The sequence below is a fragment of the Chlorocebus sabaeus genome, chromosome 8 (assembly GCF_047675955.1).
Source record: "Chlorocebus sabaeus isolate Y175 chromosome 8, mChlSab1.0.hap1, whole genome shotgun sequence".
In the NCBI taxonomy this organism is placed as follows: domain Eukaryota; kingdom Metazoa; phylum Chordata; class Mammalia; order Primates; family Cercopithecidae; genus Chlorocebus; species Chlorocebus sabaeus.
The window spans coordinates 108,745,921-108,818,009 of NC_132911.1; the positions used below are offsets into that span (position 1 = coordinate 108,745,921).

Genomic DNA, 72,089 nt, shown 5'->3' on the forward strand with positions numbered 1-72,089 from the left:
TGCATAACCTCAAGACCAGAAAGGAAAGCTGTTCAAAGAAAAGCCCAGTGAGTTGTATGTAATTGGCATGTGATAAATAGTGGTTTACTTGAGTAAGGTTAAGTTAAGCTTTACCAATATTATAAATCAGATGACTAATAAAGAGGATGCTTTTAAGGAAGATGCAGTGATGGTTACAGGCAAGAGGAAACTCTCCATCATTAAGCATTCATAGAAAAGAATGAATGAAGGAGGCACCTATACACTACTGGGAAAACGACAGGATAGAACAGCCCTGTAAGAATTCCATTATATTATAGACCAAAGCTCTAAGATGCTGAGGTTTGTGAAAACTGCTAAGAATCATCAAAAGGAATTTTAAAAAGTTACAGAATAAGCTCTCCTAACTGACCTCTGCCTAATGACATGCCCGATTAACTGACACTCTTTATTCTGTTTTATTAAACATCCTGCCTAAAACCTCAGCCCACTGAAGGCTCATGATTGAATCCCAGGCTCTTTCTAGTGTGCCTGTGCGTACTAGGCAGACCTGCAGTCGGAACTGCATGCAACTGGGGATTCCATTTTGTTTCTTCCAGTTCATGACAGTTTTATGTGCCGTAGTAGTGAAATATGTGAATTCATGAAATGATTAGAAAAGCTTAAAAATTCTAAATTGAGTGTTTTAAAAGACTTTGTAAAAATGAGTTGCTAACTTTGGAGTTATGGCAACTCCAAACAGGAGATTCACACTCAAAAAACAGGCTCTTACTCTGTATCAAAGGAGTGGGGAAAAAATGTACATTTAGATTGTTTAAGTGCAACACACAAACACTTGAATCTACCAACTACTCTAGGTGGATCACATTAATTAAGGAATTTCTACTACATGTTCAGAGGAAAAACGAGAAGGAGCAGATCTATATAGGACATCTGTGTTATGCTAACTGATGAAGTCCACAGAAAGAGCTATGTAACCCTATTTTTGTTCCATCTCTTCTGTCAGGAAGAGTGTTCTTTATATTAGAAATAATATAACCATTCTAGTTAAGAGGGAATTAACAAACAACGCAGGTGAAAAACTGCCAAGATGTTTTAAAAGTTTAGTTCTTCAGGCTTTAGTAAATTCATTCTACAGGTTTCAAGAGGAGTTGTAGTTGAACTCTAAAGAAGAGTAAAAAATAGAAGAAATAATAGAGGACTTGTTCTAAGTTTCCAAAAGGGAAGAATTTGGATACAGTATGTTTGATACAATGCTAGGGAAACACTGGAATGTATTATTAAATGTATTATTTATGAGAACTTAGAAACAAAATCAGTGATAACTTAGAAATCACATCAAAACAATCTCAAATCTTTCTTACTGTTGTTATTTTATAATATGCTGATGAAATCACAGGAAACAGCCAGAAAACTCTAGACATAGGACTTCAGCATATTTATTATGATATTCTGATGGACAAGCAGAAGTGATATGGTAATATGGAAAGAGCTGGCATTGATTGAAGGACTGTATCTAGAGTAGAGTAAATGCTAAAGAAAGGCCTCCGTTGGTGCAGCTATGTTTTCCTCTTTGTCTTATCTTAGCTGACTTCATCAAATAGTACTGATCATATTTTCAGATGACAAGAGATGACATGTTTAAGACGAAAGGTAATAGAATCAAAAGAACATGACCAAATAGAGTAATAGACTGAGGTCTGTTAAGACTAAAATCCAACAAGATTGGATTTAACTGGACATAACTCATGTAGTTATGGGGAGTTGAATTTGAAACCCATTTATCCAGGTTGGTTCACCAGGAAGTCTTGTAGCAGCCGTGGAAGCACCATTAAAGGATCTTAATGTTATGCAATTGGCAATGTCTACCTTATAACATGTTGAGGTTATAAATCATTAGCCATTAGACACAGTGTCTAGGGTGTGTGTGTTAAATATTCTCAGTTCTCATCCCAATCAGTTCCAGAGCATCCTGCACAGAATGGAGACTAGCTATTGAGGAAATCTGGGCAGCGTGTGGATGTTTAGAATTCCAGAGAGAGCTTCAGGTCATAATCTTGAGAAATCTATTCGTATGAAAAGGACCTCTGAGGAAAGTGTATCAAGAGAAAACAGAGTGAAAGCTAGCCAGCAAACAAGTATCCACGGATGGAACTGGAGTCCCCGAAGTAGGGCCATGGTCAAAATGAGACAGATTAGAAACCTAGACTCAACCTTTATCGATGGACTCAATAAAGGTATGAGGAATGAGTTAGGGAGTCACCAAAGAGACCATGTAAAGACATGTAAAGACAGTAAAATAGAAGCGGTAGTTCACAGTTAAGTTCTAAGTTAGGACCGGGCCTAAGTTTGGGCTTCCCTGCGATGATAGCACACTTGCACATTTTTCTTTTAGCAACACCAATCTGCTTTCCATTTGGGAATCCCCTCTCACCCACTGTGTATTCTTTGTGGGACTACAAACCAAGTCACCTTGCCTTTCTGTAACCAGCATGAAGATGTGACCCGAGATAAGACACTGGACTCTGTCTGGACTTTGAGCTTTAAAAAAAAGTGGGATGCAAGAATAAATACAAGTAGAGTGAAAAATCTTTGTTTTCATTTTTGGTTCAACAAAAGTTTGTTTAGGCTCTCATTTTTCTGATCCTAGTTCTCCTACCTTCTTGATAATTATTCAACCTTTGAAGGAAGTTATTTGCTGCTAGAAAAAATGAAAAGTGGCCAAATACTGTGGTATAACACTTTAGGAATGTACTTGGGTTACTGTTTGTATATTAAACCTCAAACTGCTTTCTGGGGGAAAATCTGGCTTTTCCTATGGGTACTCAGGGAGCCTGCCTCCAGATTGCCTTTCTCCACTAAATCATTTTGACACGCTTGTGCATCACCATCGATTGTGTGGTGTGATATGAATGATTTGTTTCTGTAGTGATGTTTGTGAGTGGCTTATATTTTCTTATAAATTAAATCAGATCCAAGACTCTCTTTACAACAAATTCACTCCCATTCTAACTAACTTGGTTGCAAATAGGCTTTCTTAAGTGGGAGAGAAAAGTCTGGAATGACTGGCAATTAACGGAATTACTCAGAGCCTGGTGTCGGCTGATGGGAATGTGTCATGATAGGAATCTCTCACGTGTATCACTATACGCTGACTGCTTTCCAGAGCATAGTGAAGTCATCAGCTGAGAGATGAGTAATATTACCTTTAGGAATCTAAATTCCATCCTGGAAAGAGCCTCCCAGCCTAGTCTGTGGCTATATCATCAGATAATAGTACCTTTGTTTGTTAAAGAATCACCTATACTGATACGTCCTTTAACATTTTACCCCCATGTTTCTTTTTTTAAGGACACATGAGAAAAACATACTAAGTTCTTACTACATGTGCTGCAAAATATTGCTGAGGACACTGCCTGCCATGTTTTCAAAAAATATATTTTTAGTACCTTCTGTGTTTCAGATTCTGTGTTAATCTTCGGGTATACGATGAGAATGAGGACAGACCCAGTTGCTCAACTCATGGACCTTGCATTCTAGAGGTGGAGACACCTTAAGCAATCACAAAATTAGATGTATGATTACAAATTAATAATTGGTATGAAGAAAAGACATATACAGTGTCGTGAGTGCTTTGACAATGGACTCTCTTCAGTCTAGGGAGGACTTTCTGGGAATCTGAAGGATGATTTAACAGCTGAAGGATGAGTGGAAGGCAAGCAGGAATAAGGTCAGAGCAGGGACTCCAATCACACATTTGCTGGATATTTGGGTACCATTATTGTCTCTTTACCTTTCTTCAACTTCTCTATCCAATTTGGACTCTGCATAAGTTGTATTTTTTTACCTTGGAAAATCTATCCAAGGCAGAAAGAGGCTTATCTTTGCTGTATTTTGAAAAATGAAATAGTTTATCTTACTTTTTCTAGGAACATTCACTTCCTAGCTTGAATTCAAATCTTTTTTTAATTGATCTGTTTTGTAAATTGTGGTTACTATGACAATAAATTGATTCACTTCAAAAGCTATTAACAGCAGATTGGCTATTCTATTTTCTTTGTTGAGAATATTATAATAGGTAAAATGTCAGCAATAACCAAGAAAATTCTAGGGACAGAGAAAAATGGCACAGGAATTTTGCAAGATATGATATGCCTCCTGATGCATTTAATTTATAGAATTTAATTTCTGATGGATAATTGAGAGAGATTAATTCATCCCATGTGAAAAACCAGAAGCACAGGTTTAAGAATGATAACCTTTCTTTGGTTTTCACCTAATTTCATTCAATACTTCAAATCAATATTTATTGATCTTCTACTATGAGCCAAGACCTGTGCTAAGTACTAAAAATAAAAAGATGAATAAGACAGACTCTTCATCCAATGATGAAGCTACCAGCCTGAATCGTCATGGGCACAATGGAGAAACATTAAAGTCAGAAAAAAACATGAAGCTGATGCAAGGTATGTTTCCTTTCTTTTATGCAGCATATCATAAAAAAGACAAGAGTACACCTGAGCCAATGACAATGTCTTCAGTGTATTTTCCATTTCCTAAAAACAGTGGATGTGAGATAAATACACTATTCAAACATACTATCTGATGGTAAAAATACCATCCCCATGGACACTTAGTACAAAGACGAGAGGGTCCGTGAATTACATACCCTGAGAAGAGGATATGTCCATGAGTTCCCAACCAAGAATTTTCTGCCTTAGTTAAGAGCTGGCCTGACTTTCGGGCCAGAGTGCCTCCACTCACATGTCAGCACTGCCGGTTGACAACCATGTAATTTGGGCGTGCCACCTATTCTGAGTTTCAGTTTCCTCATCTGTAAAATGAGGACAACAATACTAATATCTAACTTAGGGGACTATTATGAGAAAAATATTAATATTTATAAAGCTCTTTGAATAATGACTATCAAATAGTAAATACCCATGTATGTATGCATGTGTGTGTGTGTGTGTGTGTGTGTGTGTGTGTGCGCCTGTATGTTTGTGGTAAATAAAATGAATATGGCACACTTCAGGCTGAAATGGTTTCTCTTTATCTAAAGGGAAAGGACCAAGATCAGAAATCCAAAGGAAACACCCAGCTCACTTTAGACCTTGACTTTAGGCTTCCTTCACATTCGAATTGTAATGCACTGGAGGATGTTACATCATGGGACGCAATCCTGGGCCACAAGTCTGTACGGTCCTTTGCACCTGGTCCTGTGATGGCAGAACCTTTCATCTCATCTTTATTATTATTATTATTATTTTACTATGACCCCGGTGTTGTCTTCAAATTAAAAAAAATTGTTATTAGTTTCATTGTCGAATGACTATTTTTGCTCTTGAACTTCTGCATATACCTTCCTTCTGAGCTCTGATTTGCCTTTCTTGACTGTGGCCATCACCATGGCACCCACAGCAATATTAAGAAGTCTATTTAGCTGTACCTTGATCTCCTTCATCACAATGACATACGGATTTTCAGCTTCTGTCCCATCAGCATAGTGGATCACTGCTCCTAAGGAAGACCAAGGGCAATCTGGAAATTTGCATCACAGGACCCACCATGTCCTGGCTTCAACATTTTTAATGCTGGAAAGGGACAGAAAGGAAATGGGTACACAGGACATTGGGATATGAATTTTGACACCCCATCCTCTCTCTTCACATCTTAGTTCTCTGATCCTGAAAGGTTAAAAAAACCTTTAACATGTTCCCACTCTTAAAAATCTCATTTGATCATGCTGGGTTAGAAGCTCATAGTAATTAAGAATAGCAACTACAATTTCTTAAGCACTTCCATTGTGCCAATACCATTATAAGCAATTGACATAAATTAACCCCATTTGTAAGCACATTTTAAAGATGAGGATGCTGAAGCTCAGAGGACTTAAAATACTGCTCACATTCGAATAACTAGTAATCGGCAAATCCTGTATTAGAGTTCAGATCTGCAAAACTGCAGTGTCTGTGTTCTTCCTATTGTCACAAAATTTCTTCAGTCTTCAAGTCACTTCCACTTCATTTCCTACAGGGAAGAAAATATGTTGACTTCATAGCTTATTATCCTCCATCATCTTTCAGTTATTCAGGATCTATTTTCCAATTTCTGAAATATCTTTGCCTCTTATTGATCAATCTCTTTTATACTATTTACTCTTTATATATTAAATGGCTTTTTAGTAAGTCTCCTGAATCATGAAATGTAGAAGGACTAAAGTTTGAAATCAGTGAGCATTCTTATCCAAAACTTGTAACAATTCTAATGTAAGAGAAGCCTACAAATGCCACAGTATTGAGAATGTGAAGTGTTTGAAGGCTGCTACTTCTAGAAGCTTTGTGTTTTCATAAGTTTCCTGTGTAGGATTAGTGTTCCTCCCCATTCCGCTAACTCCCCACCCAACCCTGGTCTTATTTTCTCTTTAATTTGCATAGCAAGTTTTTTCTTAATCAGTAATCAACAGTAGCATGTAGTCTCACCTAGAACATAATATCATGAATTCTGTGTTAGTGGAAGCCAAATTAATGAAGTTTTACTGTATCAAATTCCTGCCTTATTTTTTCCATTGTTCCTAGGTTTATTAGTTTTCTTTTGATGAGTATTTACACCTCAACGAGGGAAGACTACTTAACAAATGACCTTCCCAAATGACAGAAATACCAGTATATGTAAAGCAAAGGCTGGTAAACAGCAATGACTCACATTGATCTTAACTTTATTGAAAGCATCATTGTGTTCCTTGGCATGAGGAAAAGTAATACTTTAAGTCTTTCAAATGCAATAATAAGAGGCTGTAGTGCTTTAGGAAATTGGAATCTGGAAGTCATAGGATGGGTCAAGAGACCAGTTCCTCCTCTAAGGAGCCTGGACAGAAAGAAAAATAGCAGCATTGTGCTAGAGGTCTAATGAGACACTACCACCAGGGGCTCTCCTGCTGAACTCCCATGTAACCTACTGAATGCTTTGAAAAAACCTACTTAGGTAATTCTACAGTTGTGAATTGGCAAATTGGCCAGAGTCCTGAATAGCCTTGAATTTAAGTCTGAAAGGAGGAAAAAAAGGATATTTTATCAGGTCTTGTAAACTTATTTGGTTTTCCTCAGAGTTCAGACCATCACAAAAACACCCATTTTGACTTTGAATATGTCTTATACAACCTCCATGAGGCCATTGAATTCTTATCTATTTATATGCAGACAAATGTGTGATATGTGTGTATGTATGTGTGTCTATGGGGGTGGCAGGGTAAATCTTTTCAAGTGCAGAAGTTTAATGTTTTAACTCATTTTGGGTCCTGCAAAATAACTTAAAATGGTCATACATAAGTGACATAAATTTATTGGCTTGCATTCCTAAATTTTTTTTTTTTTTCAGAATAAAAAAGCTTTCCAAAAGTTACCTGTGGGTCCCAACACTTCTCTCTCCCAATTTTGGTATTGCTTTTTTGTTTATTTTGAGGTTGAGGGTTATCTACGACTTATTGGCAAGCTCCAGTTCAATCAATTTAGAAAGAACTTTTAGGGCTGAGTTATTTTTAAATGCCTGAAAATGAGAGAGCTGTGAATGGAAATCTAATCACAACTTAACCTGGAGTCATGCAAACAGCTATGAAATCAAATGAGTTTCCAACCCTCTTAACCCATTAATGCTTTCTGACTGGCTGTGTTGGCCAAACGTCGTTTTTGAAAGAGCAGGAAAAGGGAAAGGCACATATCTGGATGGGGGTGCGGTGGATAGGAAGGGAGTGGTGCTGCGGATGCAAAGAAGGAAATCTCTAGGATACAACAATTTCCTCATAGACACAAGCATGCAAGCTTACATAAGCATATATCTTCCTGTGTTACACATTGTTCATGGTTTTTTCATGAAGCCTTTCCCTAGTAAATATCAAGCAAAAAACTGTATTGTCCTAGTTCAGCTGCATCTGATTTTGAATACTTTACATTTTAGAGATTCAGCCTCTGCTGTCCTCATGATTGGACTTGCTGAGAAACACAGTTTCACAGTTTCTTGGGCTTTTGTGTCCATTTGAAAAATATATAACTTTGGCTGGCTGGCTCTCTGGTAAACCTCTATTATCTTTCCCATTTTGCAGGTTTCCATCACTATTTCCGTTCTCTCTCTCTCTCTTTTTTTGCCTTTGACTCTATCTCCTTTTCCCTGCCACTTTGCAGGGTACTCTGATCCTTTTCATATGCTCAGCTTAACTTTAATTCTGTTACTATTCTAAGAGCTACATCAACAAACAACCAAAAAAGTATCCAGAAAGGCTACTCTGGGGAAAAAATAGTTGTCTAAAAGTATAAGGATTTGAATTAGTGAACAGCGTGCATGTAAGAAAAGAGGTGCGTGTGTTTGTGTGTATGTCTCTCTAACACATATCTAAATGTCTGGTGTCAATACAGATGGTTAACTAACTGATATGTGTTAGTTTTCTTTCTTTTATTTTTGTACTGAGGCCTCTTCAGAAAAGGCAGGCATTCTGTTATGACACACACACCAACTATTGCAAAATAACAATTGAATTAAAATTCTCTACTTCATTAAATTATCAAGGCTCATTTCTTACCTCCTGAGTTGCCACCCCAACTAATCTGAATCTAGAGCAACATAACAAACCTGTGTGAATGAGGAAAATCCAGTTTGGCATTCAATGAAAGCCATACTTGACTATTTCATCTCTTGGTAGAAAAGGCAAGCTTGTTAAATGTTGCTTTAGTGCCAAGTGGTAATTACCCCCAAATGATTTCCTAGGGTTGGACCAAGCCTCTTTTATGAACATTTACCTCCAATGTCGGAGTATGAGAGAGAGTAAAAACAGTCTTTCTTTTTCTTACATACACTTTCATAAAGACGAAAAATAAAAGGAAAGCCAAAGTAAACATGTTCTGTTCCTTTCTTTTGTTGGGTGTGGAACCTTGAGTAATGCATCTTTCCCTGTGCATTCTGAAAGAGGCAAACTGGGAACACGGTCTTTTGGTGGAACTTACACAATCTATTTATTATACTTAGTACATGAAGTAGCCGGTTCTTACGCTATTACCCCTGTTTCCAAAAGTCTACCCCAAACTGCAAGAAAGAATCATGTCTTGGTGTTGAAAAGGTTGCAATTGCATGGAAAAAAACACCCCCCAGCTTTTTTGTTTTGTTTTGTTTTGTTTTTTTACAGGTGTCATCGTTCCTTTACTAAAGATCTTCTTTGCCATTGTATACTTATCTATTATATTCTACTACATCCACACCAGACGGGTGTACATTTGAAAATTGAACGGAAATCGCCTGCCCTAGCATGTGCAGCTCTCGTTTTATTAGTTGGTATACGCAATGCTTAAGGCCTTATGTGGCTCTCCTTTGAGACATGTTATCACAACATTTAATAAACTGGTGGTTGATTCATACTCCAGACTGCATTCTAAAGAATCTCAAAGTCCTTTCAAAATGTTGTGAACAAGCAACAAAGTATTTTTTTGGTAAGTTTTTAACATTTTGTGATAGTTATAAACTGCTTTGTCATTAATATCCATCAAACTAAAGACATTTGGCTGAAAATGAAGAAAAGATTTATGAAATTTAGCTTCAATTCTATTCATGAGACTGAAATAAATGTAGGAATATGAAAAAGACTAATGTCTCTATGTTAAAGAAATCGATTTCCAGGGTGCCAAGTGGAAAAGTGTAATTGAAATTGACCCATTAAATGATTACATTATTTGTGTACCAAATCTAATATATTTCATAAAACTATAGAGCTGTTTCAGTAACTACCTGCCAAACTGTATATATTGTTCCTAATTAAATTTTATAAATGTACTTCTAGAAATGTAGGGTTGCAGAATTATCCAAGTAATATGTCTCTACATTTATGAATCCTGTTCCAGAGAATTAAGACAAGGCAGTGCATTTCTAATCTCATGACTATTTCATGACTTGTGAAAGCTATAATAAACAAGATGACAAAATAAATATTCAAGGGAAGGTTCCAAGTTAAGTTTCTGAAATATACTTGGAAATACACCTATTTCTTTCTTATTTTACCCCGATTAATCACACTGTAGTAAGCACCTGACCTTTACAAACACATTTAAAGTCTACTCTTTGAGTACCTACTAAAGTACGGTAAAATGCTAGGTGCATACATTTTCAAACAACTTTTCCTTTAACCTTGGCCACCTCTAGGTATAACAGTTGTCATTATTCCTGTTTGTTCAGTGACAAGTGATGGGCAACTTGTTTATGGTACAAACATTTAATTTTATGGTTGCTTTAAATCTCCCCCCTTTTATTATTAGACTGTGAGTTTCTGAAGGGCAGGAATAGTGCCCTATTCATTTTTGTATTGAAAGAATAAAAGAAAAAATGTGTTGTTTTGCAAATAACTTAAAGGTATGTTCCCCCTTTGATTTTGTTTTGTTTACATTTAATTGTCACTGAAAACAACCAAAAGACTCCAAGATAATTATTTTATTAGGGTATAGTTGACAAAAAATTTGTATATATTTAGTTTCATAATGTGATGTTATGTGTACACATTGGGAAATGCTTAAATAAAGCTAATTAACATGCGTCACCTCTCATACTTATTTTTTGTCATGAGATCATTTAAGATCTCAGCAATTTTCAAGTATATAATACATGATTATTAACTATAGTCACCATATTGTACAATAGATCTCTTGAACTTATTTCTCCTGTCTAACTGAAATTTTTATCCTTTGATCAACGCCTGTCCTTCCCCCACTTCCTCCTCCCCTAGCCCTTGGTAATTACCATTCTACTCTCTGCATCTATGAGTTCGACTTTTTTAGATTTTAGATATATGTGAGATCATGAAATACTTTAAAGACTCTATAATTGTTCTAATTTACCATATATATGGTAAATATATATGTATATTTTACAATCAGGGTAAGAGTAAATTTTTTCACAATGTACTCTTTGGGAGAAAATATGTTCTCTTTCATATGAGAAGATGATTCTACTGGCCAATCTTATTTTTTAAGAAATTACCGAGTATAGGCCGGGTGCGGTGGCTCACGCCTGTGATCCCAGCACTTTGGGAGGCCGAGGTGGGCGGATCACGAGGTCAGGAGATAGAGACTGAGACCATCCTGGCTAACACAGTGAAACCCCGTCTCTACTTAAAATGCAAAAAAATTAACCGGGCGTGGTGGCGGGCGCCTGTAGTCCCAGCTACTTGGGAGACTGAGGCAGGAGAATGGTGTGAAACCGGGAGGCGGAGCTTGCAGTGAGCCAAGATCACGCCACTGCACTCCAGCCTGGGCGACAGAGCGAGACTCTGTCTCAAAAAAAAAAAAAAAAAAAAAAAAAGTATAAAGCATGCATACTGCACTATGTTAAGTACATATAGAGATGAATAAGGGAAGGTTCTCAAGGAGTTAAATTGTTAAATTGTGAAATAGGCTGTCAGTCTCCCTGGTGCTTTTTCTCTCTTTGGTCCCTATGGCTTGTTTTTCACCCAGGACTATCTTTCTTGGGGAGAATTAAATACTTCTTGTTAGTCATTTGGACCGAACTCGGAATGAGTGAGATGACACAGGTAGGGGCCTGCTCTAGGAATTCATCTGTCCTCCTGTGGTGGCGATAGAACACAGTGTCTGCAGAACAAAGACAAAGGCAACAAGCAAATCCACAAAGCAGTTGGTTTCCTCTAGGTCAAATGAGTAAGCAATGTGGGGGAAATTTACAGTAGGGAATTCAGGACCAGGGGACACATCACAGTCCAAGAGAGCAGATAACGCACTGAGATTGCCTGGGATCCAGTTCCCAATCCCATCAGAGTCTAGTCCGGAGCAGTGGAAACAGCAAATTTGGTCCCCAGACCTAGTAACTGGTTTGCTAAAAAAAGTTTTATAAGAAAGGAAGTTAAAAACAGGGAGAGGACCAGGTATGGATGGGACCAAGGTTGGTGCTCAACTAGTTAAGGGTGATTAGATGACAGCCTTCCCCAAATCATAGCAGCTTCTCATATCCATCTACTCGTGATACGGGATTGGTTCCAAAGACATTGATGGGGTTGAACCTGTGTTACTGGATTAGCTTCCTATTATTTCAATGCTGTATATCAAACCATGCGAAATCTAACAGACTTATGAAAATAAGCACTTACTGCTTGTGAGTTTATGGTTCTGCTAGTCAGGTGGGTTTTGGCTGATTGCATCTGAGCTTATTAGTCTGCAGTCAGCTGGCAGGAGCTGGCTGGGATGGCTAGTCAAGGATGGTCTTGTGTGGTTCGCTGATAGTCAGGGTGATTGGGGTTACTGGGATGCACATCTCACATCATCCACCAGCTTAGCTCAGCCTTATTCTTATGGCACTAGATTGGGTTCCAAGAGAACAAGCAGAAGCATGCATGGGTTTTTGAGGCCTAGGCTCAGAACAGGCATGCTGTTACTTCTCTCTCATTCTACTAGCCAAAGTCATAAGGACAGCTGAGATAGATTCTACCTCATGATAGGAGAAGAAGTAAAGTTGCATTCCAAAGAGGATGGATATAGGGAAGAGTGAGGAATTGTGGCCATTTTGCAACCTACCACATTTGGGGCCCTGAACTTCAACTGTTAGGAAGAAGCAATATGTAGTCTAGAAACCAGGTGGGGCCAGGTGGGTTTCTAGCTTTTCTATTTCCAGCTATAAAAATGCTTTCTCACCTTGTTGATGAGGGATAAGCATATGACTATAGTAACTCTCCCTAGAGCATGAATAACTAGTCACCTGCTGAACAATCTAGTCCTTGTAAAGCAATTTTAATCACAGTACCTTACATGCAGTTTCTTCTTCTGTAAAAGTTGGATAATTGTAATACTTCATATGATTTTCATGAGGATTAAATAAGCTAAGAAAAACACATAGAATGGCATCTTGCATAAAATGGTGATCAGCAGGTGTTAGGTGCTGCCGTTATTGTTTTATCATCATTTTTGTTATTATTATTTGTACTAGTTTACCTAAATAAAATGAGATGGTTGCAGACAATGGAGAATATTAAGGAGTATGGGGCTTTAAAAATGGAAACAACCTTCTTTTCTTCACATAAGGACAGCTTTGAGGAAGACAATCATTTTGAATCTTTTTTTTTTTCCCTCTGGTGAGGGTGATAAATGTGTGCTAACTGGCTATATCTTCTGAGGAACACAGCTTGAAAATCATTGCTCTAAGAGACCAAGGATCACACACTCAAATGCCCATGAGGCCTGACTGGTAACACCAATCAGCAAAGCCAGTAGGGTGTAATTCAGTAGAGAGTTGGGTACTGTGGCCAACTGGAGCACCAGCTATACATAAGAAAGCTAATCTCAGATAAAATTGGTCTTGACTGGTGATAGAAGGAAAAAGAGGCTATTTCTTGTGATCACAACTTTTTCAGAAGGTAATGAGACTGGTTGGAAGAATAGGAAATAAACATGATTCTACTGGGCATGGTGGCTCATGCCTGTAATCCTAGCACTTTGGGAGGCCAAGGTGGATGTATTACTGGAGGGCAGGAGTTCAAGACCAGCCTGGCCAACATATAGTGAAACCCCAGCTCTACTAAAAATACAAAAAAAAAAAAAAAAAAAAAAAAGCCAGGCATGGTGGTGGACACCTGTAATCCCAGCTACTTGGGAGGCTGAGGTGGGAGAATTGCTTGAACCAGGGAGGAAGAGGTTGCAGTGAGCCGAGATCACATGACTGCACTCCAGCCTGGGCAACAGCAAAACTTTGTCTCAAAAAATAAAAAGAAAATAAACATGATTCCAGTAGTGAGATTATGGAAGCTCTTGAAATTGAGACGTAGTAGGGAAATTTAGATTTAACATGGTGATGTTGATTCAGTGGAAAAGATGACTTTTAAAACATTTAGCTCCATTTAATAAAAAATAAAGGTAGTATAAACCATGAAAGTATAAATATTGCCAGGAAAATATAAGTATAACCAGGAAAGTATAAGGAAGGTATAAGTATAACCAATGAAAGCTTGAGCTTGCTACTGAAAAGCTGAGGTCAGAGGTAAAGACTATGGATTTGGGGGAATGAATATTCTTTGAAGGCATAAGATTCTGGCCTGAGGTGCTGAGGACCAGTAGTGCTAGGAATTTTGTATGCATGACTATAGGGCTCTTTAGAATTGTGCCATAGTACAGAGTCATGCAATAGAATCTAAGTTGTTCTTTGCAATAATGAATGTCAGCAATAGGGAATGAACCTGAGACATGTGCATTTCAGTGTATATGTGTGGACAGAACTAAAAGGTTTAACATCACCTACAGATATTGCTGGAAATTCTGTGTACAGATTATTGTCCTTATGTGGTACATCTAGCATATATTTCCAGATATTTCTCTGGCTCGAAAGCTTAGTTTTCGTTGGAGTGTGTCATCTTCCTCTTGCAAACACATGAGTACTAATGCACTGTGGCTCTATTTTATGGTGATAGTCTCTCCCAGAACCATCATCTACTAATTTTGTTTAAAAATGTAAGCCACATCCTACTTCTCTGATTGGTAGATTTCTTCCCACCTTCCTAATGAATCTCCTTGGAGTTCTTCATTTTCCCCTGTAGGTGATGCTCTTGAGTTTATCGTATTCCTTCTCTATTTAGTGGCGCTTGGCAGTAGTTCCCGGTAGCGCGTTTGTATTTTTTTAAATGCCCACCTTTAGCTACAGGAGATACATTTTTTTCCCCCTCCAAATGCTGATTCTGCCCATAAAGGTGCTGAGCCTGTCTTCATCTACGCCTTCATCAATCCTTGTCTCTAAAGTACGCTGACCATTTTCAGATGCCCGGGTTTACCCTGCTGGGTTTATAGTAGCAGTTCCATAGTCAAGTTACAGCTCAGTCTCTTGAACTGACTAAGAATGCAGATTATAGAGAGAGGCTGACCTCAGAAGTGTGTCTTCTTTGTACTCGTTGTATTCCCAGAGAGAGGCATCATTGGTCTGCTGAAGGGGTCAATGCTTTCTTCTGACCTGGAAGCTAAGGTCGAAGTAAACTTCTAAAACTTCACACTGGGACTCCGCCCAAGAACTCTCTCAGCTGAGAAGAATCAGCTCAGATTCTTCCCCAGAAAATGGACTTTGAAGGCAGCTGTGTCAGCTGCTTCAGGAATACTGACCTGTGTTTAGTCTGAGCAGAATTCTGTCATAGGCCAGTAATTTTACTTCTATATGCCTCAATTTCTTTCTTCCTAGAATAATGGGTTCACACTAGGTGATTATAAGTGTCTTTCAGCACTAAGACTCTAATCCATGTTAATTGATAGGGAACCATGTTGGGTTCTTGAGTAATATAAATTATTGTGAAGATACATGAGCCACATTGAGCTACTCTTCTTCAAACACAACTTTTAGTAGATCAAAACCTCATTGCTCTTCCGAACCTTCCCTTCATATGCCTGCTTGTTCATAGTTCCCATTTTTATAGAGAAGGCAGATGAATAAAGAGCAAGTGGAAAGTGGAAGAAAAATAATAGTCACCCAAATGGGAAAAGCTGGTTTGGTATATCAGTCCATCCCTCCAGATAGACTGTATTAGAAGGTTATGTGAAGACAGAAAAAAGATGTGTTAGATAAACTGAATTTTTAAATAAATTAGGATAAAGAATTCTGACACATCCATTTCAGGAGAGAGACTGTGCTGCTAATGGGATTAGAAATCTGCCAAATTCTTTGATTTTTAACTTTATGCATTCATCCTCATGCAAGAAATGGCCTTTCATTCCATCTGGAGAGGACGGACTGATGTCCAAAAGCTCCCTTTCTTTTGGACAGTGCTAAAGTCGGCACTGCCAATGTTTGTCTGCATGACTCTCCTTTTGTATGCTTTCTTTGCTGAGTGAGTCTTATTAGCTGATATTTTCTTTTTCAGATATGTTTGTTTATTCGAACAGGATGCAGTCCAGTCTTGCTGACTTGCGAGTCATTTTTTGTTTCTTGCGTGGCTTCGTCCATCTCTGCTTTGCTCCATTGAAGGTTGATATTACTCTTGATTTCTCAATGGGAAATCTTTTTCCCTTTCCTAATACATGGGAAGTGAAAACGTCACTGAATTCCCAAGTAATAAGAAACACACAGATACTTTCATTTTTATTCTTGGCATGATTTGTACACAATCTTGCATGAAGAAATTGGGATATATTTCAAAGTTATGTTCTATGTCCATAAAGTGTTGTGGGACTTTATTAGAATCACAATCTATGAAGGTCTCTGTTCTCAGCTATTATGACAACAATTTTTTAAAAATTAATAACCAGCCTTTTACCTCTTGCATTACTTATTTAACTTTGCTGTCTGACCATTAGCTCTAGGAGAACATGTATTATATTTATTTTATCTACAGATCTTTGGGGCATCAAAGTCACAATGCTATACTGTTGAAAACAATATTTAAATATTATCTAACCCAAAGCTCACTCCTCCCCATTACCCTTCCTCTCACTTCCCATTCTAACTCTTGGTAAAATGGCATGCAACATCCCCAGAAGTATGTATATAGCTAGATAGCCTTGTGTTAAAATATTATTTTACTTTCAAATAAACCATTTTACAGTTATTTAATGATAATTTTTGGAATATTTTTTGAAGAAAATGTCATAGCTTGCTTAAGGAACTGTTTCAAATAGCACCCAACACTCTCCATATCTTCTTTAAATCTAAATTGACCTTTATCTAGATCTCTTGTCCCAGTAGAGGATTGACTTGCCATCAGCAAGTCAAAATTTCACTTTGGCAGAAGTCATAAGCTTCCCTGAATTTACCCAGATGATGGTTTGCTATTTTTGTAAGAGAACACTGCCATTTTGCCAAAAGTCTTCTGTCTTGCAGGAATTGGCTGCCAGTACTGATTTCTTGGGCTGCAAATAGGGCAACAGCTGTGCCTTCCATACCAGGCTGTGGATACAAGGTTGCCAAAGAGGCATTGTTCTAAAAACTGAAATACTCTGATAGTTAGCTCAGCCATCCCTGTAAACTTGTGTTTTTATCTCTTGGACTTATGAAAAAATTAGGTTCAAAAATAGACATTATTTGATTTTATGTAACTTTTGTTAAGTCCCTGAAGTTCACTAGTTTGAATTCTAGTTCGTACAATAGGCAATGATGATGTAGTGGAGGGAAAGCAACTCTAAGTGAAGAATGAGGAGACCTGGGATTTGGTCCTTCCTCTGTCTTGCTGGACCTATTGAGAATTTGGTCTTACCATGTATGAAATGAGGCTGTTGTAAAAGGTGATATTTCACGTCTTTTGGTTCTAAGATTATCTGTGAGCAGTTACCTCTGTATTAGGGTTCTCTAAAGGGACAGAACTAATAGGATGTATGTATATATGAAGGGGTGATTATTAGGAGTATTGACTCACACGATCACAAGGTGAAGTCTCACAATAGGCCCAATAGGCCATCTGCAAGCTGAGGAACAAGGAAGCCAGTCCGAGTCCCCAAACTTCAAAAGTAGGGAAGCCGACAGTGCAGCCTTCAGTCTGTGGCTGAAGGCCCGAGAGCCCCTGGCAAATCACTGGTGTAAGTTCAAGAGTCCAAAAGCTGAAGAACTTGGAGTCTAATGTTCAAGGGCAGGAAGCATCCAGCATGGGAGAAAGATGGAGGCCGGAAGACTCAGCAAGTGTGCCCTTCCATCTTTTCCTGCCCGCTTTATTCTAGCCGTCCTGGCACCTGATTAGATGGTGCCCACCCAGATTGAAGGTGGGTCTGCCTCTCCCAGTCCACTGACTCAAATGTTAGTCACCTTTGGAAACTCCCTCACAGACACACCCAGGAACAACACTTTGCATCCTTCAGTCCTATCAAGTTGACCCTTGATATTAACCATCACAACCTCTAATCTTAGAAAAGGACAATCTTTCTGATTTGTTTTTTTTGGGCTATGAAATGTTTAGAGTAAGTTTTGATAAGCCAATAAACATATGCTACAGATTTCCAGGTGTAATGTATTAGATGAAAAGATCAAACATTGTTAGAGGAATTTCCAATCACATTTTAACTTGCCATTCATTCAGACGTTATTTGGACAACAACTGTAAGCTTCCATGTGGGGAATCTTCCACCTGAGGATCTGCCTCCTTGTACGGATGCCTCCGTATTCTCTCTCTCTCTCTCTCTAATTCCAATATCTGTTCTCTAGTAATATGGGAAGATACGTTCTTAGGGTCCTAATGAACATTCTTGTTACATAATTAACTATTTAGAGGGTCATTTTAGGATTTTATTTAGCAGTTCACGATGAATTTGTGAATTCCATATGAAAACTCAAATTGAGTGTATGTCTTTTACAAAGGAATAGATCCCTCATATTTTTTTGAGTCAAAGTATCTCAAATAGGCTTCCTTGCCTCACTCAACTGTGTGTTTCTGCCTCAAAATGGTGTCATTCCCAAGCCACTTTTACATCCTCAAATTTAAGCAGCAAGGTCATAATCTCTCTCCAGTGCCAGTGGTTGTTCTTTCTAGTTATGTGAATTTTGTTTTAGCACGCAACAGCATAAATCATTTATTTGTTCTGCATGAGAGAAGAAGAAAAGTGTAGAGCTTAAAAAATTCTTTTCAAAAACCCATGAGATATGTTTTTTATTTGATTATATAAGATTTTTTGCTTACTCAAGCTAAAGGAATATGGAAAATAATGATTAGCTCATAGTAAAGCTACTTGAGGGCCTTTTGAAGAGTTAAATTGTGGTATTATTTATAGACAAAAAGGTAATATTTTCTGTGTTTTCTCGCCTCAATTTGTCTTGTTGCTTTAACACATTACATGTTATAATGTAATCTATGAGATAGAAACAATACCAGGAGTCCTAATTAAATTAAAAGTAATTACCAGTTGTACAGATAGGGCTTTCAATTGAGCAGCAGGAAGTTGATATTTTGTCATCCCCAGTTTATCTCCATGCACCGAGCACCATTCTTTGTACCAGTTATTAATGGCATTTTCTCAACGGTCATGAAGAGTGTGGGAAATAGGGAACAAGAAAGAACGAAAGGAAGAGAGGAATTAGAGGAGGCTCGGAGCAAGACAGAGACAGAGAGGAATCTTTCTGATGCTCTTCTTCAGCTAAGATCCAGAGAGATTTTTCATACATTGAGGGATCTATTGCTGTCCTTCACTCACCTATGAAAGAAATATTTGCCCTGCCCATGTTAGTAGCATATCCTAATTTTTTTCTGACTACGAGCAGAATTTTAAAAAGAGAACCTCACACATTCTGTGCTCAAGGTTTGGTTTATGATGTGACAGATTTTCCATTTTCAGAAGGAAAAAAAATAGTTCCAGCTCCCAACAGGAATTTAATTTGAGAGAGGGAGGGAAATGGCAATATATAAAGATTTCCTACTGTCCAATTTCTTATTCTGCTTTTCAACTGGGCATCTTTTAACAGTTGGAAGCAATGCCATTCTCCCAAGAAGAAACAGTGCAAGCTTTTTAAGAGCATGTACAGAGTGATGTCCGTTTGATTGACCGTTATCTACCTGGCATGCTGCTGCTACAAATATGAGCAATTATTGGGAAAGCAGTCAAATTAAATTTTCATAACTGTAAAACTGCATTTTACCTTAGGGGCACAGCTTCCTGCCTATTTCTACAATCTATTTGCTGTGCTTTATATTAAATCTAAACAAATGAATGTTTACCAACATTAATATTTGAACAGCATGCCAGTCTGTGCCCTCTCTCCCAACAACTTTCTCATCTTTCTAGGAATGTTCTACAGGGAGTTTAATTTTTCTAATATAATGTGGATGTTTCAGATAGGCTTCACTTAATGGGTTCTTTCCTGTCCACCCAAGTATACCTTTGGTTCATTCTTGCCTTCAATAATCAAGCAAAATCAACAAATGGCTTAAATGAAATAAACATTTTTTTTCTTTTTAGACCATTTTTACCAAGATTTTAAAACCTAATGACTTCAACAGGTCCAACCAATGTAAACACAACATATGTTGTATGTGGCAGGTGGGACAGTGTGTTCCTTTCCCATACTTATGGCCAGCATTGCTAACTGATTATGGCACAGTGCATCATGGAGAACAGATATTGGCTCTTGGCAGCCATTCGAATTGATTTGAGTTGACACATAAGGTGAAACCAATCTTACTGTCCCTGGTGTAAATGGTTTTATCTTCGTGTTCTTGCTGCCCTGCATGGCATCTTGCCCTGTCACTCCATCTTCGGCCCAGCCTCACCTGGGCTTACTCTTCTCTGAATCATATGGGCCTGCTGCTCCCACTTTCACCTGTCCTTCCAATCTAGCTCAAGTCCCATCTCTTTCATGAAACATGATTTTTTTTTTTTTTTTAGATTTCTCTGGATCACATCGACCCTCCTTCTCTGATGATTATACCCTTGTCACTAGAGTGACCCTATGTCTTGGTTATTTTGGACAGCCCAAGATTTGCCTGTTGTCTTGGACTCCTAGCTTGCTAGTTCACCTCTCTCTCTTAAGGGTGTCCCAGAGTGTACAATATATTACATGGTCTCTTTATTCATAGCCTGTAACTTATATTTGCCTTCTAATAACCTGTCATCTTATATGAATCTAATTGTTTTAAGTGAACATTCCCCACTGGCGGAACTACTGGAAAGCTTCTCTTTTATCCTCCCTCTGGAACTAGGTTACGAACAAAGAAAATACCTCATAAATCAATGATGTCTGAATACTGGTACATTCTCAGTGGAATGTTTGGAAGGTTGTTTTTTATTTTTTTAGATGTGCTTGGATAGCCCTAATTGTGAAGGGCCTCTTAGGGCTCTGCCAAGATATATGACTTATTCTTGTTCCTAATCTGTACCTTCCCTCCTGTGCCCTCCCAGGGGTAATGTCCTTGGCAGCAACCTCTCCCAAGTTGTAGGGGTTTCTGACGGATGGTAAAGTAGCTTTTTTTGGCCTACTCTAAAGACCCAGAAACTCCTGTCATCTCTGACTGCCTTCATTTTAGCAGACATTTATGTGTTACCTTGTTTCCTTACCTTTCAAGGAGGCACTAGAATACATGTATTATTTAATGCGCATGGAGATTCTTTTGGTCAAAGGGAAAGTTTAGCTTGTGTTTATGCCTAAATGACGTTGTTTGTTTTAATTTTGTAGAATTGGATAATATTAGAACAGAAAAAACATCCCCAGAGATGTAATTTAGGCCAGCATCTCATTTACAGAGGTTAAGAGCTTCAGAATTTTATATTTGAGTTCTCATCTGGATACAAAACTGGGCAGATTGCAATTAAAATATTTCCAAGTTGTTTTATTGCTTGTTTTCTAAAAGGTGATGTTTTGATTTGAGAAAAAGAAATTCTTACCAGGAAACAGTCATGGGAAAGGAAAAATGGAGAGCGAAACAACCTAGAAGAAGTCACAGGTTCTTGAGAATCTATAGTACTGCTGGATGGGATGAGGTCTGTACAGCCCAGCTCATTGACTTCATTCATCATCAACAATCTTAATAGTGAATATGTTAAGATGAACATTTACTCATGACTGTTACTTGATCTTGTTGCATTATTATCTTGTTTGACAGGGATGTTATCTTGACCCTCTCACTGTGTCTTCAACTCTCTCTTAAAAAGGCAAGGAAAAGGAAGGAGGAGGAGGAAATACTTAAACTCTTTGTTGTCTAGAGAAAATTAAATGAAACGTTGTTTGTAATATAGAATAGAGTAGAACTAGAGAAAGATCATTTAATTACTCACTCTCAGGCCTAATACCCGAACCCAAGCATATACTATTTCCAAGAAGTTGAAAAAGGAGAGGACAAAATAATAATTTCTGGAAATAAATGATTTATTATATTAGATACTGCCTGTGCAAAAGAGTGATACAAAGAATGTTTAGTTTTCCTAATAATTATTCACTTTTTATAATCCATTCCATCCTGATATATCTTTGTGATGATTTCTTTAATTTTTTTTTTTATCTTAAGACTTTGTGTTAAAGGTATATCAAAAGTGAATGCCATGCTGCTCACCAAGGGAAACAGTTTTTGAAATATCCACTAATCTTCTCAATCTGAAACACTTATGCAGACTCAGATGGCTTTAGTAAGTGGAAAGAAAGAAACATAAAAAGTGATTCATGCCTTCACCGTAGTAAAATTTGGGCAGTAGTGGACTGAACATCTGTGTTTCTCAAGGGAATCAATCCTATGGTTTCAGGCAGTGAAAAACATTTTTGAATCCTTTCCAATGGCTTCCCACCTCTTTTGGCCACATAGAACTGGGCTAGGCAAATAATCAACGCATTTTTTTTTTTTATCTCACTCTGTACTGAGTGTTACACTAGGTGCTTTGGGGAAAGATGCCAGAAGGTGTATATATGGTGCATTGATATGGCTGCATACTCTGTTCTCGTTCTCAACTTATTCTCAAAAGTCTTATTTCTCAGGAGAACAGCTGGATGAGCTGCTTCTTCCTTCAGCAAAATGATGCCAAATATTGGTTTCTGAAACTGGTCCCCTGATACCTGCCTTTGTTTCCTGAGAGACCCAGGCTTCAACCACCTAGGAAGGACCACAATACACCTGCCTGCTTCATTTGTTAAGTTGCCAGTAGATGCTCAGGATTTTTCAGTGTGATAACCAGTAAATAAATTTTAAAAAACAATTGAATACCAGTTTCAGCATTATTTTCTTAATTAGACCTTTTGGGGAAATTATTGAATCCTGATTTGGGAAACATTATTGAATTTTACATTATTTAAATCCTGAATTAATAATGTATAGTTTACACTAAACCGTAAAATGGAGACAATTCATATGTATTTCAAATTATTCTATAGGAATTTTAGTTTCTAATTTTGTTTAATCAGTCATTTATTTAGCAAATATTTGAATACCTCTTATTTGGCAAATTTTATGCCAATTGCTGGGGATACAAGTAGTAAAGGTGACAGGTTAGCTGATGCAATGGAAGTTAAATATGGTATGGGGGAACTACATTACATAGTAATTTTTTACTTTTAATTACAATAGCACAATTCTAATTCGTTAAGCATTTATGAGATATCTACTCTCTGAAACTGTGGACAGTGCTGCAGACACCGTGGAAGGAGTGTACTATGGTTCTTGCCTTCCAGACTGTCACAGTGTGGTCTCTGATTAAAACATATTTAAAATTATTCTTAAAGCAGACATTGTGACAATAAATGAAGTGCTAGGAGAGTTGGAGGAAAGAGAGGACAACTGTAAAAGAGAGTGAGAGTAAGAGAGAGAGAGAGGAGTTATAAATGAAATAATTTGAGAGAGCTTCTTGAAAGATGATGGGTTGGAGTTGAAACTAAAATAACATATTGAGAAAAGGGGTGGAGTGGAAGACGGGGAGAGGGCAAGACCTTTCTGAAAGATTAACCTGGCTAGCCTTATGCAGAAAACTTAAACTGGACCCCTTCCTTAAATCTTATACAAAAATTAAGATGGATTAAATACTTAAATGTAAAACCCAAACCATAAAAACACTAGAAGAAAATCAAGGAAATATGATTCAGGACATAACGATGGGAAAAGACTTCATGATGAAAATGCCAAAATCATTTGCAACAAAAGCCAACTTTGACAAATGGGATCTAATTAAACTAAAGGGCTTCTGCACAACAAAAGAAACTGTCATCAGAGTGAACAGGCAACTTACAGAATAGGGGAACATTTTTGCAATCTACTCATCTGACAAAGGTCTAATATCCAGAATTTACAAGGAACTTAAACAAATTTACAAGAAAAAAAAACCCCATCAAAAAGTGGGCGAAGGATATGAACAGACACTTCTCAAAAGAAGACATTTATGCAGCCAACAAACATAGGAAAAAAACTTCAACATCACTGATTATTAGAGAAATGCAAATAAAATCACAATGAGATACCATCTTATGCCAGTCAGAATGGCAATTATTAAAAAGTCAAGAAACAATAGATGCTGGTGAAGCTGTGGAGAAATAGGAACACTTTTACACTGTTGGTGGGAATGTAAATTAGTTCAACCATTGTGGAAGACAATATGGTGATTCCTCAAGGATCTAGAACCAGAAATACCAGTTGACCCAGCAATCTCATTACTGGGTATATACCCAAAGGAATATAAATCATTCTACTATAAAGACACATGCACACGTATGTTTATTGCAGCACTATTTACAATAGCAAAGTCATGGAACCAACCCAAATGCCCATCAATGATAGACTGGATAAAGAAAATGTGGCACATATAAACCATGGAATGCTATGTAGCCATAGAAAGGAATGAGATCATGTTCTTTGCAGGGACATGGATGAAGCTGGAACCCATCATCCTTAGCAAACTAACACAGGAACAGAAAACCAAACACTGCATGTTCTCACTCATAAGTGGGAGTTGAACAATGAGAACACATGGACACAGGGTGGGGAACAACACACACCAGGGCCTGTTGGGGAGTGGGGGGCGAGGGGAGGGAGCTTAGAGGATGAGTCAATAGGTGCAACAAACCACCATGGCACATGTATACCCATATAATTTGCACGTTCTGCAATTGTATCCCGAGACTTAAAATAAAATTTAAATAAAACAAACAAACTGGATGTTAAGATAAGCAAGTAAAGTCATTTTCTAAGAACAGCGAGAAAAATTGCTGTAGATTGAGAATTAAATCTAGACATGTAAGTAAAGCCTGTGTTATTAAGGAATTTAAATGACAGGTTGAGGGAGCAGGACATAATGGAGCATGTGAAGGAGGCCAACTAAAAGCTTTACAGCAGAGAGTGACATTGGTTTGATGTTCCAGAAAATAATGTGGGTGGCAATACTCATATGTATTGGAATGGACAGAGACTGGAGATCAGTTAGGCAGCAACTGTAATTGTTTGGGTGAGAGGTAATAAGGAGTACAGCTAGGGCAGGGGAAGTGAGAACTGAAAAGAGGATGGAGGGGAGAGAGTGAATTGATACAAAACCAGTAGAGCTTTCTGACCACTTAGAGGGTAGAAGTATGGCGATTATTATTTGTGAGTGAACTGACAGGGATGCTTGAAGGTTCTAACACTGACAATCTATGACTGAGTCACAGATTGGATTTTGCAGGTGAAGTTTTCGATGGCTTTTAACAGGGCTGTTTTAGTCAGCATCACAATAGTAATGAATTAATGACAAAGTAGAATAGAGGAAGTTGCATTTATGAGTAGAGTCAACTCAGTATGTCCACTGTGGAGCTAAAAATTGGCCAAAAAATTAGAAGAAACAGATTTATTTTTTATTTACTCAGGACCAAATGGATTTTTTGGTTTTTACTGCAAAGAAAGATTATGAAAAGATTTTCTTATTTTAATAATAAGAATAAAAATGAACATTTATTGAGCACTTCATAGGTACCAGGGACTGTTGCAGGTGGGCTTATATGTACAATGAGAATGTCGATCATATAGATCATACAGGATTGGTAATTATCAAATATCAGTAGCAGCTTCATTTTCTGTTATAAATTATAAATACAAAAAAGATTAAATCCTCATATCTAATTTGTATTATGTTGTTTGTCCTATATTTGTTTGAATACCTATCATGCAGAAATTCTGATGCTGAAACAGAAAATGTAATAAAATATTCTGCAATTTCTAGCTGACTACTTGGCTCTTCTGAGCCCTTGGCTTCAAGGATTTTTCAAAATATATATATTTTTTCTGCACCACAGCTCAGAGTTGCTAAATCCAGAAATTGAAACATTCTGAGAACCAAATCGTTTCAGGGTGAATCAAAGCTCTTGGAACATTGCCCTAGGATTTTGAAGATAGTGTTTAATAGTGAAAAATGTTCCATATTTTTAAGGAAATCCCAATTATGGAAGCTGCCCTGCTTGCATCCCCAGCAATGCAATGTGTCTGACACAGGGTGTCTTGGCCCAGCTTTCACTCATATGACAAGACGGGAGGCTGTGGGTAAAGGCGAAGGTCTTCTGGCCCCTTAGGCTGGTGACTGTTTCCAATTCCACCTTAAAATCTAGAAATAGGCATCTTCTTTATTTGGTTGTAACAAGCTTCTCTCCCAGCTGCCATTCAATGCCAGCAACTGTGGGACAGTTTTGAGCAGGAGTTTCTCTCCCTGGTCAAACCCCCACCACTATCTTGCCTGTGTTTTTGCTTGTTTGTGCTCTGCAGAACTGGTGATGGGCCCAAAGATGGTGAGAGAGAGCAAACATTGACAAGACTGAGAGGCGTGAGTTATGGGGGCTGACATAATGTGATGTTACTAATCGTGTCACTTGAGAGCAAGTTATTTAATGCTTTCGTACCTCAGTTTTCTCATCTATAAATGAGAGTAACAAAACCTACATCCCAGGGCAATTTTGGGAATCACACAAACAGAGCATATCGCACGTGGTTAATACATGGGAGCTGCTGTTATTATTATTCACAGTAATAATAATAATAATAAAGTAGAATAGAAACAAAAGTGAAGCAAGAATGATGGGGAGCCATGAAGTAAAGGCCATTAGCTGGAATGCATTACAATTCAAAAGATAACTCTTACCACCTCTGTAACATGATGGAGAAACTTGACTGTCATTCTACAGGGACTTTGCCTCGAATAAGCAGGAAAGCAAGGTAGAGTGAAGTTGCATTAACTTGTAATATTTTCTCTGTCCTCTTCTTCTTTAAGTTCAACTCATTTTTCATAAGCTACCTGAGCTGTCCTTTTCCATGATGCTGTCACTACTGGCTTTTTCAAATCATGACCTCCTTTTGTGTTGCATTAAGACAATACATAACATATTGCCTGTTAATGTTCTCTGATTGCTTTTTGGAGGTATGGCTTCCAAATGAGATTGAGATTTCCCTGAATACAGGCAACTTGCCTTATAGTTCTCATATATCCACCACAGGACCTTATATAGCTGAGTACACTGAGAAGAGCTAAACCAAATACCATAATGAGATACAAAGAGTAATAGCCTTAAGTTTCTTGTTTTAAACGTTTTTCAAAGTGTTTATTTTTATGCTTTATTTTTCATAGCAAAACTAGTACATATTTGCTGTACAAAATTGGAAATTTACAGAAGAACACAAAATCAAAATAACTTATGATCATATTAAACAGAGTTATGTATTGTTATATCGTTTGAATTACTCTGAATACATATTAAGCTTTGAGCTCTTGTGGAGTGAGAACCCTTCCCATACACTATTTGGGATTCCTCGTGTTAAGTTTCTTGTATCATGTAAGACCTTTTGGGGAGAAGGTACTTTTTTCTTCAATAGATAGTATAGGTTGGTGCAAAAGTCGTTGCAGTTTTTGCCATTGAATGTAATGCCAAAAACTGCAGTTACTTTTGTACCAAACTAATAAATTTTCCCTCAGAGATGGAGGGAGTATGTGCTTTTTCCTTGTTAATTTTCCGCATGTGACCTCACTTTCCTCTCTGGTTCATACAAATTCATAGATCCTTGACTTAGGTGGAGTCTTTAAGATCATTTTATTTAAGTTTCACATTTGAACCATGGGGACATTGCTAGCCCAGAGGCTGCAGTGATAATAGTCAAATGAGGTTTGGTGCCCAAGACTCAGGCCTTCGGGGCCAGGATCCATGGCTCCTCATCCTTTTTAATGAAGAATGATACCCTTCAGCTGACCATCTGCATATACTGTGCCTGTCACCTTCTCTTATTTTTCCCCTATTGAAATCATTCAAGAAATTCCCATTTTACAGAGGTGAAATGTATGTCGAAAAAGGGATTTCTAACTGGACTAAATTAAAGTTTGCTAGGGTTCTGTAGAGGCATTTTCACTAAGTCTTTGTATTTCTTTGTGAAATTAACTCTATTTTACATTTCTAAACTTGAGTACATGGACACATATGTGTCTGCATATACCTGTATGTATGTGTGTGTATATACCTGTCTCCACTCTTAACTTGACTATCCTAGTATCATCTCTTCATCCTTTTATCCCACGTCCTCTCGTATGTTAGCTATCTGCTATTATGTAACAGACCATTTCAAAACTTAACGATTTAAAACAACAAACATTTATTATCTCAGTTTCTGAGGGTCAGGAATCTGAGAGAGGCTTAGCTAGGTAGTTTTGGCTCAAGTGTCTCATGAGGCTGAATTGAAGCTGCTAGTCAGGGCTACAGTCATCTGAAGGCTTGACTAGGGCTGGAGGATCTGTTACCACGCTCACTCATGTGGCTGTTGGTATGAAGCTTCAGCTCTTTGCTATGTGGGTCTTTCCAAAGGGATGCCCCCAGTATGGCTTTTCTCCAATCAAGTAACCTGAGAGAGGGAGAGAGAAGAGAGAGAGGACAAAGGAGGTAGAAACCACAGTATCTTTTATAACCCAATATTGGAAACTGCAAACCATCACTTCTGCTGTGTTTTATTCACCACACAGACCAACCCTGGTACAATGTCGGAGGAGACTATACAAGGATGTGAACACCAGGAGGCAGGGACCATTGGAGACCCCGAGGTTGAGGGGTCTACCACATCTCCCCTCCCCCTTAATTTTCCTCCTCTTTATCTTGAAATCTCTCCCTTCAGCATTGTTTGTTGGTTGCCAATTGGTAGAAATTTTGTTTCATTCCTATCTGTCATATATACACACATAAACATGCACACAGGCATGGACACACACACATCATCAAATTTGTTTTGCAAAACAAATTTTGAAAAAATGTTTTCATTTGAAATGTGTAAATGATTTGTGACTTTGGAAAAAAAAATGTGACCAACCCTGTTTTTACTGTGTTGCTGCTAGACAGTTTAGGGTGCTGTTGATGTGTGTGAACCTAAGGTGAACTCTGAAGGTAGAGATAGGATGGGGCTGGTTGAGTTCATATTTTGAAAAATAGCCAGATGAATTTTAAAAAATCTGATTGGTTTCTAAATATCTGTATTTTATTTCTGAAAAATATTCTTTAGACAATAAACAGGCAACACCAGGCTTTCCATAAATGCTACTGCTAATTCTCAAGGGTCTACTTGTAGTCCTTTTCAGTGCATGTTTTTTGGCCATAGCAATGACTGAAAGAGGAAGAGGAGATCCCAGGAAGTGCCTGTGAGATGGGTTGTCTGCAGATCCTGAGGGAGCATACCATGTTTTACTAGTTTTGGCTTTTCCATTAATATTGGACTTTTAAGTTCCTTTTCTGTATGTTGGCATATTGCAGGGGCATCGAATGCTACCAGCTGTTTCCATGACTGGTACTGAATTGGTAAAAAATGAGATATTTTCTCCTCCAGGAGAATGAGATGAGTGTTTGGTAGGGACACAGGAGGGAACTGCTATTTCTGTCCTCAACTCTTCACTTTCTTTCAGAAAATATTCACATCAGCGGTACAGGTCTTTTCTGTGTATACTCAAGTACTTATGGAAACACTACTATTTAAGTAAATTCCTAGTATTTGCAACAACATCTTGATGAGATTACCTCAATTTCTAGGGAAAAGACCCAATTTCATCTCTCTGGTCTGAAAAACATTGCTTTTCTTTATCATATTTCACAACATCCCGTTTAGTCACCATTCATTCTATTGTAATATACTGGGAAGACTATTCATTTTTGGAGTAATAAAGACTCAGGTTCACATATCACTGCTACTCACTGGCTGGGTGGAGTGTCATGCCTCAGTTTGTACTCCTGAGAAATGAAAAGTAATAGTAAAGATATTAGGCATGGTGCTAAAGTCTTACCTACATTCTTCAATTTAGTCATTCTTCAATTTGTTAAGATATTAGTATATGTGGTAAGTTTTCACCACATATAGTAATATTGTCTGTATTTTGAAAATAAGAAGATTGAGATACAGACTTTATGTTATAGAGCTGATAAGTGGCAGTGTTTTGGTGGAGACTCAGATGTGCATGACATTAAAGTCTTTCCTTAACTCATTTGCTATACAGCTCCCCATAATAGTACCAACATATGAATTATGTTGGTTTAAGAATTACATGTGAAAATGAACTTGTATCGACCAGCAGAGTCTCGTAACATTGACACTTTAAATAAATGTTAATTATCTTTACTTCTTTTATTTTGAGCAATTTAGCCAACAGATGAATGGAAGAACATCTGTTTAGCATGATGACCTCTGTTAAAAGAGGCTTCTATCTTAGTTTTGCATAATGATACCATGGTCATTTTTTGGGAAACAAATTATAGATGTTCATAAAATTGACAAAGGAACAAATGGGACAGCCCTGTATTCTTTCTACATACAGCTTAAAAACCTGTATGAAAAAAAAAAAAGCACATTAAAGGTAGTTTTTCCTCTCTTAAGTAGTGCCTATTTTAATCATAACGTTTGGAAGAAAATTTAAATGTAAAAAGGTGAAAATTAAAAGAACTATAAATAACAACAAATGGCTACCTTGTAAATACAAAGCCACATTCACTCCTGGGGCTGTTATGTCTACAAACTATTTGAACAACAGTTAATAAGCACATTCCCGATGAAAGCAACAGCTAACTGATGTTTCATCTGAGTGCACCCTTTGTTGAGCATGTTCGGAAATGTAGAGCTGGGAGATAGGGATTTCTGTGCTTTTCACATTAAGATGTGTACATGTGCCCACTGAAGAAAATGAAGGGTTTTTCAGGTTCCCCAAATATTCCTTTGCAAATATTCATCTCTGTCAAAAAATAATAATGTGCTCTTCTTGGATTAGCTGAAAAATTATCTCCCATTCTTGATGGTTTTCCTTTTCTCTGTGTTCTCAGGCTGAGATAACCCATGTATGGCTCATGGGCCAGTATTACCTTGATTCGTATGTTGTTTTTTAGGCTTTAGGGGATCAATGGCCTAGACCTGGGACAGCTGAGTCCAACTTTGGCTCTTTCTGTGTAGCAGGGGCAGACCAGCAAGTCACTGGTCTAACTGAATTTCACTCCATCCTGTACATTCTTAACTACAAACCTGGGAGCACTACAGGACTAAGAACTCAGGCTTGCTTTTTAGAAATTTGACCCCACATTCTTTGGGCCACAGAAAATGAGGATGACCCTAAATACTAAATTGTACTTTTTTTTGTCTTCAAGTTCCCATTTTCCCTTGAATTTTTCTATTTTTTTAAGGGCACAATCACCACCCCAGATAATATTATTTTATATGAAAATAAATGTATGCTTTTGAATGGTCTGGCACATAAACATGCTATTAGAGTGATTAAAGCTAGCATAAAATGGATTTGAATCAATTTTTTTTAATAGTTTGGTTTCCCAATTACCCAGTTTCATGTTCTGATTCCGTTAGTTACTATGTTTGATTATGGAAAAAGTTATCAGCTTTTCTGAGTCTTTCTTCATCTTTAAAATGGGAAAAAATAATGGCGATTTGATGGAGTTGTTTTGAAAAGCCATTGATACGGTCTGTACAGTGCTTGGCATGGAGCTTAGTAGAGTTAAATGTCATGGCATATGCCCCTTGACTATTTGAGTTTACAAGGACAAGGAAAATTAGCTGGATTCAGTAACTTAATGCATTACAATTACAAATTAGTTAAGCAAAAATGACCCGTTTCTTCTAGCCTACAAATAAATATAGGTATTCGGAAGGCACATCTGTAGCTCATAATAACTGCTGTTTATTGAGTACCTAATACATTTGTTGAAACCAATGTAATACATTTTTTCAAAGATATATGTTACCTAAATGAATCCTTCTAGTCACCTATTTTTATTTTATAAATTATGAAACCAAGGCTCATAGACAGTAAGGACTTTGTCTACGATAAAACAGAGTTAACAGAGCAAGAATTTAAAAGCAGCATCTCACTTAGCCACCATGTTGCACTGTCAACTGATCAGAGAAGCTAAAATATAGTCTGGGATTGTACCACAGGACCACTCAAAATATAGAATCATAAATTATAAATATTATATGAATATTTCAAAGTATGCCTAGTGTGTTTAAAACCTTTTAACCAGTTCATTTGTCCCAAGCCAGAGCCTTTGAAAACCTTTGAGTCCATGGAGGCTTGCAAGTTTTTATTTTGACCATTGCATTAGTAAGAATATGGCTAAATTTCTTCTTTAAGCTTTTCTTATATTTTTATGTTCATGCTAATTACACCATGTACAAAGGAGTTTCACATATGTTTACAAAACAAACCCTTACTATACTTTTGTAATTACAAAGTCTGTCACTAAATTACTGTTTCATGTGTTTGTGTTTCAATTATTAACTGTGGCGGCATATAACTAAAGCTGAAAACATGTCATTTCTATGATAATAAGTGAATGCAATTAGCAGCATATCTATTCCACACACAAAATATATTCATTTGCATTCTGTCTCCTTGTATTATTTAACTGCATTTAGGCCAAGTCATGTCATTTCTCTGTTACCTTTTTTTCAATCTGGAAGAACTCTGTCTTATTATATAAGTGCTTTTATGATATCTAAATAAACAGAATTGGGTGAGGTGAAGATCAACAGACACATACCTCACTCACTCATTTGGTTATTTTCCGAACATTCTCCTAAAGCTCTCAATTCTTCCAACTTGTGGTGATTATTATTAAACTGATGAGCTGGACAAACAATGAAACTTTGCAAGAGAGTTATATAGTTTTATCAATCTCTTTTCCTGGGTGGGAAGCCAAGTCTCTTTATTACTTTCCAGCCATAGGCAAGTGGAAAAGTAGCTCTATTGTCAGTGTTGCATTCACATTATACTAGCCAAAACTCTGGGTGGTATGTCACAGAAACTCAACTCAAAATTGTTTTGGCAAAAACATGAATTCATACAGAAAATTTGGGATCTCACACAGAACTCAAATCTAAGAATGTAGCTGAATCTAATAAATGAATTGAGGTCAGGGACTCAAAAGTCATCAATTCTGGTTCTCTGTTATCTTATTGTCTGCTTCTTTCTTCTCTTCTTTCCACACTCTGCTTTATCAGCCATTCAGCTATGGCCATGGGTGGAGTCATCTGTTTATACTTGGCTGCTCCTTCTGCAATCTTGTGGATTAATTGCACATTTGTGATTATGAGGGAAAAATTCTTAGGAATAGTGTTGGTCAGGCAATTCAATCAGCAGTCACACATGTACACAAGTGAGCACACACAAATCAATGGCATATTTGGATGATCAGAAACTATTTCCAACACCATCACCTGCTTCATATTGGTCGTGTTCTCAGACTACATGAAAATCAAACATGCTATAGTATTGGAAAGGGTAATGGTTTCACTAAATGCAGTGAAATAATGACAATAATTGTCATTATTGAGTTATGACCTTTGAGTAAGGCATGGTGTTAGAAGCTTTAAAAGCATTATCAAATTTAATTTTCACAGCAATACTATAAAGAGGAAAGTATTATCCCCATAGAAGAATATTTTGACGATGAGCTCCAATACTAACATCATTATTACATGATGAAACGAAGGCATGGAAAGAGCAAGAGCCATCTCAAAATTGCTCAGCTATGAAGTGGCAAAGCTGGATTCATTCTGCAGGCTCTGGGGCTGCAGAACCCAAGTGGTTAACCACTAACCAGTTTATAATTGCATTTAATTTTCATTGTGGTGTCTTCTGTTCAAACTCTCAAAGTCAATTCCTAAAAACTAAGCATCCAGAGCATTCTATTGTGCCACATTTTGATGGATTGAGATAAACTGGTAAGTGATAAAATGATGTTAATTATAAGAGAGTTGTAATTGTAGCAGAAATTGTCTGAAAATGTCTCTGTAACACTTGTATCTTAGTCCAGGTCCATTGGTTTTTATCTGCCTAACCTGTTTTCCTTTCTAATGTCCACTTGTTTGCCTTGTATACATTTTTTTCTGCTCTTGTTCCTTAGAATAGGATTCTGTCCTATTCTGATACCCTGCTTTTTTCCTTTACTTTCAACTTGGAAGGCAATCCTACGCTCAAAAAAGAGAAGAGATCCTAAACCAAACTCTACTAACCCAAAACAGATGTAAAGGATACTTTATAACACCTATGTACATGCCATTCCAAAATGAAAACATATTGACATTTAGTCATCTTTGAATCAGCACATCTTTAGAAAATATTAATAAAACACCACAGATATATTCATCAACACTATTTTTAATTGTTTTGTACATATTTTTAAATTTACATAATTGGTATTATACCACACATAATACTGTGCTGTTTGCTTTTCTTTTACTAGATCTTATGCATTTGAGATCTGAATAGATTAATATCATGTATTCCCAGTAGCTGGGGCTACAGGCATGCTTCCACCACATCAGGCTAATTTTTATTTTTGTAGAGACAGGTTCTTGCTACATTGCCCAGGCTGGTCTCAAACTCCTGGCCTCAAGCAAGTCTCCTGCCTTGGCCTCCCAAAGTGCTAGAATTACAAATATGAGCCACTGCACCCTGCTCAAAATTTTCTCCTAATAGTTTTTGTTATATTTTTCACAATAAGATCTTTTTATACATTTATACATCATTTTTGCTTTATTTGTTTATAGTGTGTGTCACAGATGCTGCTGATATTGTCTACACCTACCTAAACTCTCCTGCAGCTTAAGAGAATTTCTTGCATGCTGACTATCTCCTTAAAAGTACCTGCATCTCTCTTCTGTGCATGGGAGCTTTCTCTGACACAATACAGGTTTCAAGATCCTGGACAGGTGTTGGGGGAGTTGATGCCCCTGGGGCAACCTTCAAAAAATGAGATCTGTAGCAGTTCTAGGCATTTCAGGAGCTGTGGCTTAAGATGCAGATATGGCCAAGTCCAAGAACCACACCATACACAACCAGTCTTGAAAATGGCCCAGAAATGGCATCAAGAAACCCTGATCACAAAGATACGAATCTCTTGAGGGTGTGGACCCCAGGTTCCTGAGAAGCATGTGCTTTGCCGAGAAGCACAAGAAGGGCTTAAGAAGATGCAGGCCAACAGTGCCAAAGCCATGAGTGCACTTGCCAAGGCTATCAAGGCCCTTGTAAAGCCCAAGGAGGTTAAGCCCAACATCCCAAAGAGTGTCAGCTGCAGGTTCGATTGACTTGCCTATATTGCCCACCCCAGGCTTGGGAAGTGTACTCGTGCCCACATTGCCAAGGGACTCAGGTTGTGCCAGCCAAAGGCCAAGGCCAAGGATCAAACCAAGACCCAGGCTGCAACTCCAGCTACAGTTTCAGCTCAGGCTCCCAAAGGTGCCCAGGCCCCTACAAAGGCTTCAGAGTAGAGATTTCTATCTGCCAACGTGAGGACAGAAGGACTGGTGTGACACCCCTGGGCTGCCGTCTGCATAGGGCTGATGTCCTCCTATGTTATTTGTACAAATAAACCTGAGGCAGGAAGAAAAAAATGGGATACATAGATAACTGTTACAATTTCCCATCTTCTGGGGGACAATCTTAAGAAGTATATGCCACATGTTTTCTCCAAATTCACAGTGAAGATTAAGCTCCAGTAATCATGAACAGCAATCTGTTCATTAGCACACCTTTTGTTAACTTTACTCATCTCACTTCCTCCCACTTCCTCACTTGAGCCACCAAAGATTCTCTTCCAAGTAAACTGCTTGCACCCAAGTCTTCATCTCAGGGTCTGCCAAGCTAAGACACTAAGTGAGACTTTTTACTTTTATTTTTGGAAAGCCATTTTTTTCTCAATGCTATATATGGAGACAATCTACTCTTTTTGCACAGATTTGAAGAAGATAATCTCATATGAGCTTGGTTCCATTTTCCGCCTCTCTATTCTACTATTCCATTCATATATTTCCACCAGTACTGCACTGTTTTAATATTCTGCCTTCAATGCATCTTTCTTATCCTGCTATGCAAGTTCTTACCTCACTTTTCCTTAGAGAATATCTTACCTATTTTAGTCCTTTATGCTTCCCAAATGAATTTTACGATCACTTTGTCAAGTTCCATAGAAGTTTCCAACAGGATTTACACTGAAATTTTATGGAATTTATATATTGATGTTGAGATCATTTATCCTTATAAAACTGAATCTTCCCGTACATGAGAAATACACATGCCACATCCCTTCATTTAATGAGAAATTCAATTAAGTCTTTCTGAAATATTTTTTAAAATTTCTCCATGAAGACTTTGAACACCTGTTATGAAATGTATTATTGGTTTACAGTATTTATTCTCTATAATCAATGTTATTTTTTTGTTCTATTGTCTTTTCTAAGGAGTTAATGCTGCCTCCACTGCTGCATGCTCATCATTAATCCTTGCCATTAATGGTAATTAAAAGCACTAGTAATTGTTGAGGATACAGTAATAAGCAAGACAGTTGGTCTTGCTCTCTAGGAGCTTCCAGTCCAATGGGGTAAGATGTCTCTTATTAGTGAGTATTCACAAATGCTATGAAAAAAATGTTAGTATAAGGGGAAGGAACATGACTTGGAGCAATAAGATTCAGGAAAGGCATCTCTGAGCAGAAACATGAATATGATGAGGGAGAAAGTTACTCAGTATCTTGAGGGAAAATCCTTCCTAGCAGAGGAAATAGCAAATGTTGAGGCCCTACAACAGACAGATTCTCAGTATACTTATCTTTTATCCCAAAATCTCAATCAACTATCTTAATTATTCTAATTAATTAATTAGAATTTCGATTGCATTTCTACACAGATAATTCTGTCTAAAAATAGTAAAGGAGTATTACTTCCTTACCAATCTCTATAATATTTATTTCTTTTTCTTGTTTCATGAGATTGACTGAAAACTCCAGTACAATGTTAAGGAAAGAGAGATAGTAAATAACTTTAATAAGAATATATGTAATGCTTAAAATATCTTTAGTAAAAACTATTTATAAGGTTAAAGAAGCTCTTTTCTGTATCCTCTTACTATTTTTTAAAGTGGTGATAAGTAGTACATTTTTCTGCAGAACTTTTAATAAAAATTAGCAGTCACCTTGGCCACTCCTCTCAACACTGATTCCTATCCTAAGATAGGATAGGAATTGGTTTTAGAATTTCCTCCACATTTTAAAATAATACATTAATATGGTTATTTCTTTGTTTTTTTCGTTGTAGACATTGTTTTAGACTTCCTGCTAGGGGAGCTTAGGATTTAGTCTGTTTTTACCACTCCATTAACACTTTTACCCCCTTCTTCTGATGACAGTTATATCAAAATTTTTGTTAATACAATATTCAGTGTTATGATATATGGATACAGATATCTAGATATACATTTCACAGCCAAGTCATATAGTATACTACGTGCACATTTCTCATGTGACATTTTGTTTCTTTCCTTCCTTGCTTCTGCAGAGCACATCCTTCAGTTGCTTCCTGAAAAAGGATGCCAGTGGGAGGCAATACATATTTTAGATCTTTATTAAGTGTAAAAACCTTTATTTCTACCCTCGTATTTGATTGGGAATATGACTGGAAAGATAATTCTGTAATCAAATTGCTTTTCCTCAGAATTATGAGGGGTATTTTTGCATTGTCCTCTAGTTGCCAGTGTTGCTGTTAAAATGTCTGATGTCATTCTAATTTTTAATACATTTTGTATGATTTTTTTCCTCACTATAAAGAAATGTTAAGTTCTTATCACTAGAAACTTTTAAGTTATCTTTATCCTTAGTGTCTTGAGATTCCATAATAATGTTGCTCAAAGTCTGTGTATGTGTGTATATGTGTGTATGTTCTCATATTCATTGTGATAGGCACTCAGTAGGGCTTTTCATTTTGAAGACTCATACCCTTCAATTATGGGAATTTTTTTATCTCTAGTCTTTGACAATTTTCTCCTTCCTGTTTCTCTGTTCTTTCTTTCTGAACTCTTAGTATTCACATACTCATTTAAACATCTTTTCTTTTTTAATCTCTTGAGATTTTTGCTTTGCTTTCTGGGAGATTTCTCCAAATTGATTGATTGATTGATTGATTGATTTGAGAGAGGGTCTCACCCTATCGCCTGGACTGGAGTGCAGTGGTGTGATCTCGGCTCACTGCAACCTCCACCTCCCAGATTCAAGCTATTCTCCTGCCCTAGCCTCCTGAGTGGCTGGGATTACAGATGCATGCCACCACACCCAGCTAATTTTTTGTATCTTTAGTAGAGTTGGGGTTTCGCCATGTTGGTCAGGCTGGTCTTGAACTCCGGACCTTGTAATCTGCCTGCCCTGGCCTTCCAAAGTGCTGGGATTACAGGTGTGTGCCACTGTGCCTGGCCCCAATTTTATATTTTTATTGCCCAATCCTTCTATTAACCTTTTTATTTCTGACACTATTAAAAGTTTTTTCCAAGACCTCTTTCAGAATTTGAGTGTTCCTTTTTTTCAGACTTCCTATTCTCATTTTTCAAGAATGCAATATCTTCCCTTTTCTTTGAGACTATTAAATTATTTCTTTAGAAGCTTTTTTCTGCTTCTTTTGTCTTTGTCTCCTCCGTTTTTCTTTTTCCTTATGTATTTACTTTGTTTCTGTCTCGAAGGTTTAGTGATCCATCAATGCCTGTTCATGTTAAAGTGTGAAGCACAAAGGAGCTAACCAGAAATGGGGATGTTGGGTTCCTCTTAAAGTGAGCTTATTGTAAAGTGACAGGACAGTTATTGTTAGGTCTTTGCTCTTGGGCAGGTTGCTTTTCTCAAAAATGCACCTGCTAATGGTCTGCCTGAGGAATACAAGCAAGTCTGCTGGTCCAGGGCCAAAGGGAGGAGAGGCTGGAGTTCTCACACATCAGGACGTAAATGCTCACTTAGCAATCTTGTTTTCATGACCACTCCCTCAGCTCTAGTGTTTCTGCCCAACCTCCCTCTGGTTTAAGAGAGTGAGTCTTCAGGCATTTGCCTGTGACTGGGCTGATAGTGGCCCTGCTCTGTTGGGTGGATGAGGGTATCTAGCACTCTAATTTTTTCAAATGCAAATTTTCAACTAATCTTCCTGTCAGTCCCACCTACATCTTCCTGAAATATAGTGTCTCTAAGTCCTGTGTTTTTCAGAGCTCAAAGGCATAAACTGGATTATTTCTTGACTCCCCACCCTCCACCTTGCTTCTCCACAAATGCAGACTTAACTTCTAAGAGAAAGTGAGTTTGTTTCCCAGCTTCAAACATTTTGTAGACATTTCTCATCATTTTTCTGATTCCTTTCTCCTTGAGGATTTTACCCTTCTGATAAGTTTGTCATCATTTAAATGGGGTTTCAAAAAGGAGTTAAATGCATGGAAGCAAGAATAGTTTTTAAACATCAGAGTAATGCTGACAAAGTTGCTAACAAATTAATTCCTGTTAGTCAATTGTAAAAAATCTGAATATATAATAATATTAAATATAATTACTGATATTCTTGTTCTTGTGGTTGTTGTTAGGGTTTGTTGGAACAAATTGAGTCTCTGAAAGGTCACAGATCCTTAATGATACTCATACAAGAGAGACTACGAAGTGTAAAATATTAGATGGTTGTAATTCAAATAGGAATATAATAGTATATATTTGATTTTTATAGTTTTTAATAATGAGAATGGGGTTTATATATGGATATATTTGTTTCTAAATTATGAATATGTAATTGTTTCTATTTGGAAAAACAATAAGGAAACAAACATGGGACTTTGAATAAACTAAATAGTTGTAGAACAAGTGGGAGAAAAGATAAATAAATAAATAGAATAGACTGTAAATATGTAGTTTAAACAGACTTCTAGAAGCACAAAAAATTCAAAGATTATAAATCGTAGTCAAAACTACACACAGAAGTTGGTACTCTGACATGAAAGGGAGTGGGAGTGGTCTCTAGGTGAGTACCTCTTATATATTGCTCCTGAGTATCAGCCCAGATTATAAGCTCATTGATTCAAGATCTATCCTTTGCGAAAACGATATAAACCTTATTACACAGAGTAATATACCACATTATAAACTAAGCATTTAGATTCTTTAAATGATTACAAGTCCTGAATCATAAGAGAAGATAGGCAATTTCCTAGCTAGCATAACAAAAAAGAAAAAGAAAGTAAAGAGGTTTCTCATGTGTATGGCATGTATTACAATGACCTTAGAAAACATGTCTAAATTTATATAATGTGAACCTTAATCAGGTAAAAAATTATAAGAATCAGAACTTGGTACTCAATTGTATCATTCCTTTCCTTTTCAGTGTTTGTAGTTTATTTTTATTTTGATGTAAGTTGGTCTTAATTGAGGAATTCTCAGTTTTTCTGCTGCTGGTATTTGTGTTTCCTTGCCTGAGGAAATGGATGATAAGGAGTCCAGGGAAGTCATGTTGTGATAATTTGGTAAGTTATCTTTCCCAAGCTGAAGTCTATTCTATTACATTATGAGTCTAAGAGTCATGAAGTTGGGTGTTTCCTGGAAGTTTGAGATTTTGCATGGTCATTTGTCTGTGTAGCATCCAGTAATAAAGGTCAGGTTTGCAAATATTATGAATTTTCTGGTCCAAGTACTCATCTGATATTTGAATTTTCCCTGCAGCATTTCTACCAAGTGGCAAACTGTCAATCTCTGTAATGATCTTTCCAATCCTTGATTTCCTGTTCTTCTATAGAATCTCCCGTTGTTTCCAGTTTTATCCTTTGATCATCAGAGCAAACCTAAAGTATTCTATTACCCCTGCCAATAATACTTTTTTTCCCACCTTTACAAGACACAGTCATGCTGATTTTTTAAAATCAAACTTTATCTCTTCTATAATTATTCTTTTGTTATTAAAAATAATCTTAAAAATTCCTTCTCTAGGAAAAATCAGTTGCCCTCTTCATTATGATATTGTAGACATTGTTCCCAGCACCACTATAGAAGTTACCACATTAGACATGGTTAATTGTATAAACATTTCTTTCTCTGCTAAATTTTAAGCTACTTTAGATGCCATATCACTGTCACCTTGCACTTCCTAGTACAATATCTTGAATAAATAATAAGTATAAACAAAATATGCTGAAGTTAATTTATTTGAAAATATTCCCAACTCAGTAGCCATTTTTATGGCGATGGGCTTCTCAAAGAAGAGTAGCATAAAACACAAGACAAAACAAGCAAAGTTTCATATTCTTGCCATAAAGCGGTCTGCAGAATTTTTGAGATTTCTATATAAAATTATTTGTTCATTATGAAAGGAGAAAAACCAAGCCATTACCAGCTATAGCTAATGCCCTTGAGCAGCCCCAAACCAACTTCTCAATCCAATTTAAGAGTATGCCTAAAGAAGTAATGAGAACAGCATTTATTCTGAACAGACTATATGATGAGCAGTTGGAGAGCTTTTGAGTTTCTTCTAATATCCGCAGAAGAATCCCAAACTAGTATATGCTGGTAACTACCAGGTCAAGCCAGTGACCAGATCTATGGTCATTTGGTAAATGTTGGGTCTTCACATGTTATGGAAGTGATTTCCTCTAGTGATTAGTAGTTGTCTATTTCTAAAGCAGTTTTGTTGTAAATAAAATAATTAAACTATTATTACTACAGGTGACACAGATTTTATTGTAGTTAAGAGTGTAGTTAAGAGTTTAGGGCTAAAGAGACATTACTTAGATATTTGATCTGCAGAGGTCACTTAGAAGGACCTTAGATAGTAAAATTGCTTATCTTTGTTTTCCTTTTCTCATCTGAAAAATGGAGGTATTTATCTCCAACTAATGTTCTCTAGATTATATAGCATATTTAAAGTACTAGTTAAATACCTGGTACTTAGTAAATACTCAAAACCTGTCAACTCTCATTATCATCACCATCATCATCATCATCACTATTATTAACAAGAAACTCAGTGATGTATTATGGGTCTATAAAACAAAAGACATACTAACAAATTAGTGTTAAGTGTCAGATGAAAACTAAATAAATATTTGGGGTGCATTGGGACTGGGAGGAAATTTCTTCTTGACATTTTTTCCTCCTTCTGTTTATCAGTCAAGAGTATTGGATACAGTAAGAAAATAACAAAGCTTTAAAAATAACTTTATAAATTCCTCCTTGTGCATGTGTCCATCTTTGTATGCTGTTTCCTTTAGATTGCAAGGACCTTTAGGCCAGAGACTGAATTTAACCTAGTGTTTAATATGGGCATTTATTTATTCAGTCTTAAAACTTCACTCTTGAATAAGCTGCCTTGGAGCTAAGGAGATCAGGCATCCCATTTTTTGAGGGATTATTTTATTTTTTAGTACATTTGATGGGTGGCCTGTGAAATCCTAAAGCACAGCAATTTCTCCTCCCCACTTTTTTTTTCATATTGCAAATATGCTTACTCTAGTGTAGTAGGATTGTCATTCCTGGGTTCAGGTAGTGGCTCTGCAGTCAGTACTTCTTTAGCATTATATAGCACAACTCTGCCCAGTCTCTCTAACTTTACAAGTTCTAGAATTAGTGAATGAATGAGCACTAAGCATTTTCTTTGGACTAGGGCCAGAGCTACATATTTTGAAATATGTTATTTCAGGTAATCATCAAACAACCCCAAAGATGCATATTATAACTCTCATTTTACAGATGAGAAAATAGGCTGAAAGAAGTTACGCGATTTACCTAAGGATATTCCAGGTGGAGGACAAGTTGAGAGGCAAATTTGGAATTGTTGGAGCATAGACTGCTGGGAAGAAAGCAGGTGGAGGAGGTTCAGCAAAATAGATCTGGAAAGGCAAGCAAGGGTTGTAATATGAAGCACTTTTTCACCATGCTAAAGGATTTGACTTTTATCATGGAGATTAGAGGCTTTCAAATTTAAGATTCATTGACATCATCTAGTATGACTATTAAAAATGCAAATTATTGCTCTAATCCACCACTCTGGTTCAGTAAGTCTGAAGTGGGGACTAGAATCTGTATTTTAATAAGCAGACCAAGTTATTCTGTTGGTTTGCAGTCTGTGGCCAATGGGGAGCTTTAGAAGGTTATTTTACAAGTGAATTTCATCATTCTTGGGGAATGAGGAGGATAGATAATTGGGATACTAAATTAGAGGTAAGAAACCCTTTAGATCGCTGGTTCTCAAACTTGTCTGTATATAGGAATCACCTAGAAAGCTTTAAAAAATACTCATGCCCAGGTTCCACTTTCAGAAATTAAAATTTAATCAGTGTGTGGTACGGTCTTGGCATTTTAAAGTTCCCATAATAATTTTTATATGCAGCAAATTTGAGAGCCGCAGTTTAGGAGGTTATTGCAATAGGAAACATTGCAGCTCTGAATTAATGCAATTGTCAGTCCATTAACATTTCTGGGTAGATTAGAAAGTGGAAGTTATTTCTCCAAATGACTCTTGGTAGCCTTGTGCCAGGGCCTTGGGCTCTGCTGAACACCTGCTTGGTGCATTGCCTAACACAGCAACCTGGAAATTTTAGGGAAGTAACAGAGATGTGAATAAAGCTAGAGAGGAGCAGAGAGAGACTGGTTCCCAGCAATGTGGTTTCGGTCTTACCACTGTCTACTTGAAGTCCCTACTTTAGTCCTCTCTGGTCCGGTTATTCCCTGGTTGGGAGAGTTGATTAGCTTGACAAATGTAGCTGAATGGTAGTGGCTACTTGGGATGTTATGTTGAAAATTATTTTGAGGTCAGGTCAGGAGTCAGCAGGAAAAAGACCCCAGTTAAGTAAAACTTTCTGCCAGGGGATGTGAAGGGGGTTATAGGAGCCTCAGGTCAGACATTTGTTATCCTGAGCAAGATGTTAATTATGAAAACATTCTCAGCCTAGACTTTATATGCAATTGTTCAAAGTCCATTTCTAAAAAACAAAGAAAAAATTCCCTGCCTTGTCCTTCCATGCACTGCTTAGGAGCAGATTTCTTATATATAATGTTGTTGTTTATTTTTTGGTCTCCAACTGCTGTTCTACAAATCTCCCACTTTGTAGTAATTTGGGTAAGAATATACTGTATGGCTTCCTTTGCTTGTTCTTTCCAGGGAACGTATCCTGTTGTAATAGAAGAAGTCATATGCACATTCATTCTCTTAAGAAGGAAAATACTGTCCTCTGATATAAATGAAGACTGAGAGACTTTCCATCATGATTTTCTTTTATGGTTGCAACTATCTTTCATTGTAGGTTGCTTTCTGGAATTTTCTAACCCTAGGATTCCCTATGTTTAGTTGCTGGCTTACGCTATTTCAAACATACTTTTGGGGGGTAAATATGCATTTCATGCAAAATATATAAGACAAAGAAATAGCATTAATTAAAAAAATCTTGTGTAGCAATATGTCTCAATAAAACAGTGGAGAAATTAGAAAAACCCTGTGTCAATATTATCTTACATTGGATAGTAACAATTCCATTTTACAGATGATAAAATTGAGACTCAGAAAAGAGAAAAGGGATGGGATTAACATTTCATGATCAGCAGATCTGGCATTCAGCTAAGTGTTTAATATACTTATTTCATTTATTCACAAAAGCTATGGGAATTAGGTATTATCATGTGCACTGGTCTGAAAGTTCCTCAAAATTTGTATGTTGAAACTTATCCCCATTGTAGTAGAGTTAAGAAGTGGGGCCTTTTAGGAAGCAATTATATCATGAGGACTCCACCCTCATGAATAAATAACTGCCTTATAAAAGGCTTAGAAGGAACTAGCTTAGTCCTTTTCTGCCCTTCCATTCCTTCCACCATGTGAAGACATGGCTTCCTCTCTCCAGAGGATGCAGTAACGAAGCACTATCATGGAAGTGGAAACTGGGTCTTCACCAGATACCAAACCTACTGGTGCCTTGATCTTGGACTTCTCAGCCTCCAGAGCTGTAAGGAAATAAATTCTTTTTTAAAATAAATTACCCAGTCTGTGTTATTTTGTTATGGCAGCATAAATAGATAAGACATCATCCCTATCTCATGGATGAGGAAACTGAACATCAGAAAGGTAAAATACCTTGTCCAAGGTCAGACAGCTAGAAGTAGTGAAAATACCACTTAAATTTTGCTTTGACTTACTCCAAAGCTCCTAAAGCCTGGGAGATCCATGACCTTCTGACTTCCAGGCCAGCGTTTTTGCTTTGTCACCATCATAAGTTGCTGCTATTATCCTTCAAGTATCAGAATAGACTTAGCCTGCATCACATTTGACCCTAAGGTTAAGAAAGTGTTGTCTCTAGAGTTTTAGAGCATAATCTTACTAAAGACTTTAAGCTGAGAGCTCCAGAAGTTCTTGGGCTATACTCAACCTAAGATATGAGAATAGTAAACCTGTGTAGAGCATTGTGTTAGTCAATTCTCTCATTGCTGTAAAGAAATTATTGAGACTGGGTAATTTATAAAGAAAAGATGTTTAATTGGCTCATGGTTCTGCAGGCTCTGCAGGAAGCATGATGCTGGCATCTGCTCAGCTTCTGGGGAGACTTCAGGAATCTTACAGTTATGGTGGAGGGAGAAGGGGGAGTAAGTACTTCACATGACTGGAGCAGGAGAAAGAGTGGGGAGGTGCTACACACTTTTAAACGGCCAGATCTCGTGAGAACTCTATCACAAGAAGAGCACCAATGGGGATGGTGCTAAACCATTCAGGAGAATCTGCCCCCATGATCCAATCACCTCCTACCAGGCCCCACCTCCAACATCAGGGATTCAATTCAACATGAGATTTGGTCGGGGACACAGATCCAAACCATATCAAGCACTTAGTATGTGCCTGACACTCTTCTAAAGTACTTTACACATATTAACTCATTTGATTTCCCTAACAACTACTGGAGTAGGTGCTATCCTCAGTCACATGGTACAGTTCAGGAAGCTGGAGCACATAGCCAGAGGCCAAGCCCCTGTTTCTAGCCATTTCTCCATGCTGCTCACATGTATGACTTCCTTCGTCTCTCCTTCCCTCCAGCCTAACGAATGCTGCCCAGCAGACTGACCTTCAGATTACAGCTACTCACTGCTCACTCCGTTTTCTGACTGTACTTATCTTACATAAAATCCCTCCTGGGATTTCGAAAATAATTCTTTTCTTTCTCTTTAAAAGAACAGTGCCGTGGTACAGATCTTGGGGTCATGCTGACTGGAGTCTTCCACTTTCCATCATTGCTTGAATTGCGTGTTACCCTGTATCTGCTTTAGACTTATCTATTTTGCTTTCTCTGCTTTGGGTTTGGTTTTTCTACAGGCATAGAATCTATAATCTCCAAAGAATAATTTTCTTCACATTATTTTACGTTTCTGAGAATGCCTTTAATGGTAGATATTTTAATGTTCTATTTTAAGGAAATGACAGGCCCTTTAGCTAATCCACTTGCAGTTAGATTTATTTGCTATCTGAGCCTCCAAAGATCAAGCTGTATTTTTTGAACTGACAATGGAAAGTGTATTAATGTTTCTGGCAGTATAGGTACTATATAAACTCAAGAGTTTATGCAGATTATTTTCTGAAATTGAAATCAATTATTTCCTATGAAGTTGATTATAGCTATTCAGATCATGAAAATAACATGTCAGTGCCTTTATTATTTTAGTGAGTAGAATTGCTTTGCTTTTTGTGGTAAAATAGCAGTTTCATGATGTAACTTTTAAAGTATACTTGAGTCTTTTTTTTCCTAAATAGCCATTTTCAGAGGGATGATCTATGACTTGTCAACTTACAGTATAGCTGATATAAAAAGTTTGTGATGGCAACCCTAAATGTTTTATCACCTGTCAGAAATTTCAATGATAATAAAAAGTAACATCCTTTAAATTAATTAGACATGATTAGGACTTCAAGCCCAGAGGCCACATCATTATGCAAAAATTATAACAGTTAGCTCTTTAAATTACCATTAAATTGATTCTTATGTTAATTGATATCTCACTTATAACCCTAGATTTAATTTATATAAGATCTTCAGAAATAATAAGGTGTAATGAAATATTATTTTGAAAAAATTCTTTTGAGGAAAAACACACTGAAAAATTGATTGTTATATTTGACTCTAGGTAGAATTTCTGTACTAGAATAAAGTTAATTTCTCAGGAAATGGCATGGCTTCCATTCATCTCCTGTGTTTGTGCAGGCCCCCACAAACACCAACAGAAGCTGCACGTGTGGTTCAATGGGGTAATTTTTTTCCCCAGTGAGCACTGTCTTATCTTCTCCTGTCTGACACGGGAAACAGGGTTTAATTTAACCATTTGAGATGCAGCATGTGCTGTGACACATGTTGGAAAAGAAGGGTAATGTGACTGTGCACAGAGTCGACTTTTGAAGATAGGAAGTAACATATATTTCAGAGAAGAACTGACACCCTGGGGTAGCATTAATGAGTAGAGTATCACCCACAGGGTTTGAATAAGCAGGTGCTGATGAAGTACAGGTTTGAAGTTAAAATACTAGTTGCAAGCAACTTGGAATTAATTGTTCTTCAAGGACACACTGGTACACAATGTGTCCTTTGGTACACACAGGTACATAACCTCATCATGCCTTTTTCCCCCCTCCGGTGACTAGTGCTGAATCTGTGAGATGGCAAAACAAAATAAAATGTTCTGGGCTCATTTAGAGCATCGAGTTTCTCCTAACTAAAATACCTTTATATTAGTATTTTGAAATTTCTTACCATATTGCAAATTCCATGAGTACTAGGAAGTATAGCTTATCAGTATTATATGGGCCTAATTCCTGGGGTTAGGTTTTCAATTGCTTAAGAATGTCCCAAGGAACCTCTGATTTTCTTTGTGGATTTTAGCAATAATGATATTCAAATTGTAAAGTGCAATCACAATATTGCATATGACAAGCAACTGTATTTATAAGAATGGAATTAGGATTGAGACATCCAGAAAAAACTGTTGGAGATGGGAACTTTTAAAACTCCCCCATAAATGGACGCATTTCCTCATCTTCATGGCTAAGATCTTCATTCATGTTTATATTTTTGTTTTGTTTCTGTTCTCTTTATTTTCCACACCTTGTCACAACCCAGGGACGAAGCAGAGATGCATCTAAGAGGCAAGAAAGGTCAGTACCCACGAATACACAATAGGAAACAAGCATGGTCTGAGATAGGAGACGCAGATGATGCTGGTACAGGAGCTTGTGAAGAGGGAATATAATATCTAAAATGTCCAGAAGTTATAATGCAAGGAAGGTGCTGAGATGGTGTGTCAGTTCCTAACTGCCTGGAAGAATATTTCCATCATTGCAGAAAGTTCTATTGAGCAGTAGTGCTGTCCATCACCCGTTGAGCAGTGCTGCCTACTCAGACGTCTGAATTTTAGTTCTGGAGCTTCTCCTCCAAACTGCTAAATTTTGATAACCTCAACCTCTTCCTAGTTGCTTTCTGAACTTGCTACCTCCATGATACCTTTTTTTTTTTTTTTTGGCCTTTTCAGTTTTTTAAATACATAAGTAATTATTCTTTGTATTAAATTCTCTCTATTAAAATTTGGAGACTAGTGAAAAAAGAAAATGCAAGTCTTCTTTTTCAAAAAGCATAATAAAAGTACCATAAACATACATAGTAAGATTTCTTTGGTCTTTCTCTCAATTTTTTTTTTTTTTTTGAGATGGAGTCTCACTCTGTTGCCCAGGCTGGAGTGCAGTGACATGATCTTAGCTCACTGCAAGCTCTGCCTCCTGGGTTCACACCATTCTCCTGCCTCAGCCTCCCGAGTAGCTGGGACGATAGGTGCCCGCCACCACGCCTGGCTAATTTTTTGTATTCTTACTAGAAACGGGATTTTACCATGTTAGCCAGGATGGTCTCAATCTCCTGACCTCATGATCTGCCTGCCTTGGCCTCTCAAAGTGCTGGGATTACAGGCGTGACTTTCTTTCAATTTTTGATGATGTTCTTTACTTGCTGTTTAATGCCAATCTAACTAAAACAGAATTTTAAATTTAAAAATTTAAAACATTAGCATGAGTTTTACTGGTAGTCTTTACATTGTGCAATGCCAGTTTTAACTGTAAATATCAGAGCATTTAACTCATCCGTGGAATCTCGGACATCACACAATTTGTATTTTGTGGCTCATTCCTGGAAGATGTCTGCAGAGGGTCAAGAAGGACAGACTTAAATGATACTCATGAAGTCTGGAAGGAAGAAGTGAAGATACTTCCAGGCATACGGTTTGGCTAAGGGAGTGCTTTCAGGCGTGGTGTTACACACAAGAGCCCAGGACGTGGCCCATAACGCAGAGGGATAAGCCTGATGGCTTTCCCTATCTCATTGGCTATGGAATTAATGTGGTACATAACAGCCAGAGATGGGATCTGGGGAAGTCAGGCCAGGTAAAATCCTTTGTTATGGGACTGACACTGGACCCAAAGCAGAAAGGTAGCCCCTTAAGGATTTTTAAACCTCAGCACTGGAACACACTAGGTGTCTAGATGGGTGTGGGTAAGAGGCTTACCTATCCAGATAGGGCCTCTAGCCAACCACCTACATCAAAGGCTGTGCTGCTGCCAGCCCAGGGAGGGCATGGCTGCTCCCACGCCCTGCTCCATGAAGCCATGTAATACATACTCCCAACCCTAACCCTCCTGCTTCCATGCCCAGGCTCATGCTGGGGCTGGAGGGTGGCAGTAGTCATTGGGCAGGGTTGTGGAGAGGGAGGCTCGTCAGGGTTTGGGCACCAGAGTGAGGAAGAACAGGTGGGCGAGTACGCAATCTGGGAAGGTGTCAAAGGGTGGGACCATGTGTGAGCTGAGGCTTACAATGTACTCTTAAGTGCTTAGAATGTACTCTCTCATTCCATAGGACTTCACTTACAAAACACAAATTCAATCATAAAATTATTAAGAATTTTAATTTTAATGCAGTGACCACAGAGCATTAAACTCCATGTGTGGGATCCTCCTGAGCATGAGGTCCTGTGTGAGTACATTAATCACATGTATGTGAAGCTGATCCTGATTAAAATGACATATGTAGTTCTGTCTCCTGATGGGACCCTGACTGATGTCGATGGGAAACCAGAAATTGGGTTAACTCTTGAAAAGAAGAGCATAGAGCAGCAAAATTCTGCTCAATGTTTTCTCCTCCCCTGACATTCCCATCTGCACACATATTAGTTGGCTTTTCAACACAGAATTATTTGGGGCCTCCTTTCACTGCCGACATTTCTCAGTTGACTCCCATGTTCGTTGGCACATTCTTTTTTAAATGCAAAGTATTAGGAAGTTGATTTTCTTTATTACTATTGTTTCATCTCTACTCCCTTCAACCTTTACCTTCTCCAGATGCCTTGATTTTACCCAATTATCTCAAGAGTAAACATTTCCATACAAAATTACTTCTATTTCTATTTCTGTCTTTGACATACCTTTGTCTCTCACTTGTGAAATAGTGTTTTCATAAAGGAAGAGCATTTTAAGTGTTGCATCTTACTCTGTGTAGAATGTTTAAGTTCTGAGACTCTACACATAAAGTTTGAAGAGGCTCATGCTCCATACAACTTTCATAAGGATTTCCAAATTCCTTGGGTGGCAAATATGCATGCCTATACTTTATGCTCTGTTTCTTCTGCTGTATTGACTTTGGTGCCTTGCAGGAGCAATTTTCAAGCTAATGTTTCTGTATAGACTGGGTGCTTGATCCTTTGGAGGTAAGAAGGGACCTGGCTTTCTTTCCTCCCACATATCTAATCGGAAATGACCTGGAGTTTCTTTCTTTCCCTTGTACTTAGGGCATTCTTTGCAGGCCTGCTGGCTAGCTTCATGATCTCTCCTATACCAGCGCTTCTTAGTTTTTTCCAACTCTGACACTGAGTTCGTTGGGGGTAGAATTATAGGCCCAGTAAAAGTTTAATCTAGATTGAATTTAATATGTGACATCTGTTGCAATACAAGAGCAAACAGAGGGTTGAGCTAGGTTTGTTTTCTGTTCATTCAAACCTTGAATCACATTTTTGTTCCCAGACAACATATATCCACATTCATAGAGTCAACATTTACCAATAGATTTCTACATTTGAGTTCAAATGAGGAACAAAGTCAGCTAAGGAAAATTTAAAAATCCATGTCATTTGGCCAAATAAAGGAGAACTTTGGTATCTTCCAAGAAGTCCAAACTCACTAGTTGAAAAGCAGTTATTAGCAGGCTTAAGTGGCTGGGAAAATAACAGGAGAGTTTTGCATTTGAAGAGATGAATAATTGTAAGGAGAGAGACTAGCAGAAGCTAAATAATTGTCCTTTTCATCTGAACATATGCCTGAAGTAAGAAGAGAATCTGGGAAAAGACAGAGGAGATTTCTACCTGAGGACTGTTTCTTCCCAAAATAGAGCCAAGAAAGAACCAACCATATTGAACAGGGCATTTTTGATTAAGATAAGTCATGTAAATATTGTACAGGTATCTGCAGAAAATGTTTCCTCTCAGTAGGGAGACAATCTGCTTTCCCCAAGACAAAATTGATCAAATGTGCATCTCCAGGATAGACAGCCTGCTGCAGACTTCACTACAGGTTGCTGAGGTGTAAATGTAGAGAAAGTGATGCATCTGATGGTTTTGCCCCTATGATGATCATGAGTACACACCAAGGAATATTAAGCACTTATCTGACATCTGAATCTATTATTTTCATTGCAAATGTACAATGAGTGACTTTTCAGGAATAAAATTGGAGGCTCATTCCATGCATTTTTTTCTTCTTATAATAATAAATAAGCCATAGTTATTTTCTTCCAAATATGTAGCTTAAAGCTTTAATTGAGAAACATTTTGTTTGTATAATTCATTTTCTATACTGATTTTTCCCTTATTTTATTCAGACACATTTTCATATTATATTTTATAAAATACTATTTTATGTAGAATTTGGAATGATGGACTTAATCATCTCCTGATATATTTTTATCCCAGAAATGTGACTATTTCATGCTATGGTCTAATTGTTTTTAGTGCAATATGCATTAATATGCATATGAAAGTTTACACATATATTGTTTATTATTCTAAAGGTAAAATATTTTAGCGCTGTTACGTCTTTGAGTCAGTAGACACTATAAATCAGCCACATCATAGGAAACATCTGCTATAATTAGAGTGTTCTTTAAAATGTATATTTCTTCATTATGCTTAAATATCAGCCATCTTGGTATTCACCTTTCCATTGTTTATGGCACCGGGAAAAATATCAGATGGATTGGATTAGGACTCAGGTTAGACAGCATTTTAAATCAGTGCTTGTATCTATGATGTTACCTTTGCAAGATGCTTTGGGAGGTTGTTGATTTTTCAATTATATGACTACAGAGAAAAGCCAAAAGTATTTGCTTTCCTTGTTTGTATTTTTTCAGCTTGTTAAACTGGGATCTGCTTTGTCTAGGTTATTGGAAAGCTCATCATCATCCAAAGAAATGTGGTTTGCAAATTAAAACAGTAACATCCTCAATTTCCCCTAGAGAGACTTGCTTCTACCCTGCCGGCGGCAGTATCACTGAGTAACAAATAGTTAGAAGGTTTCTCTCAGCTGCCACTGTGTTTATGAGGACATGAGCACTGGCAGGCAGGGACCTGTCCTCTGTAGATGCTAATACAAACTAATGTGAGCCATAGTCACAAATTTCTTTAGGAGAAATGGAATGACTGTTATTACTACTAGATTGTTTGCCAAAGGCAAAAAGCGAACAACAATAACAAAATCTTTCTGATCCCTCCACTGTCTGCTTCATTAAGTGATGCTCCAGACCTCAGCTAAATACATTCCCTCTCTGGCCCTAATGTTGCAATGCTCATTCCTATCAAAGTAGAAACATTGGCCAAGTAAAGGCAGTAGAACCACAGCCTAAGGTTGAAAGCCAGTTGTGTTTTTGTTTAGCTTTGTTCTGTATTTTTGATTGTATGCTTGATATGTGTGCTTAAGCAAATTTAGAATCTTGAAAAGTAACGCATCATCCACAATCACTCTGATGACTCTTTGAGAACTCAGAAGTAGGACAGAGGGAAGAGGAGTATAAGGAAACCTGTGCGTATGTGTACACTTGAAATTACATGAAAAACTATCAGTATCATTCTGAAATCACTCTTTATTGTGTATGTATGTTGTTGCTTGTATTTATGTAATTATCTCCGCTGCTATCTTTCATTATTTGTAAAATAAACACTGGTGGTGCTATATGCCAGTTTGTGTGATTATGCTAATATGAAAATATTAGTTAGCCTCAAACATAAAGTATAAATAGACAACTATAGGGACAGAGTAAGAAGAAATCTGTTTAGTGGATTAGGTTTACAGAGAAAGTTAGATTGAGGGCCAGTGTTCAAGCTAATGAGAAAATGGATAAGTATTCCTGAAAGAGTGAGTGATATGAAAAAGATCCTGACCATAGGAGGCTAATTCCAGAATTCAATCATATCTCAGAATGCCTGAAATCCAGGATGGATGGGAGACAGTGAAATCTGATTTTTCAAATGATTTCAATGACACATCAAAAGGAAAGGACAAGCAGTTGGTTCTGTGACTTTTTCCTCTAGCTTCAGGAATATGTGAGGGTTTGAATCTCCTTGGCAATATTAATTCAAGAAGTTTTTAGCTGTTTACCTGTATTGGATTCAAGATGAATGAGAGTCTGTCTAAGAGTTACCAGATGAAACACACCTGTACATCATTGTCCAGATGTGTATTTAGTAATGAGTGGCTGGTATTGGTAAGATGGGGCAACACTAGAGAATGAGTGCTAGTTATACACCTTGGAGAAGCCACATGGCTAGCTAGGTATAAAAGCTGAAGAGATCTCTGATTATCTACGCACAGTGAGCCTTGTCTTTAGTGATCACACACAACTTGAATGCGAAATGATCAAGATATTGGAAACTGCCTAGAAGTCACTAGGCCTCTTTTTCGGTGTTGTTTTGCATACAGCTGTTTCCTTTCTTGACTTCTTTCTTAAAGCTGCATATACTCAGTGCCAGGTAAAACTAGTAATCTTGTAAATTAGATGTCAGTCTGGACTCCAGACCTATGCTGTTAGTAAAACAGAGTGGGAGTTGCAGATGATATTATCTGCACATGCAATTATCATTTTTCATAATAAATATTTCATTTCTCAGTATAAACATAAAAATTAAAATTAAAGTCTCCAGTTAATCTAGAGATAAGTATTGTAAATATATCCTTGAAATTCAGATACATCTATATCTAATGATTATTAATTTCATACATTTATTCTTTTATATATTTTCTCATATGTGCTTTTATATTGCTAAGGGTAAATATGCATCATTTTTAATGGCTGCATAGAATTCCATTGTGTGGCTCTTGCATGATTTATTTAACCAACCCCAATAAATACAACAGCTAATTTTTCACTATCAAATTCAATACCATCTTTATATATGTAAAAATTGCTTTTCTAAAAATTCTTATCAATGTGTAGTTCCCCAAAATAGTATATGCAAAGGTCATCTACCCATTCTTCTGCCCACACTGAATTTACGTTTAAGAAGACTCTTGCCAGCTTATTAGTTGGAAAATATCTTTTTGTTGGTATTTGTGTTTTCTAAATACTCTTAATATAAAATGGAAAATTATAAAGACAAAGGTGAGTATCATTCAAAATTCTGTCACATAGAGATAACTATGTTAAAATCTTGGTGCTTAGCCTTCTGAACACTTTTCAATGCATACATGCATATAATTATTCAAAATAAATGGGACTATACAATACATGCTATTTTCACTCAACAATATATTTATAAATAATTTCTAATGACAAAATGATATTCTATTGTGTGCATTTCACAATTTCCCTATTGTTCAACATTTATGTTGTCTCTTATCTTTCTGCTATTATATAATAATGCTGTGATGAACATCCTTATATACAGTGTTACACACTTGTTCAATTATTTTCTTAATATCCTTGTCAAAAATGAAATTACTGGGTAAGAGTATATTTTATATATGCATATTTATATTCAAATTGTCTTTCATAAATACCAATTCTTGCCTTTATCAGCAGTGTATATAAAAACCCATTTCTTCACACTCTAGCCAACACTGGATGTAATAATATTCTAAATCTATACCTATGTAATAGGGAAAAGGTGTTTTAAATTATACATTTGAGATTCAGTGAGATTATTCTTTACTATTTATTGACCATTATTATTTCCTCACTTGTAAATTGCTTTCTGATGACCTTTGTTCATTTTTCTAGTAGGTAGTTAATCTTTCTTTTGAAGAATTCTATAAATATTAGAGGATATTAACACTTTGCTATGATTGTTGCTCAACTTTTAATTTTAATTATGACCATTTTTTGAGCTGAATTTTTAATACTTATTTAGAAAAGTCTACCAATCTTTTCTGATATGCTTTCTACTATAGAATTTTCCTCACTTTAAAATTATTGAATTATTTTAATTTTTTCTTATAGTGTTTGATTTTAATCTAGAAGTCAGTGATTAATTCATTTAGCAATTTTTGTTTCTGAATTTCCCAGTGACATTATAACTCTTCTACCTCCTCCATCAATTTGAGATTTATTTTTTCATATATTAATTACTTTATACATACATATATATTTATCATTTCTGTCAATAGTGTTTAAAAATAAATTTTAATGGTAGATAGACCATGTCCTTATAATACTTAGTCTTCCATATAAATGTTGGAGTATTGTTGCTTCATTCCAACTGTAAATTTATTGAGATTTTCAGAGGCCTTGCATACAAATAATAGATTTATTGATAATCTTCACGTTCATAATATCAAGCCTTTTCATCTAAAAAGTAATTACCAATTTAGTTAAGGGTTCTTTTATTAGTCTTATGAAATGCTTATATCTTTAAAAAATATATTTTGTGTATTTGTTGTTAATTCTTATGCTTTTTAATGTATGGTATTTACCAATTAGGTTTTATATACATACACATACATATATCCATATGTGTATATTTAAATTTATATTGAAAAATAACACATGTATTTAAAAAGTACAAAAACATACTAAGTTACAAAAAAACTAATCTTGTAACATGTGAACCCACTTAACCATCACTAAAGTCAAGACATACATAATATTTTTGTTGTTCTAGAAATTTAGTAATGTGCCTCTCTCCTATCATGACCATCTTCCTCCTCTCAGAGACAGTCAGAAAGTTTACTTTTATGATAGCACCTTGCCTTTATTTATAATTCTATCATGTATGTGTACATTTCTAATTAATATGGTTTTGTTTTGCTTCATATTTAACTAAAATGAATGACCATTATATTTTCTATCCAAACTTGCATAATTTGTTACCTTCATACTTTAACTGATATTATTTTCAAAACTTTAGCTGATTTTTCCTTTGTTAAAGAAATAATTTACCAGCTTGGGCAATACAGCAAGACCCCATGTCTGCAAAATAAATTTTAAAAAATTTAGTTGGGCATAGTGGGACATGCTTGTAGTGCCAGCTACTTGAGAGGCTGAGGAGGGAGGATTGCTTGAGCCCAGGAGGTTGAGGCTACAGTGAGTCATGATTGTAACACTGTCCTCTAGCCCAGGTAATAGAGTGAGACTCCGTTGCAAGACAGAAAACAAACAAACAAAGAAATAATGTAAGTCTTATGTTGTGTGTAAATTATGTTACTCATGTTCTCTTTTCCAACATTTATAATGCTCATTTAATTTTTTAGGGTTCTTCTTAACTTTTTGACTAATAACGTTGTTTACAGCTGAAGAGAACAATAATAAATAATGGTAATAGTGGGGAATCCCAGTTTTGTTCCTGACATTAATGGCCATACTTTGTTAGTATTTCATCATTATTATGATGCTAGTGGTTGGTTTGAGATATATATGTGTATCACATAAAGCAAGATCTTTATATTCTTATTCTCCAAAACATGTTCTTCAGAACAAATATAAAATATTATCTTAGGACATTTTGCTGTCACTCAAGGCAATCATTTGGTTTTGTTGTTTTGCCTGCTGAATAAAATATATGTGTGTGTGTGTATATATATATGTGTGTGTGTATATATATGTATGTATATATATACACACACACATACACATACACGTATATATTCTGGAGGATGTCTTTTATACTATTGATAATGCCATCTGAAAACATTATATTCCTTCATTTAATATTCTTCAGGAAACCTGAATCATTTTCTTCACACTTCTTACTCTACATTTCTTAATTTTACTTATAGTGATACTATATTTTTGTAGGGCCTGTGAATGGGATCTTGTAAAATTATAATTTATACATTTGAGTTTTATAATTTTTTATATCTGGACCTATAAGAAGTTCTCCTATTAGATCTAACAGCTTTTTCTATTTACTTTTTAAAGTTTTTCCAGTAAATAATTATAGCATTTGTAAATAGTACTCATTTTTATGTCTTCTTTTTAAATATTTATAACTTTGGAACTTCTGCTGCTGGCTAAGATGAAGTAACTGGTATAGATTTACTCTCCTACTCAAAACAATAAAAGAATTGGACAAAATATATGAAACAATGACTTCTGGACATTTAGAGAAAGACAATGCAGAACTGTGTTCCCTAAGAGAAGGGAAATAAGCAAAGTGAGTCCTCTAATTGTACCAGCTTTCTGCCGGAAGGCAGTTTACAGACTGCAGTGCAGGGAGGGAGTAACCAAACAGAGCCTGGTCAATTAAGGAGAAATATATTAGAGCACAGGGATGTTGGCAAGCTAAGGTTTGCTTAATACTGTAGAGGAGGAATCTGCAAGCATAGAAGGAGCCCCTCTTTCTATGTGCAGGTGTCCAGAGCTCCTCTCAAGTCTTTGGATAAGTACTGATTTGCACCTGTGTGACAGAAAACTACCTAAGTCAGGAAAAAAAAAAAAAATCACTGAGCAGTAGTACACAGCAGAATTTCCTAAACTCATAAGAGCTGGGATGGTTTATGTTTCCAAGGGCCTGAGTGGAAAGATGTCAAAATATATGAGGCATTGAATAGAGTTCCAGAAAGGTATTGTCATAATAGTGGGACTAAGTTAGCATTAGATTAAAGATTCTGTGGATTCACCCCAAAGTATCTTCAAAACCATCTTTTATAATATCCAACTTTAAGTGTTCTCACCACAAAGAAATGATAGTTATGTGAGATGATGGATGCTAATTGGCTAATTATCACAAAGAAATAATTATGTGAGATGATGGATTTAATAATTTCAAAATGTATACATGTATTGAAACTTCAAACTCCATACATATCAACAGTTATTAAAAATAAATATACAATTATTATTTTTCAATTAAAATATAATTTAAAAATATAAAGAAAATAATTCCAAGAAGTTTAGCTGCATGCTAAAACACAATACTATTTAAGGAACTCAAAAAATTCGACATCTAACAATGTCAAATTGATATTTTTTACAATACAATACAATATTAACAAAAATACAAAGAAGCAAAAAATTTGACTCACAACTAGGAGAAAAATCAATCAATAAAAAAATTCAGAAATAACAGGGATGGTGAAATCAATATAAAAGGCATTAAGACAGTTATAAGTATGCTTATATGTTCAAATAGGTAGAGGCAAACAGAATGATGATAAGAAAAATGAACCATATGCAAAAGCACAAATGGACTAGAGATTAAAAATATATTATCTGAAACAAAAATTGCATGATGAGATTAATAGATTAGACACTGAAGAAATATATTATCAGTGAATGTAAGTATATAGTAATAGAGCTATCCAAAATAAATCACGGAGGAAAAACGACTGGACAAACGAAACAGACTATCAATATATATCAAATAGCATAACATAATGTATAATTGGAGTCCCAGAAGGAGGGGAATACAATAATGGGAAATAATGCCAAGGTTGGTAAGTGTATACATACATCTAAGAATCTCAAATCATTCCACATAAAATAAACACACTAAGCAAAGTCAAAGTACTTCATGTAAAATTTGATACACCGGGTGCGGTGGCTCACACCTGTAATCCCAGCACTTTGGGAGGCCAAGGCGGGCGGATCTCCTGACGAGGTCAGGAGATTGAGACCATCCTGGCTAACACGGTGAAATCCTGTCTCTACTAAAAGTGCAAAAAATTATCCGGGCGTGGTGGCGGGCGCCTGTCGTCCCAGCTACTGGGGAAGCTGAGGCAAGGAATGGCATGAACCCGGGAGACGGAGCTTGCAGTGAGTCGAGATTGCGCCACTGCACTTCCAGCCTGGGCAACAGAGCAAGACTCTATTTCAAAAAAAAAGAAAAAGAAAGATAAACAGTGATAAAGAAAAAGGTATAAAACAGGCAGAGAAAAGACACATTATGCAGAGAAACACACAAAGAATTGACAGTAGGCAACACTTTAGAAACTATGCAAGCCAGAAAATAATGGAGAAAGAGCTTAGATGTTCTGAAAGGAAAAACAAACAAACCTGTTTTTTCTAGGTTTCTTAACCCAGAAAAAAATTCTTTTAAAATGAAGACATTTTAAACAAACAGATGCTGAGAGAATTTATTATCACCAGAATTCTACGTGTGGAAATGTTGAGAAGTAGTATTTCAGGTAGAAGAAAATGGTGCCAAATGGAAATTTGGATCTATACCTGGGAACGAGGAACACCAAAAATAATAGGTGCATAGGTAAACACCAAATAATTTTTTCCATATCTATATATATAAAATAATTTAAGTTCTGGGGTACATGTGCACAATGTGCAGGTTTGTTACATAGGTATACATGTGCCATGTTGGTTTGCTGCACCCATCAACTTGTCATTTACATTAGGTATTTCTCCTAATGCTATCCCTCCCCCAGACCCCCATCACCTGACAGGCCCCCAGTGTGTGATGTTCCCCTCCCTGTGTCCATGTAATCTCATTGTTCAACTCCTACTTATGAGTAAGAACATGCAGTGTTTGGTTTTCTGTCCTTGTGATAGTTTGCTGAGAAAATTCAGCATTTTCCTGATACCAAAACCTAGCAGAGTCACAACAACAAAAGAAAATTTTAGGCCAATATCCCTGATGAACATTGATGTGAAAATCCTCAATAAAATACTGGCAAATCGAATCCAGCAGCACATGAAAAATATTTTCCACCATGATCAAGTCAGCTTCATCCCTGGGATGCAAGACTGCTTCAACATACGCAAATCAATAAACACAATCCATCACATAAACAGAACCAATGAAAAAAAACACATGATTATCTCAATAGATGCAGAAAAGGCCTTTGTCAAAATTCAACACCCCTTCATGCTAAAAACTCTTAATAAACTCGGTATTGATGGAACGTATCTCAAAATAATAAGAGCTATTTATGACAAACCTACAGCCAATATCAACTGAATGGGCAAAAACTGGAAGCATTCCCTTTGAAAACCAGCACAAGACAAGGATGCCCTCTCTCACCACTCCTATTCAACATAGTGTTGGCAGTTCTGGCCAGGGCAATCAGGCAAGAGAAAGAAATAAAGAGTATTCAATTAGGAAAAGAGGAAGTGAAAGTCAAATTGTCTCTGTTTGCAGATGACATGATTGTATATTTAGAAAACCCCGTCATCTCAGCCCAAAATCTCCTTAAGCTGATAAGCAATTTCAGCAAAGTCTCAGGATACAAAAATCAGTGTGCAAAAATCACAAGCATTCCTATACACTAATAACAGACAAACAGAGAGCCAAATCATGAGTGAACTCTCATTCACAATTGCTACAAAGAATAAATTACCTAGGAATCCAACTTACAAGGGATGTGAAGGACCTCTTCAAGGAGAACTACAAATGGTAGCTCAAGGAAATAAGAGAGGACTCAAACAAATGGGAAAACATTCCATGTTCATGGATAAGAAGAATCAATATCGTGAAGATAACCATACTGCCCAAAGTAATTTATAGATTCAATGCTATCCCCATCAAACTACCATTGACTTTCTTCACAGAAGTGGAAAAAACTACTTTAAATTTCATATGGAACCCAAAAAGAGCCTGCATTGCCAAGATAATACTAAGCAAAAAGAACAAAGCTGCAGGCATCATGCTACCTGACTTCAAATTATACTACAAGGCTACTGTAACCAAAGCAGCATGGTACTGGTACCAAAACAGATATATAGAACAATGGAACAGAACAGAGGCCTCGGAAATAACACCACACATCTACAACCATCTGATCTTTGACAAACCTGACAAAAACAAGAAATGGGGAAAGGATTCCTATTTAATAAATGGTATTGGGAAAACTGGCTAGCCATATGCAAAAAGCTGAAACTGGATCCCTTCCTTACACCTTATACAAAAATTAACTCAAGATGGATCAAAGACTTAAATGTAAAACCTAAAACCATAAAAACCCTAGAAGAAAACCTAGGTGATACCATTCAGGACATAGGCATGGGCAAGGACTTCATGACTAAAACACCAAAAGCAATGGCAACAAAAGCCAAAATAGACAAATGTGATTTAATTAAAGAACTTCTATACTGCAAAAGAATCTGTCATCAGAGTGAACAGGCAATCTACAGAATGGGAAAAAATTTTTGCAATCTACCCATTGGACAAAGGGCTAATATCCACGATCTACAAAGAACTTAAACAAATTTACAAGAAAAAACAAAACCATCAAAAAGTGGGCAAAGGATATGAACAGACACTTCTCAAAAGAAGATATTTATGCAGCCGACAAACATGAAAAAATAGCTCATCATCACTGGTCATTAGAGAAATGCAAATCAAAACCACAATTAGATACCATCTTACACCGGTTAGAATGGCAATCGTTAAAAAAGTCAGGAAACAACAGATGTTGGAGAGGATGTGGAGAAATAGGAACGCTTTTACAATGTTGGTGGAAGTGTAAATTAGTTCAACCATTGTGGAAGACAGTGTGGCAATTCCTCAAGGACCTAGAACTAGAAATACCATTTGACCCAGCAACCTCATTACTGGGTGTATACCAAAGAATTATAAATCATGCTGCTATAAAGACAAATGTACACGTATGTTTATTGTGGCACTGTTTACAATAGCAAAGACTTGGAACCAACCCAAATGCCTATCAGTGATAGACTGGATAAAGAAAATGTGGCACATATACACCATTGAATACTATGCACCCTTAAAAAAGGATGAGTTCATGTCCTTTGCAGTGACTTGAAGGTGAAAACCATCATTCTCAGCAAACTAACACAAGAACAGAAAACCAATCACCACCTGTTCTCACTCCTAAGTGGGAGTTGAACAATGAGAACACATGGACACAGGGAGGGCAACATCACACACCAGGGCCTGTGGGGGAGGGATAGCATTAGGAGAAATACCTAATGTAGGTGACGGGTTGATGGGTGCAGCAAACCACCATTACACATGTATACCTATGTAACAAACCTGCACGTTTTGCATATGTGCCCTAGAAATCAAAGTATGTTAAAAACAATTATTCTTTTCATTCCCTAAGTGAGACACTATTAGACTTATGTCTTCTTATATGCTCCATAAGGTAGTACAGAAAAGTAGTTTTCAAGAGTTTAATCTTCTACATTCTATCTTGATTTGTGAAATCACTTTTCTAGTTACTAGTAAAAATTTCTGTTGTCATTTAAATAAAATATATGTATCTATCTGAAAAAAAAAATTGACTGCATGAAATAAAAATAATAGCAATGTGTTTGGGCACTTATATGTAGAAATGAACTGTGTGACAACAATGACACAAAGGGTGGGAAGGAAAAATGGGAATATTATTTTAAAGAACCGTGATAGGATTAACATGCATATTGTAAGCCTTATGGCAACCACAAAAAAAAAAAAAAAAAAAAAAAAAGGAACCAAACCCAAAACGGCATAATTAATAATCTAGTAGTGGAGATAAACTAAATTGTGAAAAATCTCAACAAATGCACAAGAAAGCAGGAAGGGTGATGAAAAGAAAGAATAAATAGGAAAATAATCAGACCATGAATTTCATATCTGTAATTGCATTAACATTAAATGATCTAAGTTCCCCAAACAAAAGGCAAAGGTTGTCTGATTAATTTTTTAAAAGGATTAAGTTTGTGCTGTCTATAAGAAACCACTTTAAGTATAAAAGGACACAGAGAGATGAGTAAAAGGATGAAGAAAGATGTATGTTTCTATACTTAAAAATCAATGAATCCTAATCAGTAAAAAGCTGAAGAGACTATATTTATATCAGGTAAAGTGGTTTTTAGACTAGAAAATATTATTTGGGACGAAAAGAAACTTTTAATAATGATAAAAGAGTGAAATCATCAAGAGGGCAAACATTCTTGAAATGTTTGCATGCCTAATAAGAGCTTCAAAATACGTGATGCAAAAACCTATAGAGCAGAAAAGAATGGACAAATCTTGAGACGTAGCTGGAGATTTCAATAGTCTTCCTTCAACAATTGATGCAATATATATTTGGAAATTCAGTAAATATATAGAAGACTTGAAGAACACTATCAACTAATTTGGCCTAATAGTTACAGAATACCCTATCCAATCATAAGAGGACATATATAATTTTAAGGTACACAGAATATTCATTAACATAGATCACATTCTGGATCACAAAATAAATCTCAATTAATGTAAAAGGTTTGAAATAATACAAAGTATTTTTTTTGACCACAGCAGAATGAAGAGGTTGTTAACAGAGATATATGAATTATCCTCACATATTTAGAAATTGAAAACATGCTTCTAAATAAACCCTAGAACATAGAAGTAAGCAAAATAATCACTAGAAAATATTTTCATTTGGATTATAATAAAAACAAAACACAACCTATCAAAGTGTGTAGAATAAAGCTAAGGCAGTGTTGAGAGGAAAATTTATAGCATTGATTACTTATATCAGGAAAGAAGAAAGATCCCGAATCAATGATCTAAACTTCCAGCTTAATAAATGAGTAAGAGAAGAGCTAAACTCAAAGCAAAAGGAAATAGTGAAGATAAGAGCAAAACTAATGAAGTTGAAAACAGAAAAGCAATAGAGAAAAGTCCATGAAACCAAAAGCTAGCTCTCTAAGAACAATAAATATGATAAATTCTATAGTTAGTAAAAGAACAATAATAGAATATTATGAAGAACTTAATGTCAATAAATTGGACAACTCAGATGAAATTGACTCATTCATTGTAATAAAAAAACTATGAAAGCAACCTAAGGAAGAAATAGATTACCTGTTTAGTGCAGTGTATTTTATAAATTGAATTTATACTGATAAACCTTCTCATAAAGGAAACTTAAGGCCTAGATGGCTTTATTGGTGAATTTTACCAAACATATAAGGAATAAACAATAGCAATTCCATCCAAACTCTTTCAGAAATAACAGGGAACACCCCCAACTCATTTCATGAAGCCAGTATTTCTCTGGTACAAAATGAAAAATATAGTAAGAAAACTTCAGACCAACATCTCTTATAAACAATTGAATTCAAAAATATACAAAAATATTATGCATTATATCTGTTCATCTATTATAAAGTCACATGCATGTGTGTGTTTATTGCAGCAGAATTCACAGTAGCAAAGTCATGTAATTAAATGCCCAGCAATGACAGACTGGATAAGGAAAATGTGGTACATAGACACCATGGAATACCATGCAGCCATAAGAAGAATCAGATTATGTCCTTTGAGGGGACATGGATGGAGTTGGAGGCCATTATCCTTAGCAAACTAGCACATGAACAGACAACCAAATACTGCATATTCTCACTTATAAGTAGAAGTTAAATGGAAATACATGGACACAGAGATAGGGACAATATGAACTGGTGCCTTTCAGAAGGTGGAGGGTAGGAGAAGGGAGAAGATAAGGAAGAATAACTAATGGGTACTAGACTAAATAGCTGGGTGATTAAGTAATCTGTACAACAAACCCCATGACACAAGTTTACCCATGTAAACAAACCTGTACTTGTACCCCTGAACTTAAAAGTTAATAAAAAAAGGATTATACATAATAATAAAACAGATAATGTATCACGACCAAATGGGATTTATCCTAGAAATGTAAGGTTATTTCTACATTTAAAAATCAATACAATTTCCCATAGCAAAATAATAAAGAAGAAAAATTATATAGATCATTTCAGTAGTTACAGGAAAAAGCATTTAAACTGGACTCGAACTCCTAGGCTCAAGTGACCCTCCCGCCTCAACTTTCTGAGTTGCTGGGACGATAGGTATGTATCACTGTGCACAGCTACTGATACAACTATAATAGCCAAAATAAATTTGAAAAATATGAACTAAGATTGACTTAAACTTCCTGAGCTCAAAACTTACTATGATGCTACAAGTGAGGTAATGTGTTCCACATACACATATGTGGAACATTATAGTCAGTCTAGAGAGAGAACAACAAATACATGATTGATTTTTGATTAAAGTGCCTAGTTATTTCAATAGGGAAAGGAGAGTCTTTTCAAAAAATCATCCTGGAGCAATTGGATATCCATATGTAAAACAGTGAGCCTCAATTTTTATCTCACACTGCACACAGAAAAATAACTCAGAATGGATTACAGACATTTGTGTAGCATGTAAAGTTATAAAACTTCTGGAAGAAAACAGGAAAAAAACCCTCATTGTGATTTGGATTAGTCTAACATTTCTTGCACATGACCCCAAAAGCACACACCAAAAAAAGGGGAAAAATTATTAATTAAAATTTAAAATATTTTCCCTTCAAAAAATACTGTTAAGAAAATTAAAAGATAAATAATAGACTGCAAGAAATTCTTGCAAAACATGTAATTGATAAAAGGCTTGTGTACAGAATATATAAAGAGCTCTTTCAATTTAAGAAGCCAAATCAAGGAAAAGTAGATTTGAAAGAGAAACATTAACATAGAAGATATATGAATGTCAAATATACTCATGAAACATGCCCAACAGCATTATTCCGGAAGGAAATGCAAATTAGAACTACAATGAGATTTGTGTACACATCATGTCTTAAACTTCTAAAACTAAAAAAAGAGACAATTTTGAGTATTGCCAAGAAATGCAGAGCAACTGGTAAAGCAAAGCATGTTACAGTCTCTTTGAGAAAAGTTTGACAGTTTGTTATTAAGTTAAACATACAATTATACAATGGTTCATCAATCCTATTCTTAGGTATTTACTTAAGAGAAATGGAAACATGTATTCATACAATGACTTGCAATCAAATATCCACAGCAGCTTCATCATAGTAGCTAGCCTCAAACTGAAAGAAACCCATATATCCTTCAACAAGTTAATGGACAAACAAATTATGGTATATCCATAAAATGAACTGCTATATAACAATCAAAATTAACTGATTACTAATATATTCAACAACATGAGTGAATCTTCAAAGCATTATACTTAAATGAAAGAAGCCAAATGCAAAATATTATATCCTGCATGATTTTATTTAAATGAAATGCTAGAAAATGCAAAACTGTAGTGACAGAGTATGGGTCAGTGGTTGCCAGAGGCAGGGGATAGAGGAACATGATTGATTTCAAAAAGACAGAGGGAAGCATTTGCACTGATGGCTGGTATCATAATTATGGTCAAAGTGACATGATGATATAAATTAGTCAAACCTCACTGAATTTTACACTTAAAATTGGTGAATTTACTTTATGTAGATAATGTAAATACAGCTGATAACTATAACCTAATACTTTTATGTTTTTGTTTTCTGCCGTGATAAAGTTGACTAGTACTTCTAGAATTATAGTAAATAATAGTGGTAAGAGAATGACCTTACGCTTTGTATTAGTTCATTTTTATGCTCTGTTAAAGACATACCTAAGACTGGGAAGAAAAAGAGGTTTAATTGGACTTTTAACAGTTCCATGTGGCTGGAGAGGCCTCAGAATCATGGCGGGAGGTGAAAGGCACTTCTTACATGGTGGCTGCAAGAGAAAATGAGAGAGATGCAAAAGCAGAAACCCCTGATAAAATCCTCGTGTCTTGTGAGGCTTATTCACTACCGTGAGAGCAGTATCGGGGAAACTGCCTCCATGATTCAAATTATCTCCCACCATGATTCAGATTATCTCCTACCAAAATCCCACAACATGTGGAAATTATGGGAGTACAATTCAAGATGAGATTTGGGTGGTAACACAGAGCCAAACCATATCATGCTTTTTCATTACTTGTATATCTATTGTTTCACGATTAGGTAGAAAGATGAGCTACTCATTTGGAATTAAATGTCTTCACCATGCTTAGTAAGTATCTTGTATTTCTGTTTTGCTAAGTATCTCCACAAGGAATGGCTGCTGGCACCTGATCATATAGATTTTTTTGGGTCTTTGGATATGATGAATTAAACTAACAGATTTTCTTATATTGAATTATCCATGTAATAATTTATAAAATACAAGTTTTTATACTATTTTTATATTGTTTTTATATACTATTTTTTAAATGTGGGAGCTTTACCTTGACTTTTAAAGTGAGATTAACCATTTGTTTTCTTCTTTTCTCTATGTTTATTAAATTCTGTTATTGGAGTTATAGTTAGTTCATAAATAGATTGAAGTTTTCCTTCTTGTGTGCTTTAAGATATTTTAATGAAGTTGTGTAAATTCCTTGAGTATTTTGACACCAGTGGCTTTTGAAACTACCAGGGTCATACACCCTCTTGTAGGTATTTGACAACCTTCCTTAGTTCTCTGAGGGTTATGGAATTAATTTGATTAACTCTCATTTTTCTTTGAAGTAGTTTATTAGAAATAGTTTGTTTTCACCAAGATTTCCTGCCTTATAAGAATAGAATCAAATAGATTTAAACATGTTATGTTTTTATAATTTTCAATATGTTCTGCATGGTTTATTACATTGTTTGTGTTTTCTCTTTTATATTAAATTAATCTTACCAGAGTGTTCTACTTTATTGTTTTTTCTGAAAGAGGCAGCTAGTCAATTTGTTTACCAATTGCACATTCTCTGTAATTTCTTCTTTTGTTTTTGTTTATTTTGTTACTCCTTTCCTATCTTTTTCTGTTTTTTAGTTCTTAGTATATATGCATTTTATATTTTTACTTTATAGTAAGACCTTAAAAATGGACTTTTTTCCCCCCTAAAAACAGCTTTGGCCGTATTCCATATGTTTTCATATATAATGCTTTTCTGGAAAAATTGTCAGCATAACTACTAAAGTTTTTATTTCCTCGAGAACTGATTGTGCATTATTCTTTAGACAGTGAAGAGCCAGCAAAGGTTTTGACTGAGGAAGTGATATGATCAGATCTATAAAGAAATACCTGACAGCATTGTGGAGAATGGATTGCAATAAAGTGACACTTAAGATGAGGTTTAAGAGGCTATTGCAAGAGGATACATAAGTGGTGATGACTCTGATATGAACAAAAGTCACACTGCTGAGAGTTGATATGTTAAAGGAAGGGAAGATGAGGAAGCAATGAGAGTCTGATCATAAACTTAACCAGACAGGAAGGGCCAGCTATATCTGAGACTACAGCTTCAGACAAAATGATAATCAGGTAAACAAGAGCTGAATAGGGGTTTTTAAACAGAAGTAAGAAATAGAACAGATAACATTTTCTGGCACGATGAGACCATATCCACAGTTGCTATTTTATAAGACATTTTGTAGACATCAAACACTCCTGGAAAGTAGTTTGTGAGAGTGCCAGCCCAGCCACGATGGTGCTTCTAGATTACACATGAAAATGATAGGATCTACAGAGAAGGAAAGAAATCACACTTAGATGGCATTGTTCTAAGAATGGTTGGCATAGGTATGTTTGTATTGGGACAGGAAACAGTCAGTGATGAGGGCAGCTCTATTTGGATTCAGATAATGACATCATGCCTTAAATTGCTGAAGTGCCAGTCCATCATCCAAAGGGAGACCTCTTCTTCATCTGGACTTTTCTATATTCTTATCCATGTACTGCATTGTTGAGCTATAATCCTGTTGTTGTTCTCCTTTCTAGAAACTTTCAACTATGAGTAACCCCTATTCTATGGTTAACTAACTCTAATCTATTTTGTATCATGGCTCTCCACTAAGACACTCCTATCCTTGCAGTTCTGTCAACTAAAGGCTCACAGGACTGAAAAGAAAACATTTAGTATCCAGGCTACCAACCCAGTTAGGATCTGCAATGCCAAGATTCCAAAGAAAAGTGTATTGAGATAGTTTTCCCCTTAAGGAATTTGTCAGTTTACAAGTGGTATAAAGCTTAGAAACTTACTGAAGAAGTTGTGAAGAAAGAGATAGCTAAAAAGACTGGTAAGTCATTCAAAACTTTCCGATGTCTCATGATCTTAGTAGTAAAAGTTTAGAGTTCAGAGTAGGTGTAGTGGCATGCACCTGTAGTTCCAGCTACTTACGAGGCTGAGGTGGGAGAATTGCTTGAACCCAAGAGATCAAGGCCAGCCTGAGCAACACAGCAGGACCCTGCCCCTCTCCCCCACCCACACACACACAAAGAAGTAGAGTTTAGAATCAGAGAAGGAGAAAAGACACTGATAAACACTCCCAGACTTCTGATAAGGGCCTAAATATTAGGGTGAATTAAAAATAATGAAATCTGAAACCCAGTTTCCAATCAGATCAGATTCCATTTGGATTCAAGAGATCTGCCTTTAGACTAACTGATGCCAGAAATAATACTGAATCATTTCCAGAAGAGGATAACACTACCCGGAGCCTCAAATAACATATAGTTTCTTATATACAATCTCAAGTGTTTAATTAAAAATTTACTGGGCATGCCAGGAAACAAATGAGCAAAAACTATGAGAAAAAATTAGGCAGTAGCATTAAAGCCATATTGTTATAGCTAATAGAGATAGTAGGTAAGGATCTAAAGATGATTGTGATGAATACACTCAAGAATATTTATGACAACAAGGAAAATTGAGGATCAACATCTAATAGATGAAAATTAAATAAAAATTCTAAAACTGAGCAACTGAAGGTAAAAAAAAAAAAAAAAAAAAAAAAAAAAAAAAAAAATCAAAAGATGGATTTGAGAGCAAATTCCACACAGAAGAAGACCAGATTAGTGAATTGGGAGATTAGTCTATTGAAAGATAAAAGATAACTTGCCTGAAACATAAAGGGAAATGGGGATGGTAAAATACAGAAAACAGAATAAAAATATTTGAACATGGTAAAATGTGCCAACAGATGTAATTGGAGCCCAAAGTTAGAAGAAAGTGGGACATATGCAGTACTTAACGAGACTTTGACTATTTCTCAAAATTGATGAAAGATATCAAATATTTAAGAAAAGCTATAAGACCCAAACAGGGTAAATAAAATAAGAGCAATATCAATACCAATAAACAAACCAACAAAATGTCTACCCATCGGCACATTACAATTAAACTGCTGAAACCAAAAACAAATAGAAAATCTCAAGAATTGCTGGCCAAAACAGATAAAAGGCCCCCGAAGAATGGTTGACATTTCAACAAAATAATGAAAGGCATAAAACAGGCCGGGCACAGTGGCTCATGCCTGTAATCCCAGCACTTTGGGAGGCCAAAGCAGGTGGATCACAAGATCAGGAGTTCAAGACCAGCCTGACCAACATGTGAAACCCTGTCTCTACTAAAAATACAAAAATTGGCCAGGCATGGTGGTACGCACCTGTAATCCCAGCTACTTGGGAGGCTGAGACAGGAGAATTGATGTACCCAGGAGGTGGAGGTTGCAGTGAGCCAAGATCGCGCCACGGCACTCCAGCCTGGGTGACAGAGCAAGACTCCATCTTGAAAAAAACAAAAAAAGAAAAATGGAACCACCTTTATAAAATAAAGAAAATAATTGTCAACTTAGAAGTGCCCTTTCAAAATGAAGGCAGAACAAATATGTTTTCAGGACAAATAAAAACTAAGAGAAATTCGTCACCAGTAGATCATACTAAAGAAAAGTACTAAAAGTTGTGCTTCAGGTCCAGGAGGCAGGAACCCACATGCTACTACTTCTTTCACACCCGATATACAGAACTACCCACTTCCTTCTCAGGTTTAAAATGCATACTCATTTGAGATTTCTCTCATTTGGTTATACCATTTTGTATTCATCCTTGTCACCATCACCTGCTTAATATTATCCTTTACCTATTTTTTAAAAACTATAGATCTGTCAGCTCAATCTTTCTTTCTTATTCAGGTCCAAGCATTATCTTTAGTAACTTCACTTTTCTATAATATTTTCCATAATGCAAATATAAATATATATCTCTTCTACTAGAAATGGACTAGAGCTGTTCATTGCTTTCAGGATAAAGGGCAAACTTCTTAGTATAGAAAAAATGGCCAATAAGTATCTGGACCCTTCAACAATCACGCACTACTTTCTGGCCATGCTGAATCATTTGCAGTTCTCAGAGTGTACCATATACTCGCATGCTTCCATGGTGTTGAATACGTTACTCCCTTTGCCAAGATTGCCCTTCAAGCCCAACTCCTACCAATTTTACCTGTTCAGCTTCTATTTGCCATTCACTTATTCAGTTACCAAGTGTTTATTTAATATCCACTATGTGTGTGGCATTATGCCACACCCTAAGGGTATAGTACTGACTGAAATAGACATAGTAATTTCCTTCAGTGGAGCCCCTAGTCTACTTTTTCTTTGAGGTAATTTAGCTTAAGTATCACTAGACACTTTGACTCCTTACTTCAAAAACACACACACTCTAGAATATGAACTTTCCTCTCTGCCAAAGCCATTGAGGCTCATCTATATCATCAGACTTATTACCTGAACTATAATCAATGGTTTATATGAACAGCTATCCCATTAGACTGGTGGTTCACAGACTGTGAAGCAAAGCATCACAATATGCTGATGAATACCATGGCATATGTGATATGCTCAAAGTAAACACAGAAACTACTGAACACAGTATGAGCCTCTAGCACAAAGAAGCTTGTGGTTTCAATATTAGATTACTATGTTTCAATTATGTCATATATTTTTGAAGCTGAGCTTTCAATGATCATCATGATCAAAAGCAAGAACCACACAAAAATCAATGTGTGACAGAAAATGAGGATAGTGGTATCTAATCTGATTCAGAAGTTTTAGAAGTTGTGCACTGCCCAACAGGTGCTAAGTTGTTAGAATATAAATACTTAGTAAGTCGGTTGTTTGGATTCAACTACTTAATAGATAGAACTGGTCAGTAATTCTTTTGCCTTAGTGATGCCTGAGAAAATTACTGAGATGTTAAAGGTTCAGTCAACTGAGAAAGTTTGGAAACTTCTGTGTTGGATATAAACCCAGTAATTAGCACAGTGCTGGACATTTAGTCAGTGTGCAATAAACTTATGAGTGAATAAACTAATACCCAAATGACAGAGGTTACATTCACAAGAAAAAAGGT

The 72,089-nt window shown here is 36.4% G+C and overlaps 1 pseudogene; it reads left to right on the forward strand.

Moving 5' to 3' along the window:
• Positions 1-34,649: 34,649 nt before the first annotated feature.
• LOC119624794 (large ribosomal subunit protein eL29 pseudogene) lies at positions 34,650-35,113 on the forward strand (annotated as a pseudogene).
• The last annotated feature ends 36,976 nt before the right edge of the window (positions 35,114-72,089 follow it).